The following is a 72089-nucleotide window of genomic DNA, read 5'->3' as shown; positions in this document are numbered from 1 at the left end:
GATGAGATAATGCAAGCGTCATTTATGGTTAAAGTGGGGGAGTGGGAGGCGCCTACGATTCCTCCTGGAAATTCTGGATGAACATAGACACCCATAGCACTTAAGGGGTTATTATGGTGATTCGGTAGAAAGGCACATTTCCTTATGAAATAAAGACGCATGATCATCATTTCATATAGAAATATATTGTGATGGTTATTAATTTCGTTTTTAGAAAAACAAGAACAAAACTGTCAAATGTGCAGACAAACTTCAGGTTTCCAAGATGAAAATGTCAAATGAACGTACATGCCAGTCAGAATGTCTTCTTGAAAAATGTGCATTTTGTCACTGGTGAGGGCATCTTGGAGTAAGACACAGAAAACAGATTCAAAGTTCAAAGTAAACACTTTTACCTTAAATGTCATGATAATAAAATGCCCATCTTGCTTATACTATGGTGGGAATTCCCTACCAAACCAAAACTAAGGAAAGTCAAAGTCCACAAGTTCAATTTAGGATTCTGTGTGTGTCCAAAACCTTTACTTGCCCTCACAGCTACTAATATAACACGTGTAGGGATGCCAGCAACTAACAAAATAGTGTTCATCATACAGTTTGGAGCTTGGTTTCTTTTCACAACTTTCTTTCAGCTCCCTTGCCCAAATATGAAGAGGTTCTGACAAAAGTCTTAGGATTGCCTTGAGTTCCAAAGTAATATAGGACTGACCAATATTCAGGGTTCCCTTCCCCAAGTTCCAAAACACAAAGGCCCTCATTCCGAGATTGGAAGCAGCCATGGTGCCATTAGCACCATGGCTGCCTCCAATACTGGGTCCGACTCCGTTTTGGTGAAAGGGGGACTTACCGGTCCATTCCGACCTTGGAGGGGCCAGTAAGTCCCCATTCACCAAATTATTCGGCATTCCCATTTGAGCCCCCATAGGGCTCAATGGGAATGGGGAAGGCGCCAAAAACGATACCGCAAATTGCGGTACCGTTCTTAGCTCCGAAGTCCCTTAATGGGTCCCGCTAAGGGACCTTGGAATACGGCGCAAAGGGATTACCGGCCCCGGTGTCCTTACCGGTGCCGGTAATCCCTTTACGCCCAGGTCGGAATGAGGCCCAAAATATCCTCAGGCTCCATCCAGAAGACAACAAGCAGTTCCAACCTCAGGGATCCCTTCCCCAAGACACAATTTCAGTGATGTATTGATTTTAAGGTGTTTTCCAATGTTCTTAATGTTCTGTGCCACACTTGCATCCTCTTGCATATAGCTGGTCTGTGCATCACAAAAGGTTTTGGTTGAAATTGGCATTTCAGTTAAATTCACCTTTTTAAAGTTTACTTCCAAAAGTTCCCTTCACTTTGAGTAATAATGCACATTGGGTTCATTGGCCTTTTTAAACTTGCACTCACGTTGTAGTTAATTATTCATTGGTTTCTTTGTGTTTACACTCAATCGTTCCGTAAAAGTTATTTACATTAAAAATGCTTACAATGTAGTTTTTGTTCACTTTAGGAATTGGCGCACAGTGTATTTAGGTATATGGAAAAGCATCAATTCTTTTTTATCTTCTTGAGAAGTAATGGTTTTTGTTCAGTAAGGTATTCAAAACAGTTCAGATGTATTGTTTAAATATTGTTTTCCGTTCAGCACTTAATAATGTATAAAGGCTTTAAGGTAAGTAACTCTGTTGTCATGTTCACTTCTTTTTGCGTTTATTATTGGCCTTTAAATATGCCCTAGCGTTCAGAGACTTTCAAAAATGTGCTTTCATCTACATGCAACCGCTCCGTAACAAAGTATTTTCTTTGATTAACAAGTTAACAAGGCTTATTGTTTGCAGATTTGCAAGGATTCCCTTCAGAGACCTTGGAAAACGTGCTTCACCATTCATGTGGCAATTCTGATACAAAATATACTTGCGTGTAGCATCAAACACTTGCATATCGGGTTTCTGTTTAGATAGAAACTCACTGGTTGCTTTGATGCGAGTTCCTGCAGTGCAGATCTCCCGGCCTTCTGGTCTTTGCTTCAGGGCTCCACCTCCTGCCCCTCAGGGACTCCTGGGTCAGCTTCTGGCCCCAGGAGAGTGAGCACTTTAACAGTATAAAGAGGGGCAGACTTCCAGCACGGCTCCCCTTTCACAACTCCTTTGGTTTCACAGAGACACAGCTCCAGAGATGTTCTTCCCTGAACCATAAGTGCTCCACACGACCAGCTCCTCGCTGTTCCTCTTGACCTCTCTGCTCCTGCTGCAAGTTTACTGCCACTGCTCCGGTTACTGCTTTCTCCCTCACTCTCATTTGGTGTGGCTTTGTATACACCTGCTGTCTTTTAACAGGCTGCAGGTGCAAGTTCACAATTAGCCCTGCCTGCCCATCATTGATCTCTATTACTCTCAGCCGGCCTCTTCCTCGTCCCACTACCAAAGTGGTGCAAGCAACTAGTCTTCACTGCTCTCGGTCGACTCTTCCTCGTCTCAGTACTTTTTGCAGTCATTTATGAAGAATTCTGGGTAGTTTGTTTGTAATACCCCATTAAGATGGGGGAAGTGTTGGTTTGGTCATTATCAGGAAAAGGGGGTACCATGTCTCTCCAAAGGGCATCCCACTCCCAGTTCCCACAGACCCTCCAACCAAGTGATACTCCCTTGCGTGTCCACCCCCATGATCCAGATCCAAGAGGGATGGCCTTTTCCTGGCCAACTGTGCAGTGGATCCATGGGGGATAGGAGAAAGAACATCCTTAGGTTTCTCACACACCATACAACAATAAGGTCTGCTTAGTATGCACGGTGTGGATGTATTTGAAACATTGAACCAGCTTGAAGGGTTGAATTTGCACCTCTATGGAATACCTAGGAACTGTTGAGTCATAAATGGGAAATTAATAATCATATTGGATCATCTGCCCAAATCCCAGAACTAGATTAATGAAACATGACTGCTATGTACGAAGAGTAAAACAATCATGTTTAATCTGCCACAACAGAAGGAAGCAGAGGACTGTTGGGATTGTTTAGAAAAACTCGCCCTGGATAGGCTGAAAATAAAATTCACACTACATTTTGAAATGGGTCCATTGTATAAGTATTCCTTCCCATCTTAAACCTCAAAAAACAGAAACCCAGGCTAGCTATTCTTTGAGTCATAAGCTATAAACTGTGAAGTAATGATTGCGTGTGCGGCACTGTCCCCTCACTGTCTGTGACTGGGAAGAGCCTTTGCATTCAGAAAGAGTATGCTGTGGGAATGACCAAAACTTTCAAATAATGAATTGCCTTGCATGCATGACTGAAGGAACTGGATAATACCATTATTTGATAAATTGAGAGGTTGCATGGTTGTGCTGTTCAGCACCATGGTGTTTTAGACTGAACATCCAAGGAGAAGTCAGCAGAGTGGTCATTCATTTGCATCCCCAGAATCCCATTATTCAGGATACATGGGCCCAATTAGGGCCTGAATAAATGTGTTTCTGTTTTATGACATGTTAGCTGGTATTTCATCACAGTTTATGAAATGTCTTGTAAGACAGATCTACAAGTGGTCCAAAAAGCCAAAAAATGTGATGCACGCAATATGAGAAAAAGTTCTGTTGTTAATGCCAGGGCAGGGTAATATCTAATAGACATTCAAAGTAGTCAGTCAAAATGGCAGGTTTTTTAGCAATTGCAAAAAGGAAAAAACAACATTTGTTGCAAAATTCATTACTGCTTATTGGCTGGTGTGATCAACATTATCGGTGCTTCTATATATTTTGTTCATTCATTGGCCTGTTCTAATCATGTTGCAAGGTGATGTGCTTGCTGGTAGCTCATTTACAGTGAGGCCATTGTTCTTCTCTTGCACTGCTATTGGACAGAAGCATTAGACACCTGTAGCAGTCAAAACTACTTTTACTATTTTTTGCTCCAGGATGAGTAGAAATGGAAGGAACGGTTTCAGAATTTTAGACCAATCATCTTTATTAAATGTGACTGTGTGACACTTAAAATATTACACTTTAAACACTTCCTATTTACCTCAGCGGTTTGGTACCATAAAACTGCTCCCACCATTTTGAACTGCTTAATATCAGTTCATGTTGCAACTCCATCATTCGAAAACTACTTGCATGTCCTTCCTGTTCCCATGAACTCATCTGATCCATCTCTCACATTACACGCTGGGGCCTAACTGCTCGCAGACTTAGTTCCTTCTCAATGGTGCAAATGTGTGTTTACATATATATAAGAGTTTGTGCATTATAAACTATGATGAGATTATCTGTATTCAATATGACCTTCATGTGATGTGACTTATGTGTGTACAATTATTCTGATTACTGGTTCTCACGTGCTTCTAGTGCAGGGGCAGGGGTGCTGATGTGAATGATAGCTTCATAAAAGGTCCCTTTTATCTCTGCATTCACACAATGTGAGTTGGATGGAAATCTCTGTGTTGGTTGCTAATTCTACTTAGGGTCACTATGAATTATGTTTTTTGTACAACAGGTTCTTTGCCATGGAATACTTGGTACGTGCAATTTATTCTACAGGGGACAGTGTTGTGCTTGATTGCTCTAGCTCTGCAGTATGCTTCTTCATAACTTGATGCTTAATGTCTGCCAGCTTATGACCTCCTTTAAGTTGCAGTTTGGCTGTTCTGCCTGGGAACGTAAATTGTTATAACTCTCTGGGACATGGCTTTGGGAAATCTGTAAACCTGAGTCGTTCTGGCCAATCAGTGTACAGTGTCTTGTCCTTAAACTGCGGGGCCTCATATCTTTCTTGTTGCTCTACAGTGAGCTAAACCCTAGGAAATATTTCGCCCCACTTGCATTGACCAATCATTACGCAGCATTCAACCTTTGACTATGTGAATTGTTGCAACTTGGAATGTGTGTGTTCCTGTGAAGGAATGTCTTCTGTTCTGTGCTGAGTGGTAATGGGGAGGTTTTGTGCTTCAAGCAAAGCTAACTGAATCTTGTGGCCTAGATATATTGCATTCAACTAATGTAAAATATTGGCAATCATCTATTCACCACTTTTGCTATGCTTCTCTACTAATGTTAAATGTTATAGGGTTAGGTTAAGAGTACATGTGTTGGCCTATCTACAAGGTGTGTGTCATAGTCTAACTAAAGTATGGTTATTGGGCCTTGCTGGGCCTACACCAGAATCCGTTTATTACACAGGGCTGCTCTTTGCTTTCTGCGTGCTGTTTCACAGGGACATCCACAGCTTGTATTTACACACACGTTTGGAACACTGTATGTATTCCCCCTTATTTTCTTTTTCCCCTTCATTCCCGCCTTTCATATCCTGAGGGATGAATCGTTCTCTAAACTCTCTCTCGTAATCTTCTTCTTCTGGCTATTTATAGACACTCCTGGGTCCATATTGTACCTACATCTCTCAGATCTCCCCCATACATGATATAATCCCATGGTGTGCATTGCAGGTAACGATGTGGCCATTCTAAGTTGGTATCAATGTAACATTCAAGGTAGTTAGTGGGCACTGGGGGCTATGACCAAAGGGCATTTTCTGGGCAACAGCGTCTGATCATTGGCTACCTGTGTGTTTCTCCTACCTGTGATTGACTGTTTGATTGCTTTTGTCTTTCCAACGAGGAGTGGCATTACTATCTGTCATAACTGAAAGAAAATGTTATTTTATTTGCACAACACACACAGCAGGTGATGATTAAGTGATACGTGCACCATAGTAATACCGGAGAAGTATGAGGATGGGAAACAAAATGCAACAAAAATTCAATTACCAACGGGGCATCCATGATTTAAGCATGGTTATCTAGTTGTCATCCCTCACAATTCCTCTTTCCTTTTCCATGTTAGCAGTTAATTTGCCCATTTCCTTGACAGCTAGAGTCAGTGTGCCATTGTCTGCATCATTGGTAAGGGCATAGGAGCAGCAGGGTCTGCCATTTTTCCTGCAGACCCCGCCCTCCATTGCTGTAACCAAGTCAAGGACCATGCCGTTCTGGAGTGCTACAAGCCTGAGCGCTCAAAGCTCCTTGAAAATTGCCTTTAGTAAATGCTACGTTGCATTCGAAAGTTACATCAAGTTCCACCTTATCAATTGTAGCCATTCGGAGTTGGGTGGTATCCCAGGTGCTAATAATGATGTGAAGAAGACTTCACTCTTAGTAAAAAGGTGGTACTGGATCGGTATCTTTTCCAGTGCTTCATTGCTTCCTTTGAGAAGTAACCACTTATTTTCTTTCTATGCACCCTAGATGAGTATATTTATATTTGTTGGGGAGTGGGATTCCTTTCTTGGCATTGGCACATGTTTTGCAGGTATAACCATTACCAGTGTGTGTAGGATAACAAGGAAGCAGAATATAGTAGTCCCTAAACCCACATTGCCACAGAGTATTCATTATGGTAGGTGTGCCTTAGTATAGTGCTTCCTCTGCATCTGAAACAAAAGGAAGATCGAGTGAGTTTCTTTACTTTTAGGAATTGTTCAGCTGATGCAGAGTTCTCAATGTATTCACATGTAATGCCAAAAGGTTTCTACACAGTTCATCTGTGTGTTGTATTTCTTCTTCTGTAAATCATATTAGTCCCTCAGCATTGAATGCTGCTTGCCCATTAACCCATGTCTTGATCCAGAATGTCAAACCTTCTATCACTACTAATGGTTTCTCTGGACGTTCTCTGGACGATCAGTGTCCTTCTGCTTTCCCATCTTTTCACATTCATCTTATGATCTCTTGTCCATTTTTATGGAGACTGTCTGTCCCTGAAACTGGCCCTGAATGTTAAAAGTTACTAAAGGTGCAGAGCACTGGGCCTCTTGTGAGAAACCTGAATGTGTCTCCCTACCTAAACCTTGAGGATCTGTTATCTAGGTGGCCAGGAAACAGCCATCGCTATTGGATCCAATTCCTGGGGGTGGACTAGTGAGGGAGGATCACATGGATGAGGGGACCTCGGGGAGCAGGAGTGGGATGCCGACGGGTGAGACTCGGTATCCCCCTTCCTGTAAAACCTTTTCCCCATCCTCTCACATAGGACACTCGAAACCTCGAACACCATATTTTCCAATATGAATACTTATTGTTACTGTGATAGAAAATGGTCTAATGATGAAACTGTTTACCTGACATGTCCTGATGCAAGGATCAGGCAAAGTCAAGTAATTGATCAGAATCAAACACACCTGACTGCCCTAAACCTTCCCCACAGGTATGAAAGGTGGAGCCAGAGAGCGCAGTTGGAGAAAGGTGAAGGCCAGTACAGCAGACAGCATGACAAGACGGCTACCAAGCGGCAGTTCAAGCGAAGGAGAAGGCGGATGGAGGAAGTCAAAAGGGTGGCAAGGAGAAAAGTGAACTTGCTCTTTTCATCTCAGGCCTGCAGAACCTTTGAGGAAAGACCGCAAACAATAGCATCACTTTCCTGCAGCAGATGTGAACGGTACACAGGGCAAGCCTATGCTGACAAAGCAGAGCAGAGGAGACGCCTGCGCCCGTGGTACCGGCCTTGACTTCAGAGAAGCTGAAAGCCAAGCGGTTCATCACAGTCGGTGAGTCGAGGGGATAAGCACTGGGCTGTTCTGAGCGAGAATCGCAAAGTGGCAACCAAGGCTAATTAACTTTAAAGGAACTATTAGAAGTGTGCGGGGGAGACCAGCTGAAGAGCAAAAATGGCACCACATGGGTGCAAACTTGAGAGACTCTGGTCTAGCCCCATATTGAAAAACTACAGAAACCAGAAGGCCATGGGAAGGCCGCTCAAGGAACTCAAAGTGGTCATACGTGAGGGTTGAGCAAAAGCCCTGTACAATTGAAAGACTTTGAATTGTGAATTGGCATAAAAGGGAAGTGAATCCCGAAACCTTTGAACTGTATAAAAGTGAACATTAAAAAGTAAGAGGGGGATCCAGGGGTGAGCCACTATCACCCTGCACAAGAGCCATAGTAAATCCGGTGAAGGAAGGCTAAGAATCGAGAGAGGACGGAGGCGGCAGAGTGGGATGCGAGGGTGAAAAGTCATCACCCCAAATCAGAATTTAAAAGAGACGGCAAGACTGAACCATGCCAGAGATGAAGCTATCACCCAAGTACTAGCAGTCATGAGAGGTCTGAGCCTGGCAGAGGGAGATCCAGGGGTGAAATCCTCACCTGAGTACTGACAGTCAAGAGAGGTTTGAGCCCAGCCGAGGGAGTTACGAGGGTGAAGTTCTCATCATAAATGTGTGTAAAATATGAAGGGTCATCCCAGAAGAGGGAGACACAATATTGAAGCCATCACCCTATCTTGACTTTAGATTACAATTGAGAAGGGTCACCCTAAAGGAAATAGTAAAATACCATATAAGAAGGGTCAGCCCAGAAGAGAGGGATCCAAGGGTGAAACTATAATTCACATTGAACTTTGGAACAAACTTTCATTTGTTAAAGAAACTGTAGTTTTGTTGTTTAAACACACCAGGCTCCGAAAGCAAGAGAGTTTCAAAGGAAACAAAACTTGGCCATCGACGGTCCTGAGAACTGCCATTTGGAACTATTGTCTCATGCTTTATAAGCCCAAAACCATACTGTGCTACAAGCTCCAAGTCCCAACCTTACCCTGTGCTCCAAACGTGGAGAAGGGAGAATCTGGCTGCCACCTCCTGACTTATCATTTGAGAACACTTCTTTCCTTTCTTGAAACTTAACCCCACACCCTTTGTATTTAGCATAATGAACTGCCAATAGGTTTTCTTAGTATATGCCCTTTTATTTGACTTGACATCACTAGGACAGCCTTATTATCGTTTGATGGTCGACACCTGTCCCCATCTTAGATTTAGGCTTAGATTAGGTGTTTTTCCAACCCACATACAAACTTTGATTTGTTCAAAAAACACCCTTGAACTGTGATCACTTGTGTCTGTCTTACTTGTGTCACCAGGACTTTCTAACATATGGTTTTAGAGTGGGATATATTCAACTGAGAAAAATTCAAAACCCATGCTAATAATATTTGTTCCAGCGGATGGGGAAAATAACATACTCGGTCTCCAAGAATAGGGCTGGGCGTTGAAAGAGGTGTTCTCCTCTCAGTTAAATAGTCCATCTGGCCAAAAGGACCTATTCTTCAAGACTCAAGTCTTATTAGATACCCTTCCTCTCTCTCATTATAAGCTACAACCATGGGCCCGGATAATTCTCAGAGTTTTATCAGTTTTCTCTTTCATTACACCCAGTGCTTTGAATCCCCCTCTGTCATGGCCACAGGCCCCAGAACACAAACCCCACACCATCTAGTGATGGGGGCAATGGGTCACTTGACTCACTTATGTCTCTTTGGCGCCAGGCACATATAGAGATGTGATCAGGAACACTTTATTTCAGTGCAGTAGTGCTTTTACTTTACTTCAGTGCAGGAGTGCTTTTATTTTAAAGAACTTTCCAGGACCTGAAAGCCTTTATTCCAGAGAACATCCTCATGTGCTGACTCATCGGGTGTGGCTCCCTAGGCCTGGTCTTTATGTGCTGACTCATCAGGTGTGGCAGGGTGTGGCAGGCAGGCTGAACATGGTGGGCGTGGCTTCAGAAGCTTAGCTATTAAGCTGCTCTATCCTTAAAGCCAGTGCTTCGCGTTACTGTGCACTTGCGTGCAATTTGACGCTCACCACCGCTTGGACTAGTTTACTTACCTTTGAAAGCAGGCGTTCTCCTGCATACTCACCTCCAGGAAACTGGTGCTTCATCGCTTCATCTGCAGACTATCTCCTGACAACCAGTGATCTTGATCCTGATGCCACAGCACCTCACTCCGCATCCACGAACTCGGACCCTTTGAAGAAGAAGAAAGACAAGGTTAGAACATCTGTCCTAGGGCCGCGCCGCATTTGAACCCTGCACGCCCCCTAGTTAACAACTTACCAGCTACTGTACCGCTGCAGCTTTGTTTCTCATTCCCTCCTGCAGCCGCCTCCAGCTCCGCAGCTTCTGCCGGGCCAGTAACATCACCTGCAAGGGAAGAAAGCAAAAGAGCAAACATCAAAAGTGGAACGCACAGCAATACAACACAACAAACTTTACAATATAACAAAAACAGACGAGGAAAGACAAAGGCAAACAGGAACACTTACCTGAAGTATAGTGGCTTAGTAGCAGCAAGACTGGACTACCACGTGCAAGGGACCAGTGAAGGAACTCGGTCCAGATCATAAAAGAACCCCTGCCAAAAGAAGCAGGACGGAGTGCTTGCCAAAACTATTCAACGGGTGAGCTTTCCAGGGACAGCGCATCCCACGGGTACGATGGTTTGGGAGAAGGGGTCTGGAAGAGGATCAGGCGCACAAGCTGGCATACTCACGCCCCCAATTTTCCACGAAGGAGCAGTTCCAAGCAGCATCACCTATTACCACCAGTCACCACATAAGCGCAGAGGGTGAAGTCAGACCCGAGCGACCTCACCCCCGGGAGGGCTGCAACTATGCCCCAACGCCTCCGCAGAGACCAGGTGAGCGTAACACCCTCCCTCTGAACCCTTTCTTTTTCTGGGTAGCCAGTTTTCATCAGTTTCGGGACCCTCTGGGCTACAAAGTACTTTACCATGGGCCACTCCTTTGACTGACTCAGAATCGGAGGACTCTGGAGATTTTTGAGCCTTGTCCGAAGGGATAGAAAATTGTTTGTTTCTGATTCAGACACCTCTGGGGAAACCATTACACCTCCCAAATAAAATGGCTTTTCTGACCAATATTATTTGCCATCTAGTGGCCCACCAGATACAGGCAGAAAATAGACTGCAAGAGAGTTTAACCAAACTAATTGAGTTACAGGCAAGGCCTTCCCTACCCCAAGGCGTACTTAAACCCTATTTTAAAGGCAAAGTGTAACGCTCACCTGATTCCCGTAGAGGCGCCGGTCTTGACTGGGCGTATACCGTATCTTCAAAGGTGATGTGTAACACACGGCTGGCTCTTTGGGCTGGACCTCTGTACACTGTATGTCTGACTCGAAGGGTAAGATGTCTGCAGATAGAAAATATGGGATTAATGAACTGGGTTATTGAATGTCTCTCTCTTCTTCCCTTTCTCTTCTCCTGTAGAACCCCAAAGGTTAACGCTCTCACCTTAGGTAAGTGAACGCCGTGCTCTCCATCTGCCTCGGGGCAGGGTGCTGTAACCAGTTTCTTCACTGGATAAGGGGAGCAGGCCTCTTGACTTCAGAGGACTGCTGTCCGTCGTTTACTGCACGCATGGTAAGTTTCGAGTAATTCTAATGTCTTTAAAAGTCTTTAGTAATGATGTCTCTTGTTTTGCAGGGTTCCGGCGATGGCGGATGACGGGCTGAAGTGAGTTGAAGATGGAGCCCGTGTGATGAATAGAAGCGCCTGGAAGCACGTAAGTAAGCGCTTGTTGCCTGCTTCACGATGCGCTCTAACTGTCTTTTTATTTTGCAGGTACAAGTTCGGAGCGGCTGCAGGGTGCTGGAATACCCACTGGGTTAGATGTATAAAGGAGTAACGGCACGTGAGTATTAAAGTTCCCCAATGTCTTTAAACGCACCTTGTTTTGTCTTTCAGATGCGGGATGCAGCGCCGAAGACCTCCGGAGCGCACGAAGAGTAGGTAAGCCTTTGTCTTTCAGATGCCGGACTGCAGCGCTAGGCGTTGGTGACAGCCGATGGACCAGGTAAGTGAAGCGCTGTCACTGAAGACCGTAATGCTAACCTGTTCTTTCTTGTCTTTATAGGTGTTGCTGAAGACTGGATTCAGGATGGTAAGCCTTTTTCCTTAGGCCCAGGATCAGATGCAGAAGACACGATGAGCGTTCTGCTGCAGAGGATGCAGAATAACGCAAAGCAAGATTCATCCATCGGGTGTGGTTTAAATAGCCTCCTGTAGTGCTTAGGTGTCTCCTTCCACAGCCACGCCTAGGTAAGAAAAGAGTTCCTGCTTTCCAGAAGAGTTCCAGTGTTCTGAACCTAGGGAGTGGCTCCTGCCCCACCCAACACGAAAAGTAGTTCCAAACAGAAGAGGATCAGAGGCTCAACTGGCAGGCAAGTAAGCAGCATGGTCTGCTGCAGGTAAGTCCACCCAAGCATTATTAGCCCGGCGCTTCCAGCGCTGGGACTGGGCATATTTATGAGCCTGGTGCCGCTGGCGCCAGGACTTGGTCCAAAAGGTCCCAATTGGGACTGGTTGGCACTCGGAACCTGGGTTATGGATCTGCTTCCAAGGGAGTTGGGAAAACCCTGACCTTTTGGAAGCAGAGATCATGACACAAAGATGTGGGAAATGAATTTCGAGCACTTGGGTGACCAATTGGGTTGGGCGGGAGGAGAACCTTTAAAGATGTTATCTGGTACCTCTACTGAAAGGGGAGCTCCAAACTTCCTACCAATTGTTCAAACGTGCACAAGGTGCTTCCTTCTTATCCATCAAAGAAGGCTTATTGAAAAGGGTAGGGCAAACCTGCAATTTTTATCGGCAGAAATTACGAGCCATCAGGTAAAACTTGGGACAAACCCCTTTAGAGATGATCAAACTAATTAAAAACACTGTGGCCCTATAGACTAGTAGTAAGACTACATATGAACTGATGGAGATGGACACCCTAGAACAATTTACCAACACCTTACCCCTTTTTTCAAAAAGCCGTCCTTCAATTAAATCGGCCAACCCTAGACATGGCCATCAAGACGGCGCAAAACCACTTAGATGTGGCTAAACATTTTCACCTAGCCCATCAGTGGGAGGTTTGAAGAGATCATAAACCCATCCATCGCCCTCAATCCCAAGGAATAGACAGATCTGGGTGATCATACAAAAACAAGGAAGGGAAACAGAGAGAAAGCATAGAAATCAGGAAAATTGACCCAAAGCCCAAAGAGGAAAGTAGAAGAGAAGAAGTAAAAAGAAGTAAACCATCACCTCTGGTCTGTTTTTCCTGTAGAGAAGTTGGACATCTAGCTAGATACTGTCTCAAAAACATAAAGGAGGAACCTATGGAGATAGGATGTTTGAAGGGATAAGAGTGGGAAGAAGCCGAGGAAGAATGAGAAACCTTTAGTATCTGTTTATGTCAAATCCCTGCAGAGTTTATATATGAAAAGGCTTGGGTAAATCGGAAACAGGTACGGGCCCTTATTGACTCGGGTAGTAAACAGACCGCTATATGGGCCGAATTATTTACAACAAAAGACCCAAATCATGCAGCCTTGGTCTGACTGACGTTTTTACATGGAGATAACGAGGTATACCCAAAAATTCCAGTGAGCATTGAAATCAGGGGTGAATCCTGGGAAATACCATCAGCTATCATTCCAGGGCTCCCTGAAGAAGTTATCTGAACATTCAGACACTTGCACCATGACAGAACTCACAATTATTTTACTTTCCATGCCTTGAAAGTGGTAAGTGCAGTACTTTGTGGAACATCCTGGACTGTCACACTGTCCGTCGCCAGCTAGCCAGAAACGTTTGCCAAAGAATGTACTGTCCATTGACATCTGTTCGGCATTCCAAGCATGACTAATAGCAGGGAATAAGAATTCCCTTTGGTATTTGTAGTATTGAGTTTTAGCAAGGAACTCAAGACCCACAAACTGACAAAAATTGGAAATCTTGCTGAAAGTCGATCCGCTGAACATTAAAGCTGCTGAACAAAGTAGATTCCCAGCTGGCACTTTGCTGAGCATCGGTTGAGCAGACCATGTGAATGTATTATGGCTGTGGAAACAGGTTGCATGGATTTTCAGGTTGGTGCCTTGTAATACTCGAGACACATCCACCAATGGCTCCCTGCATATCTTGGCCCTGATTGTATGTTCACATTTGAGCATGTGTACAATCTCTATCAGGCAGCTGTCAAACACAATGCACTTTTGCTGCTCAAGACTTTGCAAACTGAAGTCGAGATCGTCTGCAAGATCATCAGTCAATTTCGTTCAAGCTTCATCCTCTGTCAGTTCATGATGTGATAATTCAACATGAATTGGAGAAACAGCTAACTTTGAGGTTTTTTTTGGTAGAACATTTTTAGCGGGTGTAGATTGTGTGAAGAGGTCATAAAGCAGTTGCAATCCATCATCACTTTCTTCATTTTTATGTATTCGACCTTGCACAAAGTAGCAATGGTCCAGGCTGACTTTGTAAGGGTTGTATGTGACATTCCATGAATTTCCGGCCACTGGAAAAATGCATCACTAACCTGCTTGTTGGCAGTGCCACGCTGCGCCTGAGATATTAGTTGCTCCAATGTGAAATCGATTTGGCAAGCAACATCTTTGGTTACACGTGATGTCTGCGTCTTTTTACTCCTTTTACTTCTTGGCTTTTAAAAGAATAAATAGAAGAAGATGCTAAATGTATTGCACACATACAGAACATATGATTTTGAAAACCTACAAAGACCAAAACATCTGCTCAAAAGCTTGTGAAAAAAAACTGGTACGTTATTTACCCTTGATGTCTTGATTTGCCTCGAAACAGTGGTCTTCCTTTTGTGGACGGCGACATTCAGCTGCAATTATATATATATATATATATATGTTTATATGGTTTTAATACAGCAAATTTCATTTCAAAGCAAACAGACCTAAGTACATATCTACAAATCGAAATCACCTAGACAGACGGGAAAAGATTGTGACGTAATTAAAATGCATTTAGACCGTAATGTGATGCCCAATTTACCTTCCTACATGTATACCTCAGTTCCATTCGCCTCTTCTAAGTCCACATCTGGAGCACATTCCTTGAATAGAGTAATATACAAAAAAATACAATGTCAGAGCGCACAATAAAAGTTTGCATTTGACAGAGTACCACCAAGCTAAGTATTTTACATAGACTTTGGACCATATACTGTTAGGTTTGATGTTGCAACACAAATAGAACATTAGTATGGATAAAACCTAGAAACAAGTGTGCGTGACTTGATCATAACATTGCGTTCATATTTCACCTGATGTCCATCCGAGTTCAAACGCTGGCTTGATTTGAGGTCACCCTGTAAAACATAGTGATCACAATGTTGCCCTGCAAAGTATTTTGCTTTGTAATGTGCCCTTGGTAACTGTTCTGCATTTGGGAGGAAGTGCAACGTTACTACCAAAATCAGAAAAGTTTTAGACAGTGCACAGTTACATACATGTATGTCTCCAAGCATATCCAATGTCGGATCTACTGTGATTTTTTAAAGTGAAATGTTAATAGAAATACCTGAAGCTGTGGACCAGTTCCAAAGGAGGACGAGATAGCAGTTGATGTTTCACCATCCTCCCATAATACAGCACTTGTTTTAATACGGATTAAAAAGCAAAATGAAACAGAAAAAATGCAATGCAGAAGAAGGTACATACTGAACTGAAATGCAGACAATGGTACACACGTACACAAGGCCATACATTCCCAAACCCATACCTTCCACTTTGTACAAATAGCCAGTACTGCACATAATACATTTTGATATGTTTACATTGAAAGCATACCACACGAAAGTAGTTCTATCGCATACAAAGAGTAGTGTAACATCATTACTTGGTATGTGTATGAGGTTGATATTGACTCCGGAACAGAAATTGATGCAGAATCTTGCTCCTTCATTTTCAGCCCAATGTCCGAAAATAGTACAATGATAAAGGGGCAGAGTTCCAGTCTGCTCCAGTCACTAACGAGTGAGGACGTGTTTTCAACGTTCTTCTGCTGACGCTGCTGTTCCTTTAAGGCTTTTTCCCAGCATCACCTTTAAAAACTTGCCTTGCGCGCGGAGCGCGCGCGGAGTTCGGGCAGAGTTCCAGTCTGCTACAGTCCGCGCCGGGACAAGGGACAAGGCTCCAGAGTCCAGACGGTCTAAGAGCCTCAAGGTAACTTTTACAACTAACCTGTCCCCGAAGTCTATCAACTACCAACTACCAACTACCCTCCTCCTTATACCTTTTCCTTACCGGTTTCCCATTCCTGTTCTCTCACCCTCCTTCTTTCTTCTCCTTTCCTACTTCCTACCCACCAATCACTTCCTTCCGTGCCTTCTCTTCCCTCCTCCCTTCCTTCTCTCCTCCACCCACCCTCACTGTGATCCTTCCCCCTCCCCCCCCCCACCTCCCCCTTCCCCACTTCCCCCTACCATGGAGGAAGATTCAGATCAGCGCAGACTCAGAAGCAAAGTGCGTAAGAACTTATATGCACCATCGGCCGCCTCGGCCCCAACTTCTTCACACCATTCGAGGCCCCTGGCGGCGACCGCCACGCAGCCGTCTCCCGCCTCGACTCCTCGAGAATATCTTCTTCTCCCTTTGTCGAGCCAAACTCATGGAACTACCATAACTTCTGGGACACAGCCGCCGGCACCCATGGAGCCCGTGCGGCCGGGCGCCCCCCCTGGGCCTGAGTCCCGGATCGTCCATACGCACCTTACAGTGCATAAAGGTGGACCAGCTAACGCCACAGCGACGGCCAGCTGCCTGATTCCAGCTCCTGACGCGACCCGCCCTCTTACCGCTTCGGCGAGTGACCCGTTCTGTGCAGGGACCGGAGGGTCCCTGTCAGTGGGTCTGAGGGCGCCCGCGCCAGCTGATTCATCTGGCATAGCCCGGCCGGACTCCGCTGTATCAGCCGACACGGCTGAGCTGAACAACATGGCGGCACCATCAGACATTTCATTCAACTTGACTCCGGCCCACATGCCGCTATCTGTCCCTGATCTTTGCTCCGAGTCTCAGCCATGCTCGTCCAATATAACCATCGAGGCGATGATCCATATAACCACGGACGACCCCAGGATCTTATCGGATAAGGCTGGACTCGAGACTCCAAAAAAGCAATTAGTCTCCGCTCAGGCCCCAGTGGCGCTCCGCACGGCGCCGGGCCTGACTTCAGTCAATTTCACACAAGCAACCGATATTGACCTTAGCACTCCGCAAGACAATACATCCACAGCTGAGATTCCTCTTCTCAAACCTCCTTCAGATCCACAATCTCAGTCTCAAAACAAATCCAAAGACACATTAATGAACCCTTTCTTGGAATCAATAACAGACACAGATTCAGACGAGGATTCCATCTCTTTGAACATTGCTTCGCATAAAAAACTGTGCGCTCAAATAAGACCACTTCACAAAAACCAAGCCAACACAAGAACGAAACCTGTACCAGCGACACAAGTGCTCAATAAATTGGCGGCATCAACAAAAAAAAAAAAAAAAACACCAAGCCCTGTCGTCTGTATCAGCAAAATCCACCAGGCATCCACTAAGTGAGGCCCGACCCCAGTCTCGGAAAAAGAGAGGTGATCCTAAACTTTCTTTACCCACACCTCTCTTGTCATCTGCTTTGCTGAACTTCTTCAAGATCCAAGGGAAAAGAAAACTATCCACCGACTCTGAGCTGTCTGACGCGGAAATTCTAGAAGCGCTTGACGAAGCCGCGCCTGCCCTAAAAACCAGAAAAATTGTAGCTATTGAATGCCCCCAGTCACCCATTTGCCCTACAGACCTGAGCCAAACCTTAATTCCCAAAGACAACCTACAAGACCTCCCGACACCAGTCACGTTGACCCCCGAGCGGATCCTTTCTGCTCCACTCATCACTGCTTCAGATATCCAAGCCGAGAAGCCCCTCTCTAGAAACCCGGAACCCAGTTCATTTCCTCACTTAATACTTAAAGACTGCCCGGCAAACCAGGGTCTCCCGGGCATTCTAGACTTATTACAGCCCAAGCCTGTCTCTTCATACAAAGTAAAGTCCACGCAATCGTGGACGAAATCCCACCTACCCATTCTTCCCCCCCTGGCTTCGCAGGCAGATCCCCCACCCAGCATTATCATACAAGATGACAGCGACCAACACCAGAACCCTGTCACAGAGAGACATTCAAGTGATGTAGAACTCGAAGGAAGATCAGTAAGGCGCAGGCATTCCCTGGCGAACCCTGCATCCTTAGGACCCAGAGATTTCCCAAGAAATAAAAGACCACTCTTGGACCCTGCCTCTACACCTCAAAAAGACACATCGGGCAATAGAAAAGACTTAACGACAATCATGTCGGCAATAACCATCGCAATGGACCCTTTCTGCAAACTCTATGAATCACTAGGAGATGCATCAAGAGACAATACGGCCATCTTGGCCTCCATTCAGTCTAAACTCACCTTTCTCGAAGGCTACATCACTGCCATCGACTTGAAACATGACATATTTCACACCTCAAAAGACCCAACACCGTTGGCCCCGCTGCAACCACACTCACCTGCAACAAGGGCGACGATACCTCCTCAAAAGATTTGTGCTGACAGCTTTACACAGACGCCCTACACTAACTCCTTCATTGACCTCGCTCCAATATTTTCGAGCAAACCAAAGCCCACGTCAGTGGCTCTAACGCCCACTTCCAGTTCTCACCCTACTTCCGCTCAAAACCAGGACCGGACCCAACGGAGACTCCAAGGCAAAAAGACATTAAAACTAGCGCCAAGCGATCGTCACTCCTCCCCGCCGATCCATCCCTGCAACCTCCTGTCAGAAGGCAGCTTAACAAGCTCCAGCCATTCTATCTCAATGGACACTTTGGATCTGGCCAGGCCACAGCCTCAAACTATAACAGCCCTGGTTCAGTCTCCGAAAACCTCTGAAGAATTTTTCGACTCAAGCCTTTTATCTCCAACCCCAGCCCAAGAAGTGGACGATTTGCCTATGGCACTCTCATCTACTCAAGACGCTGGACAAACCCCTCGCCGGTTGCCCACTCCACAGGCGCTCCCTGACGCCCTATCCACCTCAACATGGGAGCCGGCCGGGAAGAACCTCGAGATTCACCACCTGCCCACGCCTGCTGCAACCGCTTCGACCAAACTGAACACTAACCATGTTCAAAACAGTGTGGTAGATAAAACAAGGCCGTCAAAGCTATCCAAGACCCCCAAACCAACGGAACTGAACTCGGCCAACGCTAAGACGACTAGTACCATAACCCTGTTCAAAATTGAGCAGATCTCAAGCAAAGATAAACACATAATTCTCAACAGAAGAACTGTGCTAAAAATATCATCGTCAATACCCGCCTTAAAACATTTGAAATCGGACCACTTTCAGCGGGTCGAACCGTACCATAGAGACAATAAGGCCAAGGCGCACCTCTACATCTATAGCTCTGCAACACAAGATATCTGTAAACAAGCTGGCGAAGACCTAAAGGCAATGGGGCTCCTCCTCTCAGAAATAAAAACCTACGCCGACAAACCAACCCCTTTTGGGGCACACTCAAAGAAGAAAACTACCAACGACCAGAGCCCATCTAGACGCCTCCATGAGCGCAGAGACAAGCTAAGGTCCCACTTCAACGCCTCATCAAGAAAAAAGTCAACCTTTGACCAGGCCCATGAACATCGGGCAGACCCTTCCCGGGACCACTCCTCTCAATACAGAACCTCATCGAAAGTGGCCTGGGCAGATATATCACCTCAAAGGTCCCTTTGTCACAGCGAACACAGGCAAGCCACACCTACCCGTTGCTTGTCTCAGTACCAGCAAGATAGGCAACGCACGGGTAGACCAGCATATGCCCGGAGACACTGCTCACCTCAAAGCGACAGTCGTGCCAACAGGTCTCAACACCGACACTCAACTTCTGCCTTATCACCAGCAAAATCCACTACAAGGCCAACAGGACCATGGCATTGGATCAAAGAAGTCCTAGCTCCAAACAAGGCAAAATAGCAATCACTAGAGGAAGCCGACGCCCCCCTACATTCAAAACCTTTAACGCTGGCCTCCTGGAACACAAGGGGACATGCTCACTTAACGATTCAAAACTGCATTGACTTACAACAGTTCGATATCCTTTGCCTCCAGGAAACATGGCTGCTAGACAAACCCGTGTTGGATGGCTACGAAATTGTGACATCACCTGCGGTAAAGGGTCTTCTGGGTCGTCCCTCAGGGGGTCTCTTAATAGCGGTGAGATCGGACCAAAATTTAAAAATTCTCAAAACTACTGCTAACTCCTACGGGGTTCTGGCGGTCCTGTTGGCATGGAACAGCCCGTCGGACTCCTCCAAACCATCTTCTAAATCAAGCCCGTCGCCCCCCCTTGCGTTGATCACCACCTATTGGAACCCACAGAGAACTTCCACATCTCTCTTTTGCCAAACTATGGAGGAAACAATCGATGACATTTGTATCGAATGGGAGACGCCATGGATCATCATTTGTGGTGACCTCAACGCAAAATGCGACCAGCCGAAAGAGATCCCTTTGAAGGACACGGAACCCACGCAAGCCGAACGAAGAGGCGAAGTATGGATGACACTCATGTCCTCTAGGAACCTATATAACGCCGCCAAGATCAGAGAAGGCCAGCCTCTTTTACCAACATGGAAAAGAGGCCAATGGTCGGCCACTTTGGACTACATTTTTGCCTCTCCAGCCCTGTGCACAGAAGTCCAAGACTTCCAAGTGCTGGAAACCATGTCAAGCGACCATAACCTTTTGTCCCTTTCTTGGGCCTCTACAGCGCTCTTGAACGGCAACTATCTCCCCGAGGTGGAGCTCAATCCACAACAAACGCGCCTGCGTCTGTCTGCCGCAAATATAAGGGCAATCACCTCTCAGTACGCGACAAATCAAAACGCTGAGTTACCCTTGGAACCTCTTGGTAGACCAAACTACCTCCCACTCCTCCTATCCTATAAGTATCCTTCGACGTTGGATCCAAAAGTCCAAAAGATCCATACTCACCACTTCGACAAACAAATAGCACTCAAAAAAACAGCATTGAGAAAGCTAAAAAGACAAGTCAAAGCTGTCAAAACCGTCGAAGCATGGAACAAGTGGGCCAACGAATTTCGAATGTATAAGGCATGGTTAAGAGCTAGACGGGCAGGCATCTACCAGCGGGACGCTGAACTTATGCTCCGAGTCCTCACAACTAAAAAGACAGCAGATTTTTGGTCTCTAATAAACCATACGCAAGCGACAACCTCCTCAAACATGATTAATGCTGTTCCGGAGCAAGCCTGGGTTACTTTCTTTACCGACCTTTTTGCGAGTCCATCGGCAGCAAAAACTCAGTGTATCACCATGTCAGACTCCCCATGGGTGGATCTTTCAGCCGTATCAGACATATCCCTCGCAATCAAAAGGCTTAAATCGTCCAGAGCGCCAGGTCCGGACGGGCTGTCTAACATAGACTTAAAAAAACATCACCATGAATGGTCCATCTTCATTTCTAATTTGTTTAGCCACTGCAGACAAACGAGAAAGATCCCACTCTCGTGGTGCACATCCATCATTATTCCCATTTACAAACAGGGATCCAGAGACGCCCCGGGTAATTATCGCCCGATAGCCTTGCTGGACATCATGGGCAAGATCTTTGCTTCTCTTCTCCTAGGCCACTTTCAACAATGGGTCAAAACAGCCCCCTGCAGTGACCCTCTTCAAACGGGCTTTAAAAAGCACGGGAGCACTACACTGAATATATTTATACTATCCCTGCTGAAAGCGAAAACGAAAGAAACTTCTCAGCCTGTCTATGCTGCCTTTATCGACCTTTCACAGGCTTTTGACAAAGTCGACAGAAGGAAATTATGGGGCAAGTTAAAAAACTGGAATTGCCCAGAATCGGTCCTAAACCCACTAATGGCCTTGCATACCAACACCACTCTCAAGGTCAGGCTGAACAGACAAGGCACTCTCTCTAGGGAAATTAATGCAAACAGAGGGGTCAAGCAAGGCTGCCCACTGGCCCCAGCCCTTTTTGTCGCATTTCTTGGTGACTATAAAGACTCAGAGTGGCTTGTCCGCTCCTTTCCGCCAAAGCTTGGAAACACGGTCCTGTCTCGACTCCTCTACGCTGATGACATGATTTTGTTTGACCAGACGCCAATCGGCTTGCAATGGCAGCTCGATAACCTTGCAGCCTATATGTCAGCCAACAACCTACTAATAAATCAGGCCAAAACCAAAATCATGATTTTTTCAAAAGCCACTCGTCTTCACAAAAAACCTACATCGTGGACAGTAAATAACATCAGAATTGAGGTGGTTTCCCACTTCAAATACCTGGGGGTGGTCATCGATGGTTCAAGCAAGGAACAGAAAATGCAAGCTCACCTCTGGACAAAAACTAAGCTTTTGACTTCTCAACTCAAAGCGATCGACAGAAAATTTGGCAAATACTCACTTTCCCCGGCCATTACCTTCTATAAAGGGAAAATAGTGCCAGCGCTAACGTACGGCATGGACGCAATGTTTACGATTCCACACCAACTATGGCGAAGGCTAGAGGGATACATCTGGAAATCACTTTTGGGTTTACCAAATGCAATTCCCATTGAAGCAGTCAGAAGAGAGCTGGGGCTGCTCTCGTTAAGCGCGACTGTCAGTGTGGCCTCGCTTGCCCTGTTTAGAAAGACCTTAATAAAAGATGACCTTCCAATCTGTAACTTCATCAGCCAAGAGCTGTCCTCCACGTCCTCCAAAGCCGCCCTGCTTTGGGTGCGTCGGCAAGAACACACACTGGAGGAAGTGTCATGCTCCAAACTGGACCTAATTTCGAACCCCCAAAGGGTAAGCGAAAAATTAAAGAACCAAGACTGGATCTCCACCATAGAAAAAGCGGTAGCAGCGAAATGCCTAAGACACCTTCCGCCAACATTTAACAAGTTGAAGTCGCCCCTAAGATACTGTGCAAAATTCCCAGATAAAAAACTTCGAGGAATATTTTTGCGAGCACGTCTCATCCTGCTTCACACAAGAGAAATCTTGGGGATTAGATCTTTAACTTCCATAACTACCTGCAGGCTATGTAACGATCCTGACTCCACGGAGTCAATACGCCATCTTTTGCTGAACTGCCCCTCGCTGAACCGAGAACGGCTGGCTTATCTTTCTCCACTATGGCACGACTCAACCTTGATTGAAGAAAACACATGGTGGTGCCGTTTGATTTCTGGTGAAAAACCCCGCTGGGCAACGGCTACGGCAAAAATAATTCAGGAGGCTTTTCTCAAAATTGCGAACCAAAGCATGAATTCCTTACCGGAGGTGCTTGGTGGATACCAACACGACCACACAGATGCACGACATGAGGTCTCAACTGGCGAATCAGGCTTCGGCTGAACATCCCCTTTTATTCTGTAAAATTTCCTCCTTGACTTGACTTCACCTCAACTTTCTAACGCCTCGTCTGATCGCCGCCTTTTGCACCTGTGTGGGTCTTCGAAACTTATTGAAATTAAGAACTGATACCCCTTGTAAAAATCATGTTTTTCTAGTTGATTATGTACAAGTAATAAAATAAAAAAAAAAAAAAAAAAAAAAGGAAAATGAGTACTTGAAAAGTGGACTTATGCAACGAGATAAAATGTCACTTTATGCAGGTTGGAAGGGCTCACCATTGGGCTAGAAGGCATGTCAGTGGTTTTGTCGCTTGCGAGGGTCTCTTCTTCCATCAATGTGCTCTAAGTGAAGAAGGATATTTCAACCAACACATTACCCAAACATAATTTCTAAGGGTCACTGTGAAAGTTTTCATCAAGGATCACATTTACTGACTAGAGGCTCCATAAAGCGGGTAACGATGAAGTATACTAAGATGAAATATATGGCACTTGTGTTGAATCCGGTGACTATGGAAAATTGATTAATAGAACAGTGATGTAGTTAAACAGATGGAAGATAGTTCTTAGTAATGCAGACCATCGTCCTACATACCAACAAACATAACAAAATCAGCGTTCACTACTCACCTCACCAGCCGCCTGCGGAAATTGAGTTGGAATGGCATTTGGAAACAATTTAGGAAGAACTTGCAGTCAACGTTTTTTTGTGTCCCTCGACTGGTCGTACATATGCGCAGTGAAGTGCAGGCTGAAGACGCGGAATCGATTGGCCCTCACATCGGCCTTCATTTCGTGGGCCCTAATTTCAATCTCGCCCCCTTTACAACTGCAATTTCAAAGCCATCTTCTTATTAAATCAATATCCTTTGGGAATACATGCAAGATAGTACCCGGATCTTTAGCATGGTTTGCAGAAGTGCAACCAAGAACCACATATGATGGCATTCTTGAAAAGTGGGTGAGATCTGTATAAAGAAATATGAACTATTAGCATGAATAACACCGGATGAATGTGAATAAAGCAATTTGCACCAGAGATTAGTCTTTAAAGTTTAATTAGAATAAAGACAGAAAAGCTGTGTGAACTAGCCCAGTGAACTCTGCGACAACTTTATTATACATTTGTTATACTGAGCATTCTACTGCAATGCACAGTGATAAATTGTGGTAGTTATCGAGAAGAAAATACCCAAACTAATCGCCAATGCATAAGTCTTTGACATACATGAACATTAAAATCCTGGGTACATTGGGTTGAATATAAAACATAAACATTCATATTAACGTTCAATGAACGTAGGGAAGTTATTAGTTGACTTACCCTTACTTTGGCGAACAGATGAGCAGATTCAGCAAGCAGAGGAACGGTGAACAGGTAGCTAGATGATGATATACCTAGTAGATCTCCCAGATGTTTTCAAGGTAAATCTTAAGGTTTTTATAAAGGCTTACACAAGTGGGTGTGTATGTGAATGGATGTATGTGAATGGATGATGTGTTCATAGACACCCACTCTGTCTCCATCTTAATGGTTCCCATCTGCCATATGAACCCACCCTGCCACCTTTCCAGCGCACAGGCATAGGCCTATGAAAATCATAGGTGCGAAATGCCATTGATACTGGAAGGGTGGGTGTATGGGCATGAGGCAAAAGCGAAAAGACCAGAACAATGCAGAAGGGAAACAAACATTTGTTGATTGCAGGGTCTGGGCTTTGAAGAGGGGAGTCTGGAGTCACATGTGTCTGGGGAGGCCATGTGGACAATGGTCACTATGCTGAAGATCCCTTTGAAGTGTAGGAGGCTCCACTTGGAAATTGTGGCCCTCACAGCCACCCCCACTAGAATGCATGAATAAACTAGATTGGGGACAGGTGTTATTGATGGGAAATAGAATATGCTGGGGTGGGAAGGCAACTGGGATATCATTAACAGGTAGGCTTCTAATCCATAGTAAAGATATGTTTGAGGAGTTTGTGTCTGTCCCTGCCTCAGATATACATTTTTTATTTTATGAATTTAATGTGTATTGACTTCAGTAGAGGAAATCTGTATTTGTGCACATAGGATTTTTCAAATTGATCCCCAAGCCATTTGAAAATCTACAGAGTAGTATCCCCAAAGTGAAGAAAATAATGGATATATAGGGAAGCTTACAGGTATTGGAGGTGATCTTAATTTAATTTGGCATTTATATAGCGCTACAAACCCTCAGGTATCTGAGCGCTGCTTATTACCCACAGTGTGTGGTGCCAGTGTGTGGTGCTCATTTATCGACCTCGGAAGGATGAAAGGATGAGTTTGGCCCTGCTGGGATTCGAACCTGCGTCAGCAGGCTCTGCACAGATGTCAAAGCGAGTGCTCTACTCTCTGTGATATCGGACCTACTACTTAATGATCAGATAAAGGCATTCCATTTTTACTAGCTCACCATGCACCTACTCTATGCACCCCTATTCATATCATGTGTGCTATTAGTAATGAAGTCTCTGAGCAACCATATAATAACTCCACTGTGTATAACTCTCTTCTTTTTTCTGCTTTAAAAGGAACCATGGCAGTAAATACAGCCTCCGCCAGGCATGCTTGATACAGCTTGTGCCCAATATGTTTTTGTCTATGAGCCCTCACAGCCATTACATGAAGAACTGCACCAGCTCATGCGTGCTTAAAATGTGATTTCAAATATTCGTTGAGATCCTTATTATTACAAACTACAACTCCAAGCAACGAAGAAATGTGATTTTCTATTTGCTGTGATAGTTTATTTATCTGTTTATACCACGCCCAAAGCCTGCGGGTATCAGGGTGTACAATCAGCACAGACAGACAGGACAACATAAGGCCTAACTATACAGCATTCACCCCAATCTACTCAAACAAAAAAGTTTGCAGGTGTTTTCTTAAAAACAGTTGCCCTTTTTCCTCTCGTAGGGCGACCGGTAGGGTATTACAAGCCTGAGCTGCCAAGACCGTAAAGGACCTGCCATTGCCTCTTGCTCTTTTAACACAGCGGATGGTTTGGCAGCGTGTGGAACTGGAACGTAAAGATCTATTAGGTTCATATGTTGTTTCAGATACAGTGGGGCTTTCCCTTAGAAATAATGCCCCTTAGAGGCATTTATGGGTCAGTGAGATTGCTTTGAAGCATATCCTGGTGGCTACAGATAACCAATGTAGGTCTTTCCTAGCGCTAATTATGTGATCTCTATTTGCAACATTCCTAATGACCCTAATTGCCTCATTCTGTATTACTTGGAGTTTAAAGCTGCAGCTAGCACCACTAAACAAGGCATTACAATAATCTTATCTCAGCATAATAATGGCTCTAACAAGTGTTTCACAGTTTTTGCCTGTTACCAAAGGCTTAATCTGCCTTAGAACTTGGAAGTGGTAGTCAAAACCTTTTTACCATGGCATTCACATGAGCGTTGGCATCAAGGAAGGCTTCCAAGAAAACACCTAGCGTTTTTACTTTGTCAGCCAAAAGGATACAGCAATTTTCCACCTCAAAAGACTCATACTCGGGACCTAGTTTTGCACTTGCTTACCTTGATCCATATACCAAAAGTTCTGTTGTTGTACTATTAAGATACAGCCAGTTTGTTGTCATCCAACACTCAATAGTTCTATAGATGTGTGTCAGTTTTCCTGAGTCTTTCTCATAATTCCTGCTTAGTTCCATCAGTAGCTGGATATCATCTTCATAATTCGTAAATTGAATCCTCATGTGTTTCAAATGGTCACACAGAGGCCTAATGTAAATATTGAAAAGGGCAGGTGAGAAACATGCTCCCTGCGAGACCCCACAGAGTCTATCTGCTTATTCTGATGAGGCCTCCCCCCTTGCTAGTCCATTGAATAGTCTCCCAAGAACAGTTGCCTGTAATTGCCAGAGTCTTCAATAACCGTTCATGTCCAACAAGTCAAACACAGCAGACAGGTCCAGTAATATCAATAGTTCTATCTTACTTTAATCTATGGTATTTAACATGAGTGTTTGTGTGTTTGTAAATCAAAAAGGACACTTTTGGTCCAATAATTACTCTGGAAACCTGACTGTTTTAAGGGAAGGATGTTGGCCTCCTCTGAATATTCCTGAAGTTGTGTAGCTGCAATTCTATCCCCAATTCTTTACAAACTTGGGGTGCTTGTAATTGGCCAGAGGTTTGACACCTCTTTGGGCTTTAGGCCAGGTTTTGTTTACTAATGGGGTCACCACAACTTCCTTAATACCATCAGGTACAGATGTGTGAAAAAAGAAGAGTCTACAAACCTTATAAGAAAAGCAGAGAAGGACTTAATATTTCCTACTGTGAATTTGGAGGGGAGAATGTCATCAGGACAAGTAGTAGGGTGCATCTTCTGAAGGATCATTTCCATGTCAACAGTGTTGGTAAGTGTTAGTTGAAATTACAGTTCTTTACTTTCATCTAGCCTAGGTTGGTCAAGGATCACTTCTATATTTAATGTGGTAATAATCTTGGTATGAGCAAGATTAACCTTATCTAAGAATGGCTGTTGAGTTCTAGTACAATCCTCCCTTCCAGGAACAAACGGTTGTGATTGTACTTTTGGTTTCTCCAAGTTTCTGAAGATCTCAAAAAGATTTTTTTAGTCATTCTCTGCCTTTTCAATTTGATCATTGTAAAATTGTTTTTATGTTTTGTAGATTTTAGATGTATATATTCTTTCCTGTAGCTTCCTTGTGATCCTATTAGGATCAGATTTTTTTTTTTTCCAAACCCATTCCATCTGTCTTTTGATTTTCTTAAGGTCCTCCATCAGGGCTTGGCTAAAGCAATTCTGTTGATGTGGTTTATCTGTTATCATTTAAGATTTTATAAGGGCCACTCTATCCATAAGAGCATTTAAGTGAGGCCCATAAACATCAACTAATCTACTCGGAGGGTCTTGATCAGTAGTTAACTCCATAATCATTTTAAGACTGTTTGTAAATTGAAAATATTGATCTTGTTCAGAGTTCGGCTGGAGATTTTCTTGGGAATATTATTTACATGTTGTGGCTTCTGTGGCAGTATTACAGAGCATTCTATAATCGAATGATCGGACCAAATACAGGGCTTTGACTCTCGATCAAAATGTTACGTGAGGCCACCCATTCCAACATGTTTCCCTTTACATGTGTTAGTTCTTCGTTTTGAATTTTAAACTCTAGAGTGTTTAGATTATGTTCTAAACTTGATGCTTCCTTATCTGAGGGGTCCCTATACCACCGATTAAAATCTCCCAATATTATAGTAGCGCTATTGGGTTTGTTCAAGGGGGTCAAAAGGGAGACAAATTCCTCATTAAAAGCTAACATTTCCTCTGAGGGACGATAAAGCACAACAAAATTCACAGAGTTATTTGCGTTAGGGGTAAACTTTATATGGATAATCCCACAGTTTTCACTATGTCTGTTACAAACACTATGAGTTGTTTTTTTGGCAATGCGCGCAATTCCCCCACCATATCCTGAATGGGTTTTTTTACAAAAAAAGTCATAGGCCCTCATTACGACCCAGGCGGTAAGTTACCGCCTGGGTCGTACCCTTACCGCCATGGTGTAAACTACGTTTACGCCATGGTGGTTGGCGGATTTACCGCCCTATTCCAAGGTGAGTGGGGCGGTAAATCCCCATTTTCCCATTTTCCCTTCCCCACTCCCATTTTTGCCACATAGGGCATAATGGGAGTAGGGAAGGAGATAATTACGCCACCGTAAATTACAGTGCCGTAATTATCTCCAAGGTCCCTTAGCGCCATGGATTTTAACGGCTGCAAAAAGCAGGCGTTAAACTCACCATGGCGCTAAGGGACCTTGTAATCAGGCGTTAAGGGTTGGCGCCGTTTACGGCGCCGTAAAACCCTTAACGCCTGGGTCGGAATGACCTCCATAGTCTACAGGTGTAAACATATCAATTTGACGACCGTGTGATTCCTTTACCCTTGTCTCTGTAATACATTTTACATCAATCCCAACTCCCATGATATAGTCAAGTCCATCTATGGCGTGGTTGGGCAGTGATCTAGTATTTTAAAGGGACAGTTTTATATTACCAAGTTCCATAGTAGTTTCCTTTTTAGGACAGCAGTTCTTACTCTGCAATCTATTGTTCTGTTTCAAAGGCCATATGGTTCCCGACTAGGTCTCCAGGCCTAGATATGGGAGGTTTGTACATTACTTCCTTCCCAACGTCTTTACCAACAGATACCTCAGTGCTTGCTTTTTCGCAGCTGTTTATTTCCTTGTCACAAGTCGTATCCTGGATGCGAAGCAGGGGTATTTGATTTGTTACAATGTTAGCCTGATTCATGGAATTATTAGCGCCAAAATCGCAGATTTGCGCACCTTTCTGCCCGAAAATCCCTATTTAAAGTATGGGGATTTTCGAGCAGAAACGTGCGCAAATCTGTGATTTCGGCGCTAATAATTCAAACAATGCTCATTTTGTATCCCTCCTCATGCAGTCATTTCTTGGGGTTTAACATAATTGTCAAAATGTAAGGGGTGTTTGTCCTGACCTTGAATGTTTTCTCTAAACACTTGTTATCAAAGTGAAGGTCCTCCATGAAGCTCTGGATCATAACTTCCCTTCTTAACTTCTGAGTCGCTAAGAGCGTGACTATTTCTGGACACAGTGACATAGCAATGGGTCAAAACGCACACATTTTGTTCCTGCAAGCGTTTCTCCAGCAGCCCGCACAAGCGTACTAACAAGGACCAGCGTAGACCATCCATACCTTGATGCGCCAGCGCTCACGCACCTGGCAATTAAGTTATACTGCACGTGGACTACAAAACCAATGGGAAATGTAATTCTAGTGCTGTAAAGAATGTAAATACACTGTTAGACAACTTAAAATTAATAAAAGGCAGCAAGTACATTTAAAAATATTCTACAAGGAGATAAAATAAAATCATACTTTTCAAGTAAAGTAAAAGCAATTCAATCAAGATCTAAAAACGAAATAGAGTTTCTAAAGCAAGTGGCAAATGGAGCTACACACAATGGAATGCAACTAATGAATACAAAATCGAGGCGGGAGGGAAGCGCCCTTATGTATCAGAGCAGACCAGCTGGACCCGATATACTGCACGTGGATTACAAAACGAATGGGAAGTCTAGAGCAGGAAAGATGAAAATGAGCAGTTAGCTAGTTTATAATCAGAAGTTCAAAAGGTGGAACTTTGGAGACACTCAGCCACAGGTCAATGAAAATAAATAAATATACTCATTGCCAGGATGGAGAAACGATAATGGCCCTGATTATGAGTTCGGCAATATGCTCTAAGAGTGGCAGTAACAGAGTGATGAATTAGGGCATGTTAAAAATGCACAGTAATCCACCGCCAGAGTTACTGCTGGCAGAATTAACCCCAGGCTTAAATTCGACTTGTTTCTGGGCTAATTCCACCATCGTTAAAAGCAGTTGAAGGTGAAAGAGAGGAGGAGGCTGCAGTTTAAAATGTAGGCTGAATAAAGCTCTTGCCAGCATCTCCAAAATATATGTTCTGATAAGTCAAGGTCAATCACTTTGCCAAAGACTAAGAATACATGGCCATATTTGCTGCAGGAGGGAACACATATCCAAGTGTTGCAGGTTTTAGAATGGTGAAGTGGGGAGCATTGAGGTTGACGGGGAGGAAGATGATGTTGAAATGTGTGAGGGTTTCAGAATTAAACATCTTAAGCAGCCGCCTCCTCCTCTCTTTCACCTTCAACCACCCACCATTCTAACATGAACATTCTAAAGATATTAGCTCCAATTGCAACCAGGAACAGTGTTCCACTTGGAATGTGGTCTCATCACTAACACTCCATGTCCATGTGAACTCTGTACAATTAACCTATTCACAATATTTATTTATTTAGTTATTTATTAAAATGTATATAGCGCACAGCAGCCCTAAGGCATCTCGGCACTGTTGCATATGATCATAACTGCTTACAGGATAAAGCATAGTTAGTTACATGAAAGAGTGCTAGGAGATACGTACTCAGTTACAGGCATGACATAGGCATTCCATGAAAGTGTGTTTGGATATGCATGCATCATTGCAGGCGTAACATTAGACAAGCGTGGGTCCAGGCATACGTGAGGTGGAGTGTTTAGTTGAATAGAGTAGTTTTGAGGCCTTTGCCGAGAGCTGCTAGGGTGGTCTCAGCTCGGAGAGCATCAGGCAAGGCGTTCCAGAGTTTGGGTGCTAGGTGAGGGAAGCCAATCCCCCCTGCGTTGGCCCTCTTGATGAGCGGGATGCGCAGTTGGCTGGCCTAGTGAGTTCTCTTGGGACGCGAGGTGGTGTCTCTGATGATTGTTTCAGAAGGCAGGGAGGGGCCGAGAGGCTTAAACATTTATGTGTTAGTGTGAATGTCTTAAATGTGATTCTTTCCTTTACCGGTAGCCAGTGGGCATCCCCTCTGGCCTATGTGATATGGTTTCTTTTGGGTATATTGAGTGCTGCTCTGAGCGCGTTATGTTGGACTATTTTGATCCGATTTAGGTTTTTAGCTGAGGTGCCTGCAAGTAGAGCATTACAGTAGTCTAATTTGACTCCAATGGTGGCTGGAGCTACGGATAGGCAGTTTTGCTTGGAGAGAAATGGTTTTATGGCATTTATTAATTTGGTAGTGTGGGCAGAGGGGGAGGCAATGGCACTAACCTGATGGGTCATGGACAGGGTGGAGTCAAGATAGACCCCAAGGGTGTTCACTGCAGAGGAGACGGTTTTTGTGGCTGAGTTTCAACAGTATTTCTTTGGGGTCTATGGTGGTGGAGTATATTTGGAGGAGGGCTGCTGAGTCTTGGTCATGCGAGCCAGTTAGGGGGAGGAGTACTTGAGTATCATTGGCATAGTTGGTGTAAGCTATGCCGAGGGAGTCAAATTTGTCGAAAAGGGGCTTGGTAAACAGGTTGTAGAGGGTTGGCGCTGTGCAGGAGCCCTGGGTAACTCTGTAGTGGTTTGTGTCAGGGGCTGCATTTGCCTTGTCAGAGAAGACATTCATGGCTCTACCTTCTAAGAAGGAGGTTATCCAAGAGGAGGCCTGTTTAGAGAAGTGGGCTTCATTGGTGAGGTGGGCAGTAAGGATTTTGTGATCTACGAGATCAAATGTGGCTGACAGGTCCAGGAGCAATAAGAGGGCTGGCTTGCCTTATCTCAGTTATCTGTTTTTTAAGATCCAGTAGGGCAGTTTCAGTGCCATGGCCTTTATGGAATCCTGATTGTCTGTTTCCTAGGATGGTATTGGACTCTAAGAAGTGTTGGATCTGGTAGTGGGCCGCTTTATCTGGGTTTTAAGGAGGAATGGCACAGTGGTGACAGGGCGGTAGTTCCTGGGGGTTGATGGGTCAAGAGAGGGTTTTTTGAGGAGGGTCGGACCCATGCTTCTTTTAGGCTGGACGGGACAGTGCAGATGGTGAATGAGGCGTTGATGAAGACTGTGATGGGAGGAACCAGGGAGTCCGCGCAGTCTTTAATAAATTGGTTTGGACAGATGTCTCCTGTACACGTGGAGGGTTTCAGATGTTGGAGGAGATCTATGTCTTCTGATTCTGAAACATCTCTGAAGGTGAAGAATGTGGTAGGGGGCTTGTGCTTGGGGCGCTGGGTACCACAGGATGGACAGATTTGAGTAATTATTTGCATTGAGTTTGTATTTTATCTTGGAGGAGAGTCATTTTACTTAGCATGGCTGCCTGTATGCTAGAGCACCAGGCCTCATCTTTTAAGATCTCATCAGGGCTGGTGGGTGGGGTTGTGAGGTCTTTTAAAATGGAAAACAGTTCCTTAGATTTAGAGTTAACGTTTGAGATCCTTAGGTTGAACGCGTTGGACTTGTTATTGAATATAGCTTTTTTATATAGCATAGATATCCTTTTGAATTATACCAAGGTGGAGTCACTGGGGTTGGTCTGTCAGTTAACTACAGCTAGGCGTTTGCTAGTGCAAAGGGCTAGTAAGTCATCCGTGAACCATGAGTTGGAATGCATGGATTTTTTTTATTTTTTTGCTTAATCGGGCTATGGTGTCAATGGCATTGGTGAGGGTCTGGGAGTAGATGCAGCGAGCGCGCCTGGGTCATCAGTGAATGGGGGTTTAAGCTCTTGGACGTCCAGGAAGGGAAGAAGGTTGTCTTTAGTAAATTTATTGGAGCTTCTGACCTTGGCTGGAGGGGCGTAAGAGAGTACTTTAGTGGTATGCTCGGTGGGGATGGACAAATGGATGCAGTTATAGTCTGTCCATGGGTAGGCTGAGTTTGAGATTATGGTGGAAGAGCAGTTGAGGTCTGCCCCCCAATCCAAGGTCTGGCCTTTACAGTGGGTTTAGTGAGTAACTTTTTGTGAGAACCCAAGGTTGTTTAGTTCCTTAGCTAGGGCTGAGGCTGCTTTGTCCTTGGGGTCAGTGAGACCTAGATTGAGGTCACCGAGTAAAATGGTTTTAGTGGTGTTTTTTAAGTTGTTACTTAGAATGTGGAGGAGGTGCACTTGGAAGTCGGGGGCAGAGCCAGGTGGCCTATATTTGATGTTTATGTTTATTGTGAGGTTGGGGGACAAGAACTGTTTGGCTCAGAGGAGGTCGCTGTTACCTTTCCAAGTATGATTACACATTCTTATGGGGAGTTCGTCTTTGGATATGAGTGCTACGCCACCACCTTTGAGGAGCTGTCTGTCCTGTCTGAGGATGGAGTAACCTTTTGGGAGAGCGAGAGAGATGGCTGGGCGGATGTCTTGTGGAGCCAAGTTTCTGTGGTGGCCAGTAGGTCTAGGTCAAGAGTGGTAATGAGGCCGTTGATCTCGGGAGCATGGGCGGGGGGAGATTGGGCGTTGATAAGGGCACATTTGAGGGCGTGGGGGGCTTGAACTTTTTAGGGTGGGGGATATGTAGGAGGGAGCTGGTGGAGTGCAGGGGGTGGCTGGGGTGCTGGTAGGGCTGAACAGTTTAGTGGCAGGGGTGAGAGAGTGCAGGTGGGATGTGTGTGGAGGCTGGGGGCGGGATCCAGCGTGGTGGTACGAGTCTGCCATGAGTGGGTATGGCTGAGGTGTTGAGGGAGGGTGAGTATGTGATGGGGGTGCGAGAGCCTAATTTGAGATTTCTACTGGTCGTGCAGTTGGGGAGGCTAAAATGTAGCAAGAGCTTGGTGCATGCTCTAAGCCTGGAGTTCCTGATTCCCAGGAGAGTTTGGCAGCCTGAGCTGGTGGCGAGATTGCACATGTGGGCAGTGGTGGCTGACCTTGTGAGCTTGCGGGGGGAGAGGGTGGAGAGGTGTGTTTTGGATGTCATTGGGGTGGATGGGTTCAGGTGCAGGAGTGTGGCTAGTGTGATTACGAATGCAGTGAGGGGGTGTAGTGAGAGACTGGTGTACGGAGAGTGATGGTAGGTGCACATGTGTGGTGGCCAGGATATCGTAGTAGGCTGCATTGGTAAGTGAGGGGCACTGGTCGGGCATAGAAGAATGTGCTGGGTACAACAAGGCTGCAGTAAAATACAAGCTGAGTAGGCACAGCACAATTTGGACACAAAACATTTTTTGTGCAAGGCAGCAGTATGGTGAGGGGCTAACTATGCACAGCACTATTTGGGCACAAAATCCGTATTTTTTTGGTACAGGGCATGTCAGACAGGCGTAGTATGAGAGGTGTGCAGACAGCGCGTGGGGTGATACCCTCAATGCTGGTAGAATAGTACAGCAGTGAGGCTGCAGGTAAGATAGCAATATGAATGATGCTAGATGCAATTCAGAGGAAACTGTAATAGAGGAGCAATCATGGCACTCGCACGCAATAAGTGGCAGGGTAACATGTAAGGTTGGGCGAGTATATTAGGCAGACATAGTCGGTGAGGAGTGTTCCTCGAAATGCCCTTGTTGGCGCCGGGGGCCGAAATGTACGTAGGCGTATATGCCATGTTATAGGCAATGTTAGTATCCAAGCTTAGCTTATGGAGTAAATGTCAGACGGGCAGCTTACCCTGGTATTCGATTCTGAATTTACGGTAGATAGCAACGTGGCAGGCCCCTTGGCCCCGGAAGGCCTGGACAGGGCCTGTAAGATTAATTAGCGTGTTTTGGGAACACAGAGCACAGCACCACTGCACAGGATCAATGTATAGCATGTTTTTGAAGTGCAGCGCCATTGCATGGGTTTGGTGCATTGCTATGATGCAATTGTTTCAAGATATGTGTTGCCAGTGCAACCTATGGACATGTAAATGAAGACAGGCTACACAGGTAAAAAACAAACCATTTTCTCATTTTAAAAGCACACATTTTTTCACATTCAAAATCCACACCATTTTATCACCTAAACTTTAGTGTGCCACCATGGGCAATTCTCACTGAATTATTTACAACAGCGAGCTAACATGTGGTACAACACTCACTATTTTATATACAACAGTGAACTATGGCCCGGGTCTCTATTTCTGCTGACTCATTTATCTTCAGCAGGCTATAACACACACAGTTATTTATAATTGCTCATACTGAATGAAATTGTGCACACAGCTCCAGACTCCAGCCAAGTCTTATTTTTAGCTACCTTAAAAATCTCATCTCTGCCACTGTGGTGAGGGGTGTACCCTCTCAGGCTTCTCCATTTCTGGTAAGGGTCATTGGCCCTGCACTCATGGTCAGTGGGCTTATCTCTGCCACTTCTGACAAAGAGGATGAGCTCTGCTGCACTTAAGGGCTCAGGGTGCCTCTCTAGAGATAAGCTGGCTAAGGGGCTGCGGGTCAAACGCCTTCAGTTCTATGCTGTATATCACTGTGTTCCCTCTGGGTCTTCTGTGCCAGCCCTTACCTTCACCAGGGTTTTGGCATGTTGCTGGGACTTCCTGGGATGGTGGGTAGTCTGTGTTTATTATCCAGCATCTTCCTATCACTGCAGTCGTGGGATGGTGTTCTCACTGAGAGTTTGCTTCAGTTTGCACTCCTTCTGTGCACAGGTCCTCTCCTGCGGTCCTGCCGGTGAACACCCTTGGTCGACTGTCGCAATTCTCAGTTCCCTCTCCTCATGGGTCTCTGAGACTCGTTTGTAGCTCTTGCACAGTGTAAACTCCACAGCTACAGCCTATTGTGACTGGTCTCAACCAAGACTGTAGTCCATTGTCGATCTTTATACATTGTTGCCAGTGCTGTTGTATCCCCTTGTCTGAGACCTTTGTTTCTGATTCAATCCTTAGGCCTCCATGGGGACACCTTGTACCAGTACTGGGATGATCAGTACTTCTGTTGTTCTTCCTGACTCAGTATTTTTGTTTCCCATAAGGTTTTCAACCCTGCAGCAGTAAATGAGTTTGGATTCACGATAATGTTTGGAAGTAGAGAGGGGTATAAAAGATGTTGGCTGTGATGTGACATAGTGGGATATACCCCATGTTGTCGTCCTTATCCCCAGGAGTGGATTACCTCCCCATGTGGTCTGCCCACATTAAACCAACCCTACGGGGACTATTGGGTAGCATCCGCACCTTGCTAGCCTCATGGAAAGGGTCTGGTCCCCCCCTGGGGAGAAGTACGAAGGCTAGTAAATCGTCACACCGTCCAGCTGCTCTCAACCTGGCCATACAAGACAGTTGGAAGGCTTTTACATTACCCAGGACTACGGATAGAAAAGTCATCCTACTTTTGTTTCCAGCCTCCCACACGGACTGCAGGCACATGCTAACATTTTGTAAATTCACTTGCACTTGAATTAAAGGATAGTTCCGGGACTTTTTTTTTATTGTCCCTACGGTTCGGCCATGTGTTTTTAAGCATAAATCGGTAGATCGTAGAAAACTTTCCTATGGACCTTACCCGACTTTTCGTCCATTAACGCACTCGAAATCAGCCGCCATTTTCTGATAATCCTATCATTTCCCCCATTGCCCTGGCTCACCTGCTTTTGCGGCACTAAATCAAATCCCCCGCCCCTGAGCCTGACATCAGCAGACGCGTACCGCCCATTTCCCAACGCCAAAGCACGTTTCGTGTCAACAATCGCTGCGCCTCAGCTAATGAAGTGTAGCCATGGAAATGGCAGGACGCCTCTTTCCTCTATAAGTATAAACACACCGTTTCACAACACACAGCAGCAGATTTTTGATTTCATTACTCTCTCTGTGTTACTTTGAGTATTCTGTGACTCGTTTCTGTGCTCTGGTCAGCTACCTTCCCCGCTTCTAGGCCTTGTGAACACCTGTACCATCTCTGTAAATTATTTTACTTTCTTTACCACACAATGGCTACAATAATGCCGTATATGTACGAGCCCGAGTACACCGAGGAAGAACTACTGGAAAGGCAAGCACGCGAAAACGATGGGGATTCGGACGGCAGTTGGGAGGACCAGTCAACGGATGAAGAGCCTGGACCATGTCACATGGACGGCGTCTCCACCTGGTGCACGTGCAATCGGTGCGAGTTAATGCCAACTGAGGAGGAGAACTGCTGCTGCCGTGAAAATTCCGGGTGCTTGGCCTACATTTCGGAAGGCGAGCCAAGTCCGCAATGCATCACCGAGCTGCCAGAGTTCAGGGAAGCCTGCCTCTCACGGACCGTGTTGAGGATGATGATGGTGCTTATGCACGAACTTCGCGGCACTGTTCGTCCGCGTAATCCGAGTAACGAGTAAGTATACTCTGGTTGTGATGTCAGTGATGCCACTACTATGTCATGGTCGTCTCCCACAAATAAAATTACATCTACATATTATTCGAATGCATGTAAATTGGTTCCATATTGTGCATTTTCTAGATAGAATTTTTTTCAAAGCAGAATGACATTTTTTACCTGAATCGACAGTGATAAGAAAGTTTTGTCATTTTAATACAGTTTGCATCTTTCATTTTCACAGGTGGTACAGGCTGGTGGCCTATCGTTGCTTCACTTGGTGGCTTCACGGGAGGCTCGGACACCGCGTTCGGAGAGTAATACCTGCCTGTGCGGTACTTGCCATTAGACAACATTTACCCAGCGACAGTGGACAATACCGCACATTTTCCCTGGATGTGCTGCAACCGGAACTTTACAATGTGCAATGTTTATTATTTATTTTCAATTGAAATTAAGATCTAAAATAAAACCCAACATATATTTTAACAATGGTTGTTTTTATTTTTTAAATGAATCTAGTGTGTCTCCATTGAATAGTCTTCCTGTGCCTTGTCTTGTCACACCACATGTCTCCGGCCAGCATCCTCCCTCACGCTGGCCGCCCACCTTCAATCCATATAACCGTTGAACCCATATGCAGCAGACATACATATATTATTTTGCGGGTTGGCATCAAGCCTCCCGGCCTTGCCTCCTCCCCCAAAAATACTTACCACACCACTTTGTTCAAGCGTTGGCAATAAAAGGAAGGCCGTTGGATTTTATTGATACAAAACATGGTTATAGGTAAATAATCCATATGGTTGATCATAATAAATCATCCTTTTGGGCACCGGGTACAGAGATGACCCCCTCTGGCCCGTGCCGCCTTGCCACCACAGGCCAACCTGCTGCTGACTAACTGCCTAGGCATCCAGGGTCTCCAGGGTGAACTGCACCCATATATTCTCCTGGGAGGGTGAGGTATTTATAAACTCACCCCCCTGCCTTCCATGTACTAGATCCTGCAGCCTGCCTCTTACATGCAGTTAGATGGCCTCTCCTTGGTGAGGCCCTGCGTCAAACGAGTCTTGTTTGCACGACCACCGCCCCAATCCACCCCCCCGCCCTATCAAAGGCAGTTCGCACCGGGGTACTTGTGCTGGCAAGTGGAGCTGTCAGGGAGCGATAAAGGCCAAGAGGTGCCAAAGACCATGTACACTTCAAAGTGGTCTATAGAGCATGGGTTGTTGTTCCCATGTCTACCTCCAGACCCCGTGTCTCCTGCCAAGCATCCCCCCTCACGCTGGACGGCCCCCTGCAATCCACATAAGTGTGTCTCCATTCACGAGTCTTCCTGTGTCTTGTCTGCACGACCACCGCCCCAATCCACCCCCCCGCCCTATCAAAGGCAGTTCGCACCGGGGTACTTGTGCTGGCAAGTCGAGCTGTCACGGAGCGATAAAGGCCAAGAGGTGCCAAAGACCATCTACACTTCAAAGTGGTCTATAGAGCATGGGTTGTTGTTCCCATGTCTACCTCCAGACCCCGTGTCTCCTGCCAAGCATCCCCCCTCACGCTGGACGGCCCCCTGCAATCCACATAAGTGTGTCTCCATTCACGAGTCTTCCTGTGTCTTGTCTGCACGTCCACCGCCCAAATACACCCCCCCAGCCCTATCAAAGGCAGTTCGCACCGGGGTACTTGTGCTGGCAAGTGGAGCTGTCAGGGAGCGATAAAGGCCAAGAGGTGCCAAAGACCATGTACACTTCAAAGTGGTCTATAGAGCATGGGTTGTTGTTCCCATGTCTACCTCCAGACCCCGTGTCTCCTGCCAAGCATCCCCCCTCACGCTGGACTGCCCCCTGCAAACCGCATAATGCCACGACATATACACGTCATTCATTCACAAACACACCTCTGTTTCGAATTCTTTATAACCCACTTCATATTTCTAATGAGAGCTTCTTTGCGCTTTGCTAGTCAACCCGTGAAGGTGCTGGTTATCTGCTCTTCGTCTCTGTGAACTTCCGTGACCACTTCGAGGAAACTCGTCAGTTTGCAACCTGTGAACTGCTCCCTGTTCTACAACAAGAAACTACTCTGATCCCCGCATGTAACTGTTTGTTCGTCAAGGTAAGGCCATGTACCATAATCATTTTGCATCCATGTTTTCTTTTCGTTCAAGACAGTACATGCAAGGAACTAGTCACATGTTCTGAGTTTAGTCAAATTATCTTTCTATTTTTTTAAAGTTATTCAAATACTTATCCGCATGTGAATAACGTGTATAGTTCCAAGAACCAAAACGAACCTTGCATTGAACCTTTTATGTGTCATTTAATTTTTTAACACATTGGTATTCATAGAGAATTGTTGATCTTTACTTTTCAGAACTTTCCACAATGCCTGCCTGTTCCATTGGCGGTTGCCCTTCGAAGACCCATAATAAATCTGAAGGTACTATAATGCATGTTTTCCCTAAGACAATAGATCAGATAAGAGAATGGGTCCGATATTGCGGATATCCACCGTCTGAGCTTGAAAGTAGAGTCCTAGAAGTCTTTGCGGACAAGAGGGGTGATCGATACCGCATCTGCAGCAGGCACTTTAGCTCAGACATGTACTCCACATCATTGCTAATAAAGAAGAACACACCGCGAGCGAGGCGAAAATTGCTCTCAACCGCTATTCCCACTCTATTCGTCCACATCCCTCCACTGGTGAGTCAAGTTTACGTATTTATCTCTCGGCCTTGCGGTAGTGTGTAGCATTAGCTAACAATAATTTCCCCATTTATGTATCCACTCAATATGAAGGCGGAAGATTCTCCATCCGTGTCGTTATTGCAGTCATCAGCCACTTCAAGCGCCTATCAGGTAATCTTACTTAGCTATTCTGCCACTGACTTGTTTTAGGCATGTAAATCAATAGTTTTAATTTATCATGTGATTATTTTACCTAATGGTACACCCTTGTACTCGTCCTCTAGTCTTTGTTTTCAGTTATAATTATTGTTATCCAAAATAATGCAAGTACTGTCTTTCAGGGAGATGCTGAGGAGTCCAACGTATTGACGACAACCGTTGATGTCACTCAGATGCTCGAGGTACGTTTCCGGACAGTTCCATCGATGGAGATCATCAGATCTTGCATTCTTGTAGCGTGATTGTTACACACAATGTTTCTTTCGTTTTTAGCCATTGCTATGTCCTTCTGTCGTCGCCCTCCTATGTGTCTTCTTTTTTCAATATTGTGTTCATTACTAATGAAAGTCCTATGTTTCAGGGAGTCGATGGAGCATTAGTCCAAGAAGAAGGGGGAGCATGCAGTTACGGGTCGGCGCAACAGCTTGCAGAAGTGTGCACCGCAGTTACATCGTCCCTTGATGTTCGTATGCATTTCGAGGTATGGATACTGACAGTTCGATCAAGCAAAATCATATGACGTGATTACATCCGCTATACTTCCTTCTTTATTAACGCAAGTACTATGTTTCAGGGAGATGACGGAGCTTCTTCTACAAGAACATCACCCCTAGTAGTTGATGCAGATCTCTGGGTGGTGACACTTCCAACGATCGAGCAAATCGAATCATATTTACATATCCATTATTTATTTTAGACAACTGATCATTTGTGCAGGTCTATTTAGATGAGCCGTTGACGCCTGCACAAAGTTTATGTTCTTTTTAACAAAATAGAAAACCATACTAATGCAATTACTGTGTTTCAGGGAGTTACTGAAGCATCATCTTCAATAATATCATCAATGGAAGTCTATGAGGAGCCCGAGGTATGGATCTTGACAGTTCCATCTAACTAGATCAACAATGCGTGAAAACTTGTCGTTTGAATGTTCTACACAAAGCGTTCATTCGTGTTTTGCTATTGAGATGTACGTGGGTATTGGTCCCCAAGTACATTTTGTGTTTTCAATATTATTATACATACTAATGAAAGTTCTATGTTTCAGGGAGTCGATGGAGCGTCAGTGCGTGATGGATATGCTTATCATGAAAATATAGTCGTTGCAGCGCAAGAGGAAGTGGAGACATGCACACACGATTTGGAGCAACAGCGTCCTGATGTTGAAGTTAGAGGCAAGAAAGTTTCAAAGAAAAGAAAGCAAAAGAAGGTTAGTGTCCTGGTCACTATATTATGTTGTTTTTCACTGTTAATAGTTCAATACTGTAAGTTGTGTTTAAACTGAACATCCCTTTTCCAATCTGTCCTCTAGTTGCGAGTGGGTGTACAAACTAGATCTACACAGACAGTGAAGCGAACGAGAGATGTTGCTTGTCAAACCTTTTGGCAGGGACTTGAGACTGGAGATGCATCGTGCCAATGGGAAGAATATGAAGTGATTGACAACGGAGCTATACCACCACCAACCATTGATAGTGAATGTCCTCCTGGTAGTTCGGATGCAGTCGGAGATCAATTCACAGAATCCACACCCGCAAAAACTAAGACCGCGAGAAAGTTGAAGAAATTGTTTTATTCACCCATCGCCGGAGAAGGAACAGATGTTGCAATGGAAGAGAATGAAGTGGATGACAATGAAACACCATCAATATCACTGAACATAGCGGAAGACGATATCAGAGATTCTACCTTTCATGTGAGTGACATGTCCTCAACGTTACAGGCCGAACCAGCTGGGATGCAGAGTGACAGTATAAGGAAAGAGGCCAAATTCATTGTATTCGATAGTTGTTTGATTGATATTATTATTCGGATGAAATGTGGGCATTCGGTTGGTGGGGAAGTATGTGGGGAGCCATTGATTAATGTGACTCGTGCAATTCGAGGCACTAACCTTAAAATACATGCCACCTGTACAAAATATCATCCTTTCTCATGGTCTGCACAACCCATGCTGGGGCAACTGCCAGCAGGCAATCTACTTTGTGCAGCGGCTGCACTTTTTAGTGGTTCAAGTTTTAAAAAGTTAGAGTCTTTCTTTCAGTTTGTGGGAATCCATTTCATTGTGAAAACTCAGTTCTACAAATACCAAACCGATTATCTATTTCCAGCCATTAGCGAAGCTTGGCGAATGGAAAAAATGTCTATTGATAGTACATTCGCGGGCAAACGGTTCAGGCTAGCCGGTGATGGACAGTGCGACAGCCCAGGATTTTCAGCCAACTACTGCACCTACCACTTTCAGGACATGGAAAGTAAGAAAATTGTGAGTTCGGTGGTCGTGCAGGTGTCACAAAGTACATCCTCAGTGGCTATGGAGAAAGTTGGCTTTGTAGCATCATTGCAAGAACTACAATCGCGGGGAATGGTGATCGACCTGATAGCCACGGACAGACACGTTTCAATTGCAAAGACAATGAGAGAAGAGTACAAAAATATAAATCACCAATTTGACGTTTGGCATCTTGCAAAAACAATCAATAAAAAAAAGTCGGCTGCAGGTAAAAAAAAAGATATGCAAGGTATTTCACAGTGGTCCAAGTCAATCAGCAACCATCTTTGGTGGAGCTCAAAAACATGTGGAGGGTCGTTGGAAATTCTACTGGAAAAATGGCGGTCAGTAATGCTACACTGTAGCAACGTTCACCGCTGGACCACAAACCAACATTTCCACAATTGTGAACATGGCCATTTGTCCGCAGAGGAGGCACGGAAGAAGAAGTGGTTGATTCCTTCATCACCCACTCACAAAGCCATTGAAAAGATTGTATTTGATAAAACTATAACAAGAGATTTGAGGGGACTCACGGAATTCTGCCACACAGGAGATTTGGAGGTGTTCCACAATATGTGCCTAAAGTACAGGCCAAAACGATTGCATTTTGGCATGGAGGGCATGATAAATCGGACTCTTCTAGTGGTCTTGGCACATAACCATAATGTTGGCCGTCAACAAAGTAGGACGACCGGAACTTTAGGGATGCTTCGCTACAATAAGGCCTTCACTAAAAGAAGTAAACAATGGGTTATCAAACCAGTGTTTGAGGATATGCAATATGACTTTATTGAGAGACTTATTGTTGATGTCCTAGATAGGCACATACATGGAGTTGTGAACAAACCTGTGCAGGGGACAACTGCATTGCCACCCAACATTGCCTCTGTTCCATGTCCACCTAAAGAAGAGCTCATTGAGAAATACACATCACGGTTTAAATGATTGTAATTTGATTGTCTGTTCTCTCGAGTCTCCTCATGTCGCAGGCCCATTGAATATGTGTAGCTATGTATTGTGTAAATAAAAGTGATTGCTCTGTGAGTCCTCTGAGATGGCCTTACACTGAATGTAGCTAACTAGGAATGTGTGCTCGTTCAAAGTGAAGGTCAGCTGCTTTGATTTTTTTCTCGGGTGCCGGAATGGCCCACGACTCAGTATAAGGTTCTATTGTTATTTGACCTTGACAGGCCGGGACCATCCCGAAAGACTTCTTTTTGGGGGTGTGGGGCAATAACATAAGAAACGATAATGAATATAATTTCAGAAACGAAAGCCATTTAATGTTCGTTCATTAGAAGAAATAACGTCGGCATAGAAGGAGTGGTATTTCGGGGCTGCCCTACGCACAGACACAATGGAAAATGCAAATATAATGTAAGTAACTCTTTAGATGAGTTTATACCGCAATTTAATTACTATACAGTAGCTTTAAAGACGGGTTAAGTTGTACTTGTTCGTTCTATGTGGCATATTGTTTTGTACCGCGCACTATCTTGAGGAGAACCATCTCCTTTTACGGAAGCACCTCAAAACCTTCCTCTTTGCTTCTGCTTTCTCTCTCCCTCTCCCCTGCTACAACTGGTCCACTGTCTGCGACCTCGGTCCTGGGCCCTTCCACTCTCCACCTGCACTGCCTCCCTGTCAACCCCTGCACTGGGGGACTGTCTCAGTATCCTACAGCCCCCCCTTGACGTATAATACCCAGTTGCACTGTCCTAGCTATGAAATAATTTCCCGACCTAATATATAAAATGAATAATTTTAATAAAGATCTGATGGTGAGACTAATTTCATTTTTTATGTTTTTAAAACAGGTACATCCTTCATTATTGTATGTGTCACGAGTACCAGACACCGGCGGATGGCTTTTATAACCGCCAGTTGCTTCTCCGCGTAAACAACGTTACCACCCTGACCATTTTATGGGACGATCGCCAAGTACAAGTATGCCCTTACGCGGTACTAACGGCTAGATGCAACATACAGACCGTTGTGGTGGCCTAGTGCCTCGTTGTTGGAACAGCCATGCGATTATCAGTGCGACCGAAGAGCTTATTTTATCGTAAACCAACACCCTGTGTACTGCACACGAACATCGCTTGCCTCAAGACGAACTATTTTGGATCGAGAGCAAAGAAAAATCGCAGAATATTCTCTAAACATTTGATGTCCAATAAATGTACTTTGCCAAATGGACAATCTTGCCTTTTGCTTTTAAACCACAGTTTCATATTCCGAATTGTGGCGCTGTATTGTGAGATGATCTAAGACCCTGTGTACAGCAAAGGAACATCGCATGCCTCAAAACGAACTTTTTGGAACGTGAGCAAATAAAAATGCAAATCGCTGAATATTCTCTAAACATTTGATGTCAAATAAATGTACTTTACCAAATTTACAATCTTGCGGTTTGATTTAAAAGTACAGTTTCATATTCCCAATTGTGGCGCGCTGTGTTGTGAGCTGATCTGTGTTGGTTTCCGGGTTCTGTGTGTAGTCGCGTAGAACGCCTGGGCGCGTTTGCCTACGCAGCACAGTCACGTCACGGATAGAGGCTGGGAATATGAATGTTTTGATAAAGTCTGTTTCAGGGGCGGGGGATTTGATTTAGTGCCACAAAAGCAGGTGAGCCAGGGCGATGGGGGGAAATGATAGGATTATCAGAAAATGGCGGCTGATTTCGAGTGCTTTAATGGACGAAAAGTCGGGTAAGGTCCATAGGAAAGTTTTCTACGATCTACCGATTTATGCTTAAAAACACATGGCCGAACCGTAGGGACAATAAAAAAAAAGTCTCGGAACTATCCTTTAACCTCATCCTTGTTGTCAAGTGCCTCCATTGGTGTCAATGTATCGGAAGATGAAGTGAATAGTGTGCCTGTGTGCCACCCTATAGTGAGTTAGATAGGTCTGGAAGTTGTATGATTATCCTTGATGCAGTAGCCTAACTAAGACTGATATTCACTTTAGTCAGTCTGCATATAGAAGCAATGTAGATATAGTTAGGTTGAAGTACTGTGCCAGGAATATAGTTAGTCAAAACACAATAGTTTTATAAAAAATAAGGCTAACCGTTACATAGGACTAAAATACAATAACAAATTACACTAGATGGATAATGAATACATTTATTTTTATAAAACGATCTTGTTTTGATGATCTATATTACTGGTACAGTGCTTCACCTAACTAGGTCTACATTGTCTCAATGTAGTTGAGCCCAATGATCTCTGGCCTTTACTATATGAGGCTCAGCAGTGTGTGGTATCATGGCGCAGTACTTCACCTAACTAGGTCTACATTGATCTCAAGGTAGTTGAGCCCAATGATCTCTGGCCTTTACAATATGAGACACAGTAACAGTCTGGTATCATGGTGCAGTACTTCACCTAACTAGGTCTACATTGATCTCTATGTAGTTGAGCCCAATGATCTCTGGCCTTTAATATATGAGCACAGCAGCGTCTGGTATCATGGTGCAGTACTTCACCTAACTAGGTCTACATTGATCTCTATGTAGTTGAGCCCAATGATCTCTGGCATTTAATATATGAGCACAGCAGCGTCTGGTATCATGGTGCAGTACTTCACCTAACTAGGTCTACATTGATCTCTATGTAGTTGAGCCCAATGATCTCTGGCCTTTAATATATGAGCACAGCAGCGTCTGGTATCATGGCGCAGTACTTCACCTAACTAGGTCTACATTGATCTCAAGGAAGTTGAGCCCAATGATCTCTGGCCTTTACGATATGAGGCCCAGCAGCGCCTGGTATGATGGTGCAGTACTTCACCTAACTAGGTCTACATGTCATGATGCCTGCTCCCAGGGAGCCGGTTCAAGCCCTGCGTCTAGAAAGCGGACTTCCAGTCCCCAAGGAAAGACCCAGCAACCCCATATAGGGGCCCTTTGGACAGTGTCCTGGCGCCTGTGGCGCCAGGCTCATAAAAGACATCAGTCCTGGCGCCATAGGCGCCAGGCTCATTATGGATGTGCTTGGGTGCACTTACCTGATGCAGACCATGCTGCAGGAGCCCGGCCTCCTTGAGGCCTGAAAGGAACTACTTTACCTGGGGGACTAATTTACCATCACGGCGTGGTCAGGGAAGGATACATACCTGATTGGAGGAAGGATACATACCTGGAACTTCTTCCAAGGCTATTTAAACCCCACCCGAACAGCCACACGTGCTTCGTGTAGTTCTGCATCTAGCAGCTGGACGCTCACCGTGCCTGCTCCTGCATCCTGACTTCTGCCACGCCTGCCAGCATCCTGGATCACCTGCAAAGGAAGAGAAGAAGAGAACAGAAGAAGGAAAAGTCCTTACCTGCTAAATCCGCATCCCGGAGACATCTTGCCGACAATCCTGAAAAGGAAGACTTTTATTTTAAAAGCTCATCGCGTCGATCGCTGCAGCGCCGCATTCCACTCACCTTTACTGGGTGCCTCCATGTTCAGCTGCGATCATCCAGATTCGCAGTCACGCCCCAGCGCCTAGGGAGAAAAAGATCAGAACAAAAGGTGAGAGAGAGAAGGGAATAAGGAAAGCTAAATCTCCATGTTAAGACTTACCTGTTGATTCATTCCCTCTTCATTTCGGGTCCGTGCCACATCCTGGCATTTCCGGACCCCGGCCCCTAAGGGGAAAAAGAGACATCAGCGTTAATGAGCAAATGAAAAGACATTACCAAAAAACGCTCATTAAAGACTTACCTGATTTCTACAAGGATTTCACCTCTCATCTCGGGTCGGTGCCTGTTCCCCGGCATTCCGTACCCCGGCCCCAAGGGGAACCTCTTATCAAAAAACTTACCTGGAGCCAAGAAAGTTTGGTTCTCACCAATCCGAAAATCGAGTGAAGTAACTGGATACCAACGCGCCCCTGCATCAGAAGCAGGATGGAGAGCTCGTCCTTCCAGACCCTAAGGTGAGATGCTACGAGGAATCACAGAAGGGTTTCGAGGAGGGTGAGAGGGGAAAGTGGGAGACAGTTAATCCCCTATTTTCGCCTACAGAAGGATACATCTGCGAGCCAGACAAGCCAGATTTGGAGGCCCGGTCCAGTCTGTCTTCCGAACCCTGCGCATCACCTTAGAAGAGGTCACAGCAGCGCGAACCAGGCCAGCACCTCCGTGGGAGTCAGGTGAGCGTTACACTACATTGGTCTCAATATAGTTGAGCCCAATGATCTCTGGCCTTTACTATATGAGCACAGCAACATCTGGTATCATGGCACAGTACTTCACCTAACTAGGTCTACATAGGTCTCAATATAGTTAAGCCCAATGATCTCTGGCCTTTACGATATGAGCACAGCAACGTCTGCTATCATGGCACAGTACTTCACCTAACTAGGTCTACATTGCTCTCAATGTAATTGAGCCCAATGATCTCTGGCATTTACTATATGAGGCTCAGCAGCGCATGGTATCATGGCGCAGTACTTCACCTAACTAGGTCTACATTGGTCTCAATGTAGTTGAGTTAATGATCTCTGGCCTTTACTATATGAGGCACAGGAGCAGCCTGGTATCACAACTGTTTGTCCTGCATTTCTATTTCAAGGATATACCACATACCAATCTTACACAATAGACGATCAATGTTGCATTGTCTATTGGTTGATATGTTCAGTGCAAACTACTACACACTAGATGGACGATGAATACATCTATTTTCATAAAACTATCTTGTTTTGACAATCTATATTCCTGGTACAGTGCTTCACCTAACTAGGTCTACATTGGTCTCAATATAGTTGAGCCCAATGATCTCTGGCCTTTACTATATGAGGCTCAGCAGCGCGTGGTATCATGGCGCAGTAATTCACCTAACTAGGTCAACATTGGTCTCAGTGTAGTTGAGACCAATGATCTCTGGCCTTTACTATATGAGGCTCAGCAGCGCGTGGTATCATGGCGCAGTAATTCACCTAACTAGGTCAACATTGGTCTCAGTGTAGTTGAGACCAATGATCTCTGGCCTTTACTGTATGAGGCGTAGCAGCATCTGGTATCATTGCGCAGTACTTCACCTAACTAGGTCTACATTGGTCTCAGTGTAGTTGAGACCAATGATCTCTGGCCTTTACTATATGAGGCTCAGCAGCGCGTGGTATCATGGCGCAGTACTTCACCTAACTAGGTCTACATTGGTCTCAATGTAGTGGAGCCCAATGATCTCTGGCCTTTACTATATGAGCACAGCAACGTCTGGTATCATGGCGCAGTACTTCACCTAACTAGGTCTACATTGGTCTCAATGTAGTGGAGCCCAATGATCTCTGGCCTTTACTGTATGAGGCGCAGCAGCATCTGGTATCATTGCGCAGTTCTTCACCTAACTAGGTCTACATTGGTCTCAAGGTAGTTGAGCCCAATGATCTCTGGCCTTTACTATATGAGGCTCAGCAGTGTGTGGTATCATGGCGCAGTACTTCACCTAACTAGGTCTACATTGATCTCAAGGTAGTTGAGCCCAATGATCTCTGGCCTTTACTATATGAGGCGCAGAAGCAGTCTGGTATCATGGCGCAGTACTTCACCTAACTAGGTCTACATTGGTCTCAATGTAGTTGAGTCCAATGATCTCTGGCCTTTACTATATGAACACAGCAACGGCTGTATCATGGCTCAGTACTTCACCTAACTAGGTCTACATTGATCTCAAGGAAGTTGAGCCCAATGATCTCTGGCCTTTAATATATGAGGCTCAGCAGCAGCGCGGTATCATGGCGCAGTACTTCACCTAAGTAGGTCTACATTGGTCTCAATATAGTTGAGCCCAATGATCTCTGGCCTTTACTATATGAGCACAGCAACGTCTGGTATCATGGCACAGTACTTCACCTAACTAGGTCTACATTGGTCTCAATGTAGTTGAGCCCAATGATCTCTGTCCTTTACTATATGAGGCTCAGCAGCGCATGGTATCATTGCGCAGTTCTTCACCTAACTTGGTCTGCATTGATCTCAAGGTAGTTGAGCCCAATGATCTCCGGCTTTTACTGTATGAGGCGCAGCATCATCTGGTATCATTGCGCAGTTCGTCACCTAACTAGGTCTACATTGATCTCAAGGTAGTTGAGCCCAATGATCTCTGGCCTTTACTATATGAGGCGCAGTAGCAGTCTGGTATCATGGCGCAGTACTTCACCTAACTAGGTGTACATTGGTCTCAATATAGTTGCGCCTAATGATCTCTGGCCTTTACTATATGAGCACAGCAATGTCTGGTATCATGGCTCAGTACTTCACCTAACTAGGTCTACATTGGTCTCAATGTAGTGAAGTCCAATGATCTCTAGCCTTTACTATATGAGCACAGCAACGTCTGCTATCATGGCTCAGTACTTCACCTAAGTAAGTCTACATTGGTCTCAATGTAGATGAGCCCAATGATTTCTGGCCTTTACTATATGTGGCGCAGCAGCAGTCTGGTATAATGGCGCAGTACTTCACCTAACTAGGTCTACATTGGTCTCAATGTAGTTGAGCCCAATGATCTCTGGCCTTTACTATATGAGCACAGCAACGTCTGGTATCATGTCGCAGTACTTCACCTAATTAGGTCTACATTGGTCTCAATGTAGTTGAGTCCAATGATCTCTGGCCTTTACTATATGAGGCACAGCAGCAGCCAAAAAACTGTTTGTCCTGCATTTCTTTTTCAAGGATATACCACATATCAATCTTACACAATAGACGATCAATGTTGCATTGTCTATTGGTTGATAATGTTCATCGCAAACTACTATATGGATACCTGGTGTGAGACATGCATGCTATCAAGTGACAATACAGACAAGTGAAACACAGTTTGAAAACCTTTTTTCTCAAGGGTCAGTTGGTATAATGCCTAACTTGCCCTAACTCTAAGATTGGAATGTGCCCTAATACAGGAAGGATAGCTCAGGGGCAGCGTGTTTGTCTTGGAAGCAAGACAACGCGGAGCAACACAGGTTTGAATCCTGACCCCACTACTCGCTGGTATTAATCGCATTATAAATGAACAATAAAATAAAAAATAAAATAACGGAAAGGAAAATATGTCTCAGTTTGAAATGAAATACTGTCTGTGTCGAAACCTTTGCTTGTGCTCACTTCTACAGAATAATAGGGAGGATGGGATTAGGCCAACTCAATAGTGTTCAAAGTAAAGTTAATGTGATAAGGGGGCTTTTCTGCAGCTCCCTTCCTCAAGTTTAAGGCACTCAGGATTATAAAGTTCAAAAAGTCTCTCGGGTTTCACTTGGCAAAAAGTTCACTTGATAAAAGAAGTTCACTGTACCTTTTCCTGGTAAGTTCTTTAGGCTGCTCTGGATCTCTTTTCCATGAGCCCAGAGGCCCTCTAGCTCATACTTCTTAAAAAGGTTTACAAGGCTTCCCTCACCCAAGTTGAAACACTTGTGGTTACCTCTGTTCAACTTCTTTAATTCTATTTACTTTAAGTTCACTTGCCTTTTTTTGGTACTCTCTTCCCCATTCTGAACCACGTCCATGTAGCTTTTCCTTTATTAGATTGTGTAGCTCCTTGCTCTTAATTGGGCTTCCCTGTTCATCAGGAGTGGTCAGACCACACGATCCACCCATTACAGGTTGCGCAACCAGGTGCCTTATACTTAATAGAGTTCTCTTTATCTGGATCAGGCTCCCTTCTGGTGGCCACCCCAATGCTTTCCCAACACTCTTTGCTTAATTTGGGGTCTCTGCAGCCAGCCTGCATTATTCTCCTGCCTGGTGGCCACCCCAATGCTTTTCCAAAACCCTTTAATTATTCTAGGGTTTCTGCAGCTAGCCTAAATCAATCTCCTGCCCGGTGGCCACCCCAAGGCTTTCGCCACACACATTGTTTGATGTCAATACTTTTCTATCAGTTTTGGAGATTCCCACTTCATTTTTCGCACAGCTCTCCCTTTTTTAGGATCTCCATTTCGATCACTTTTCGTGTCCACGCACAGCTTCCTTCTCACTTCCTTTCTTTACACAGTCATTTGACAATGTGTACTCATAGACGCGATCACTGCACTGTGTATACATGTAATTCTATTTATCAATTTCACCTGACGTGTCTCCAGTCTTACACGTTCAGGCTGCAACATTGTATCTTGCTTGCTTACTTAATACACAGCAGGTTCTCACTGCGCTTCAATCACTGGTGGTGTTTCCTTTGTTCTAACATTATTGTCTGTGCTAACTGAGGTTCGGGTCTCCACACCTGCCCCTACGACACTCCTGGGATCCTGTCCTGGCACAGTGGAACATGTATTTCCTTTTACCAATGTAACAAGGGATCAGCACGCCTCTCTGCTCACTTCTTTGGACTTCTCTTCTTTGCTGGAAACATGGGTCATTAGCCACGCTACTGCCGGATGCTTCCTCACACAGACCATTGGCATTTCAACATCTCTGTTTCTCCCAGCTGGTCCTGGTCAGCCACAACTCCTCAGCTCTTCTCCCAATTTGCTCTGATTTTCCTGGCAAAACTAGTTTGGGACTAAGCAGGGATCCCCTGCTGTACTCCACCACACAGCCTCCCTTGTGCTCTCCCAACTGCTGCTCTCAGCACTGCTGAATGCCCCACCTTTTATACACCTCAGCCCTGTCAAGTGGTTTCAGGTGTGAGTCTTACGCCTCCCTGCCTGACTCTCGTTCGGCCAATTGATAGGACATGCCTGACCCATAGGTCCCCTTATCTCCTGGTCAGTCCTGGAGTGATGTTCAATAGAGTGTATAATTGTTAACTGCCTGACTCAGCCTGACCTCATTAATGGGACATCCTAGTGATGGAGTGTAGTAGGCCTCTCCTTTCATCTCCCTCCTCATAGTACTTTTCCCAGAGGTAATCTTTCTACCTCTCGTCGCCTCTTCTTCATCCCAGTAAATGTTGGAAATGTGGAGGGGTGGGGGCGGGATGAGAATGGAAATACCCTATAAATGCTGAGGGAGAGGGTGATGCTGCATAACTGGGAAAGGGGGACTACTGTGTCTCTGTACCCATAGATGGTACATGTTGAAAAATGAGGGATGAGGTTTTACCGCAACTCAAAGAGATTATGGGGGGACAAGGGTAGATTGGTTGTTTGAACAACAAAGGGGATACCATATTTCACCTATAGATAGCCCTCTCCGAATCCCTAAGGACCCTCCATCCAGGTGATCCTCCCCCGCTTGTCTATCCCAAGGTTCTGAATCCAACAGTGATGGCTGTCCCCTGACCACCTGAGAAGAGGATCAGGGTGAATAGGAGTGAGAATACCCTCAAGTTTCTCACACTGCTAACAGCTCCCAATCTCTGTACCTATTTAGAGGGGTGGTCAAACCCTAACCCTGCTGCCCCTCCCAAAAGACACTTGAGTTGGAAGAAGAATGAAAGATACCATGATCGCTCGTACCAGTTTGGATCCATTCCTAGTGCTCCCATTATAGACAAGTATGTTGAATGGTACCCACTCAGTCAACCCTACATCCCAGGAGCAGTGCAAATGTTGCCTAATGTGAATGAGGAGCATCGGGACACGACTAAGGACATCTCCATTAACAGTCTTGATTAAATTGCCAAGAGGCCATGCTTGACGTCGTTATTGACATCACAACATAGCAGCGTTAGACACGAAGCACACGTGCCATCCCCACAACAGGACACAATCAGGCACCTGAATACATGAAAAAAACATGCGTATAGGACAAAGACATATACATATTGTCTTCATGTTTTTTATTTTGTCACTAGCTTAACCGCAGCAACGCGGAAACTGCAATACACAAAAGATCCTGAGCAGGCTTTCAGATGCTTACGTGCAATTAACCCTATGGAACTGCAGGAGCATATATGGGACCCGACAGAACCATGTATGACTAACATATGGAGAATATAGAATAGCACAATGTAGAAGTCATGTTATGGCTTAGGAAAATTACAACAGGTCACAGACCCCTGGCTATTGCTGAGCTGAGCGAATTAAGGCTGCTCAGAGGAGCGAGTGTGTGAGACAGGGCCTGCTGCCAAGGCCACCAATATACGAGTGACATTCCATTCCACGAACTGCAGTAACACAGTAATAATTAATACATTGGAGTAATTCAGAGCTCCAGAAGCACCAAAACATGTTCTGTGAGCACGTCAACCAGCCAAGCCGATAATGAACCGAAACTAGCAGGTGGGAAAGAGGAGAGATATCATGCAGCCAGAAAGAAGTTGCAACAAAGTCATTAAAGTAGAAACCAAGTGTTGCATGATGAAACCTACTCTCATAGTCATTGATGGTGCAGACGCATTACAATGCAGACACATAGTTTTTCTTAGTAACTTGAAAAGGTACACTATGACTTGAGAACTGATTTGGGTCCCAGGCCTGGGGAATGTAAGCTCTAGCCAATCACAGTTCTGGACTTTAGGGGGGGGGCATCAATGGGCGAGAACCAATGGTAAGACCCTCAAACTGCAACATTGTTTAGGTATAGTAATAATGGGACAGGCCAGGCCTGACATCTGCCATCGGAGAGCCAGTGAACTAACACATATATGGTCCACCATAGGTGGACTACTACTCAACGGCCAATCCACTCGCTCGATAGGTTTTTCTGGAGAAAGCCCCAGGTAGTGATGTTTTCGTGACGCAAGAGCATATCAAAACTGGCCTGCGAGTCTAAGCTCACTGAGATGTCCCTAGATTTTCTTTCTCCATGTACTGATCCCTGTTGGATTTGGCTGTAATACACCATAGTTTTAACTTGCTGTCTGCCTGGGCCTGCGTTCCTTTTGGGGAAGGGAAGGAGTTGCGCCTTCCATGAATTCTGGGTCTACGAACTCCTAGTAGCCCTCAATCCTACCTGGGATCTTGATCTCAACACTTTCATCTGAAATGAGTTCATCCAGACCGTAATAGGATCATCATCTGACACTAATGAAACTACACTGATAGTAGCCGCAGCCATCCAATGCCCAATGGATGTCGCTGTGGAAGTGCCTTTGACTTCCCTGTGCGCCTTGGAAACCTTATCTGTAGAGAGACTTGGTGACATTTCTACCCTGTACCTTTTTCTACATTACATTGAAAAAGGGGTGTATGTCCCCAATTAGATATGTTTCTTCCTGCAGTGGCAGGGTATGAACGAGCTCCAGGTAGTTCCAGAGTTCAGTTCTTGGAAGGACAAAAAGATTCTTGCAAAATGAGTTCAAGACTCTCATCTTTTCTGAAGGCCAGACATGAGAAATTTGATTAAACTCCACATGTAATGATGACCATAAAGTATACAGCTTAAATTGACCACTCAGAAGGCCAGGCACTAGGTTCCAAAGGTCAGCTCAAGCATGGAATTTCATATGCATATTAATGTTTAGTGCTGTTGTCCTAAAATAATACTCTTTTGCTGGAAAAACTTCTCGTAGCAAAGAGCTTCTGTCTCTGATCAAGCACGTTCTAATGATCATGTTCTTCATTAGTTAAACGCAAACAGATAATTACTTAACGTCTGCAGCTGTTGCTGTTTCGAGCTTCAGAGACTAATATCTCGAGGGATATCAGTGGAGGTCAACATTGTGTACATGATTATCCTAATGTAGAATTCACAGGGTAGAGAACCATCTAGTGGGATTATTAGATAACCATCTAGTGGGATTATTCTTGGTCTATTTAATGTGAACCCTCTCCAGCTCAATGTCTTTGACTGCATTCATGGTCTCTATCTTCACTGATGCCAGACTGACCAGCTCCTGCCAACATCTCCCTTGAAGGGTCATATATTGCCAGCAGTCCAGGATCTAGATCTATTTGCAAGAGGTGTGGATGATGCTTACAACAGGCCTCATTGTTTTATTCCCTCAACTGTAAGTCGGTATGTTGTGATGTAAAAAAAATGGCTGAGTTTTCCTGCCCAATTTCTTTTCACAGACTCTTTCTTATAAACACAGAAAATAATGGCAGGCAAAGACTGCTGACCTAACCACTCCTACCATCTCCTGCATACTCCAGATCTGCAGATCCACTCTGGTATGTATGGTTCCCATTCATCTATAGTGACAACACCCGGTGGGTTCTGATTATTGATATAACCAGTAGTAGGGCCTGCAGTGAATGGGAATACTTGAAGACTGAACAATATTACCAATACAAAAAAGATTAACCGTAGCAATCATAATAATAACACATTTACCCTATTCTGTTGAAATATGATATGCTTTTTTAAATGTATTTATTTAATTGTTTTTTTATAACACACCTAATATCATACCTGAGTTTGGTTTCTAAGCGCAAATCGGGATTCGATGTTTACCAGTTTTTTTATGAATCAATAGGACTCTATGGGGCTTTTCTGAAGGAATTACTGCAGCCGGTAATTCCGCAGCGGTACTTCCACCAGTTTTGCTGATTAGTTGGAGACTTGGAGGATTTGCCTCCAGCACGATGCTGGAGGTAAATCCTCCACTCCAGGGCCATTCTCGTAATATGGTGGAGAGGGAATATTGGCGGTAATTCTGTCGCCGCCAGTTTATTGCTGCTCCGCCATACTTGTAATGAGTCCCATGTTTTGCAGCTACTCGCGCTGCTGTCAGCAACTGCTGGGGTCTCTCCAGAAAATGTGCACCTGACAACAGAACCCTTGCCCACAGAGAGAGACATAGGGGGAGACAGATTAAGAGAGATACACATTGAAATATGGTACAGAGGGAGCGAGAGAGGGAGCACGAGGCAGAGAACAGAGCTTAATTGGCATATGCATGTATGATGTGTGCACTACAGCAATTATCCTTATTTTGATCATTATTATTATTGTTATTAATATTACTATTAATAATAATTGTATTATATTGACAATATTAATTTGTTAACATACATCTGTCCATTTGAAGCTGGTTTTGAACTGCAGTTTGTTGAGAGGAGACAAGAAATACAAACAGGGAGTTGCCCAGGATGTCACAGAGACAAGTGGGGACGGGGTCAGGTTTCACAAGAGACAAGTGAGAAGGGGGTTCAGCTTGAACAGAGTCCGGAGAGGAGCAGGCTCAGGTTTCACAAGAGGTAGGTGACTAGTAAAGTGAGGTTTTACAAGAGACAAATGAGTGGGCTCAGGTTTAAGAACGATGATAGAAGAGTGGTCACAGCTTTCACAAGTGAGGAGTTGGTTTAGAGCTGAAAAGAGCGAAGCAAGGAATATTTTTAATCTTTAATGATGATGTTCTGCAAATAAGCACATGAGACACTAATCAATAATTTGGAGTCACTTAGCCCGGTTTTAAAATCAGAATGTATTTACTTGGCGGTAGAGTGTCCTTGTCAGCGGGATCAGACTGATATAGAAATGGATATTTCTCCTCCTAAATAAGAAGGCAAGACACAAACCACAGGAGACTATGAGATGTTCCTCATTTATATCCGAAAGGAATTTCTGTATGGTCAATGGTGCTGTAGCAGGAGCCCTACCTGCAAATGTTACATGGAAGAGAGGTTCGTCCTCCAGTACCATTGACTACATGTAGATCCAAAGCTTTTTATGTGGATGCAAAGGTTTGTGGTTTTTGATCAACAATCTAGTGATCATAACTTGTTGACACTAACACAGGCCTGGCTGTCTAATGTGTCTAAAATCGAGAGGCAGTGGACTAAACAACATTTGGTAGTGAACAATACGAAGACTCAGTTCCGATGGACAGAGCCTAAGCTAGTTTCTTTGAGTCAGTCAATTGATGCTAATTTGAAGCCCTCTTCGTTGGTGCAATATACTCAGGTATTGACGCCATATAAAGACTTCATTACATGGACAGGCCAAAGTGCATTTAAACATAACCATCTTTATGATCATGAAGTCAGGAATCGAAGGAAGAAGAAATGTATCCTCACTCTTCCTAAAGCTGCATAATCAGAAGCACTCAAATCGGTGATATGCAAATACCATAACTAGATCCAAGGGTGGAAAGTACTCCTGTTTCAGAAAGATAGTGAGGCCATGTTAAAAGCCATGTCCAATAAAAACTCTTCTGAAACCTGGGCTATTATTAATAATCGCACCTATGAAGTGCACGCAGGGGCACAGTTAAATGTGGTGCAAGCAAACCAGTGGGTAATGCACTACGCTGAACTTTACACAGATGAGCAGTTTACCATTTTCATTTATGCCCAGTAATCAAGCACTTCTTGGTCAGTAGAATGCTCAGTAACCATCATTGAGGACCTGATCAAGAAAGCTAGCTCATCTCGATCTGAGTGCCCTGATGGGCATCACAATGCCATGCTAAAAGCCAATTCTTGTCTATGGGCGATCATTTTTTATAAGATCTTTATAAGATCTTTAAACACATATTGTCAACTCGTGCCATCCCTCCTTCATGCGAACATCACGGATTGTCCCCCTATTTAAAAAGGGGGATCGGACGTTGCCGTAAAATTATCATCCGATCGCATTTCTGGACGCTCCTGGCAAAATCTGTGTCCGGTAAATCTTGCAAGATTTTAATACCTGGACCCTATCTCATCATAGACGGGACCCGAATCAATCTGGCTTTGTTGCTGGCGTGGGCACCGCAGTAAATGTATTCTATTTAAATGCATTAAAAGCACAATGCCAAGGTATTAAACAATCTTTTTTTTTTGCATTCGTAGATTTGCATTTGGCCTTTGACTTGATCTCTTGAGTATTACTTATGTCAAAGCTCAGCCGAAATGAGTGCCCTCCATCACTCAGTGACATTATCTATGGCCTACTTTCTAAACCATCAATTCGAATTAGACTGCCCATGGAAGGGCTACTATCTGCCTCCATTTTGACGTCCTGAGGACTCAAGCAAGGCTGTGCCCTTGCATCAGCCATTTTTAACTATTGATGTAAAACAGGCTTTCGACTGTGTCTGCTCTGATTCACCAACACTTAATGGCCTTCCTATTTAGGGATTAATGTACGCAGACGACCTAGTACTCATTTCTAAAACACCTATAGGTCTCCAAAAATTGCTATCGGCTTCGACTTGTACATACAACAAAATGAACTTAAAAATGAATACCACTAAGACTCAAATTGTAGCTTACTCCCCCCAATAATCATATAGAGGACACATGTCTTCGTCGATCAACAAAGTAAAATAAGAAGAGGTCCCCAGTTACATGTATCTCGGCATGGTGTTTGAAAGTTCAGTACAAGCGAAACACCAGATGGAGAGTGTTGAGCACAAATTGGACACAGCAATTCCTCAAACAAAAATAATATTATATAAATATAGAGTACCGTAAATTTTCACACAATCCAGCCTTGGTCTATTGGAATTCGAAAGCGACACCATGTATTTTGTATGGAATGGAAACACGAGAAATCCTGCCTGATTAGTTTTTTGATAAATTGGAAGCTAGTTTTTGATGATCCATTTTCAATCTTCCACAGTGCATTCCTGGTCCTTGGTTGCTCTAGTTTCACTGAACGCTCTCTTTCATTGGCGAATCTGTGCACTTTTTAGAAAGTCCCTAATATCCACTGACTTGAATGTTATGCTAAAAGTGCTTGCAACTTATTTGTTTTCAACTCAGCAAATGTTCATCCAGAAATGGATTGCAGACACGTATCATATTCTTGCTGAAGCAGATGTGACCGTTGAAATGTTGGTATCAAATCTTGATAGAGCTAAGATAAATATTTATGAAACTGACTAGATACAGACCAGAAACCAATGTCTGAAATATAAAAACTTTTCAAATCATTTATATGGGGACAAGAACATTGGAATAATGAAAAAACTTCTTTGCAAATCACCATCGCCACAGCATCGCACTTCTATATTACGCATGTGTCTTAATCTGTGGCCTACTAGAGATCTGTCACTACACAAAAGATAATTACAGCGGAACAGAACTTTTGGCGATTTTGCCAAGACTCTACATGCAATGAAACACTTGAACATTTGATTTCACCAGACCCTACTTCTTGTCATTGTTCATATCTTGGCTCTTTGAATGCAGAGAACCGATGGTTAGCCATATCAGGTGAATTTTCTGTCTTTATTCAAATGGCCACTATTAACTTTTTGAAGGCATTGAGATTAGATTAATTTTATGAGTTTGATATTTAAAAACTGTGTTAGCTATATGAGAATTATGTATGTATTAGAGCAATGCAACTTTTTATTTCTGTCTCTGTTGTATGAGGATATTTTACTTTAAAGATATTGAAAAGTTGATTAATATCAGCTGAATCAATAAAAAAGAAAAATATGTATATTTCTCCTCTAGTAGAGTAGGGCATGCTTATACTTGACCATAGACCCTATGAGTGTGCACCATCCCATCGAACAATGTATTTTGCCTTCTCTATTGACAGTAGAGGCGATCTCACATTTGTGGAAAATTCCTCTTTTGAGAGATATAGAAAAAGTAATGGAATACCTACAAAAAGTAAGACCCCTTTTCATGTTTGCTTTGCTATATAGTGCCTAGAGGCCTAAGCAATTTGCAGGGAGGCGAGGAGAGAATGGAAGTATGGGTGCATCTCATGATAGAATAATCCTTAATTTATAGTTTATCTTGATATCATTTATTAAATATTACACCTAGCTATAACAAGCAGCCAAGTGTTTCTGTGTTATATCTGGTCCATCTCAGCCTTCAACGTGCAGCACATTATACAGCGTGGGATCTGACTGACACCATGTGTCAGAAAACAGGACAGGGAGAGGAGGGTGGCTACCCACGCCTCGTAATGCATGTAAGTCACACTGTATCCATACAATTCCTTAGCCAGTGTGAAACTAAAATGTGCAAAGATTGAGATAATCTTTGGGGCTAGGTGGTGGAAATGGAATTACAACCGAGGCGTCCTGTTAACAAAATTATCTTTTTAGGTAATATTGCTATTAGTACACCAGCACGCAGACACTTCACCCTTTCCATGGTGGCCACTCCCGGAGAGAACTCTGGGACACGGCAGGGCTCGGAGCCTTATCGGGCCGGTAAGGCCCAGGGAGGGCCAATGAGCTTGCTTTTTACAAGATCATTGACTCTCGCTGGGTTCTAATTACCCATTTACGTCCACCTGCCAGTTAAGCAAATAGAATTTATTTTCTCCAACTTGTATGAAATACATGTATAAAGAGGCGTGGCTTTTAAAAGAAACAGCCTGATGTGGTTAATGGTAAGAGGTCAACTGTAACTGCCAGGCTATTATGCAAGTCTATGCAAAAAGGACGAGCCTACTCGTCCTTGGCACTTAAGGGGTTAAGTGTATTTTAAATGTAAAGCAGATTCTGAAAATAGAGTTGTTCTACATTCAGGCAGTTCCTTTTATTCATGATACAATTATGCTTTATTTACAATACAATTGTCTTCTTTTTAACAATATCTGTACAGCACACTGATGCCCTTGTGGCCCTGGAGCACGCTACATCACACCACAAAATATTGAAATTATCGGGTGACGCTAGCCTCCCTATCAGGGACATCATTTCACCGAAATGTCAGGGTTAGCGGAAGTGACATCACACGACCCTTGACCTCTGATGACATCCCAGGAAGTGATATAATTTTACCCCATCCCAAAGGGACATCACGGGAATCGATGGAACACGACCTTTCACCCTCTGACAAAACAGTAAGTGGCATCACACAGCATTGTTTCTAAGTACACTAAAAAAAATATGGTTATGATATCACTCTAAAATGGATCACCATATGTATCATTCATATTAGCGCTTATAGGCCCATATTACCAAATTACTGTGAATGCAAGCAGACGTCCATGGTCAAACGATAATGATGTGTTCTTATATAGCACTTATGCTTAAGCGCTTCATAAAGAACAAAAATACATACAATATTACCCAACCTGTGCCAGTACTCATTTATCAACCTCAGCAGGATGAAAAAAGGCTGAGTTGACCTTGCCAGGAGTCGAACCTGCAACCTGCAGATCACACAGACATTGCAGCAGTGAGGGCTCAACCCATGCAGCTATCTTAACGGCTATAGTTATCAGAAAATCAACCACTCCAGAAACAAAGAGTCACATGCTGCTGGCCACAAACCAGGAGCCACAATTTAATAAACAAAGAAAAGAAACAACTTTTTATTTTTATTTTTATTTTTTTAGGGGTAGCAAGGGAGACCTCAGGGGTCGCAGGTGCCCCTAAATGACGTCCGTGCACCCTAAAGTGGAAGAGAAGCCTAACATCCATAGGAAATGCAAACATTTTGTGGCTAACAAACTATGAGCCGCAGGACGGACCAGCACGCCATTTGACATTCCAATTCTGGATCTAGAACATTTCATGCAAATCCGTGTTATGGCTCAAAAGATACAAGCAGGGATCCAATCTTTGCGTTGGCAAGAGCTGCTTGTAGCTAATGGCAAATTGGCGGGAGCTACTGAGGTGATGATGTCCATGATTATAATCATGTTTACTACAATCTCTTTGAAAGGTTTATGTACTCTTCATGTAAAGAATGAACAATATATACATCTTGATTTCATTATTTTGTATTAGTAGCTGTGTCCTAAAAACTGTCATGCATATCAGAATAGAGGAATCCAATCGGGACATTGAGTGTGAGGGCTGACACTGCATGCTATCCACCAGTGCTCAGGAATCTGGTGTGTAGCTTCAAACAGCAACAGCCCTCGGATGCTGTCTGATGGGATTAAAGTTTTAATTTCAGGAAGTTCATGTCTGAAAAAAGGCAGATTCGCTGAGATGGGCAACCACATTGGCTCATAGTGCAACTACCCTCCTTGCCATACTGTTTGCACATATGAGTTCTCTTACAACAGACACAGCCATGGGAGTCAATGTGCCCTTCACAACTACACCATCCATAAAAGTATATTTGTTTTTCAACAATTAATTAGCAACTTTGAGGGATACCTCTGTAACAGCAATTGTATTGCAGCGTTGTTTTGGGATCGATTGTTTTCATAATGTGTGTGAATTATTGCAAAATGCCTCTCAAGGTTACTCTTTTTTTCCCACTGCAACGGGCACTCTGTCGATTAAAGAAGCACATTTTCTTTTTTACACAGGGAGAAAAAAATAATCGGTGTCCCACTCTGGATGGAAATGGTACATCTTTTGCCTTTTGTTGGATGCTGCGTCTGCATCTGGATCCAGGAGTTCAACAAAGGTGTTTTATTTGTTTCATTTGAAGCTGCACGTGCACAAACAATATGAGGAGTATTTCAATCAATGTGTTCTGGGTTTAAAGAAAGTCAGCATATACACGATCTGCTCGTCAAAACATAAGATTCCGCTGCCAGTTCAGCAGATCCCCAGAAAGTGCTCACATGCCAGGTCACAGAATTCAGCCAAGGGAAAGTAAGTCAACGCCTACTTTGTTGACTACCCTTTAAGGTTTTTATGGAAAAATAGATGGCCACATTGAAAATAAAAACATATGGAAACCATATGATCATGGTATAAGCCAAACATTGTAAATCACAGGTCTAAAATAACATTCAGTTTTAATTTAATTGTTTTTGTACTTTATTGTGCATTTAGTTAACAAAACATTAAGCACATTAGAGAAAATAGAAGATACAAATTAATAAGATGTGGTTAAGAATACAAAGCAGTTATTTAACAATACATTTCCAGTTATACGTTTTATGTTGGCATAAGACAATAGGGTGTACAAAATCAATTTTTTAAAAATTTAAAAGCACTCAAATAAAAATGAATATATTCTGTGAAGAAAGCACACTTTAAATAATAACCTGGCTCAAGTTGATTTCATATTAGTCCTCAGCTTTTGCATGTAGGTTCAAAAACAGATTCCATAAATAGAATGCCGCTTCAGCGAACACCATCGACTCAGCACGATATATTGTGCTCCAAAATTGATCTATTTCTATACGCTCGATACAATCCACAAATTTCCCATATACCTTAAAATAATTGTCCCGCTTCCCACTGCAACCTGTTAGTACAAGTCTGTCTGTTTCAATCTCCTGCTAGCACATTCTGCATGTTCTATCTATAAAATGAATATTCTGCCAGGATCCATGTTATTCAGCAGTGGGAAGCGTAGGTAAATGATACATTTTATTTAAGACCGGGCTACACTATTTGGCAAGATAAGTGCGAGGCGAGTTCAGCAGAAAACTTTGAGTAGCAAAGGCCCTGTATCCTTTCTTTTGTGCAAGCCTGTCCAAGTTATTGCTCCTGTCCCAGTCCCTAGCCTTGAGTTTTAGGACCTGGTCTCCATTAGGATTATCCACCATGTAATCATGTGTGAGACCCCAGGCAATTAACGTCAAATCCCCCGTTTCTTCCACTTCCATCATGAATGTGTTGTTTCGTTTTCCCGGAACATTTCTAGTTATTATACTTATAGTTATTTGGTGCTTCAGTTTAAGATGTAATATAGTTTGCTGTACCATATAAGTGGTGACGAGTGAGCAGAGACCAAATTTCAACCTCAATGCTTCGACTGGAACTGCACTAGGTAAATTCGTAATTGACCGCAGGACCTTTTCTTCAAATCTTTGCAACCACTCAATACGTTGCAGTCCATGCAACACCGCGGGCACAATACTAATACGGTATGTAGTGAGCAAACACTCAGTGTTATTTCCTCCTGTTCAGCTCATGTATATTTTTATAACCATCAATTTCTTCCAATTCTTAGTCATAGTGATTGCCTTGTAAAAGAGGTTAGTGGGATATGCTTTAATCGGGAAACCCAAGTAAATATAGCAGTCCACTACCTCAAGTTTATCCTTGCCCAACCTCCATTTAAATATAGTCTCACAAGCAATTCCCAGTTATACACATCATTTTGTTTTTTTTTTGGTGTTAATTACCATATGATTTGCTTGCGCATAATCGGCCAAGGCGTCAAGTGTACGCTGCAAACCTAATGCAGTTTGGTCAAAAATTATGGTGTCATCCACGTACTGTAACCACAGAATTCGTGTCCCATTTAGCCTTGGGAGGGAAATTGGGCACCTTCTCAAGATGTTCCATCATTTCTCAAGTGTAAAGTTTACACAGGAGGGGCGCTAATACACACCCCTGTTTCAATCCTTGGTTAGTTTGGATATATCTAGTTAGTTCACCCTCGCGAGTAATGCGTATGGCGACCACTGTATCAGTATGTAGGAGTTTTAAAAAAGTGAGTAATTGGGGATTAATTGCCCAAGCAGTTAATTTGTCCCATAATCTCTCTCTTGAGACCAAGTTAAAAAAAGCCTTGCTGTAGTCAAAAAAGCACCCAAAAACATTGGGGATCAGGCCATTTTTTGCTTCTGCCATTAGAAACTGAATTGTGCATATATTGTCAAGTGTTCCATGGGCCTTCCCGAATCCTGTCTGAAAGGGCTTCAATAGGTGCCTTTGCTCGGCCATACACTAAGCTGCTTAAGTGGTCACTTGAAAATATTTTTTGGCTTGTATCAAGCATGGCCAACAGGTGATAGATAATTCGATGGATCACGCTGGTCAACACTTTTGTGAATGGGTATCAATGTTGATTTGATCCAACTTTCGGGCACCCCGCCCTTGTTTCTATCTGCTTGAACAAATTAAACAGAGCCATAGACCAGAATACTGGGTTAGCCTTCATGATGATGTTTGTGAGTCCATCCAGACTCAGAGCCCGAGAGGATTTTAGCTTTTTTATGATGTTAATTAATTTTTCAATATCAAAATCTTCATCAAAGAGTTTAGAGGTGTATGTGTATTCTTCTGTGTTGATTTAGTAACTTCATCATTATAATACAAGTTTATGACATATCTTGCCCAGACACTCTCCGAAACCCCTTGTAATTCAGAAACCTCAGAACCTGCCAGGTGTACCCTGTCAGGATTTGGGACCGGGGGCAGGAAAAAGCATGCAGTACATGTGAAATGAAGGAATTTGTGCAGGAACTACATTTCCCAGCAGCCTTGGAAAAGGCTTGTAGTTCTGGGACATTCTACGTTGCCACAGCTGACATTGAATACCCCTGTACGAGCCATGCTGCTTGCTAAAAGTTCCATGTCTGCTTTCCATGCTGCATTAAAGTCTATGTTCTAGGTGCTCATGTTGCATTAAGCCGCATGTTATGTGCTTCCATGTTGTGTCCTTCCATGCTAAAATAAGGTCCATGTTGTATGTGCTTCATATGTATTGTGGCAGGATGCAGGTATTGGTAGGAGTGTTCAGGTTTTGGTGCTACACATTGATGATATGCAGGCATAGGGTTAGAGTAGGACAGGAATTGTTATTATATGTATGTTACTTTTCCCTAAATTCCCCCCAAACCTATCCAACTATGCTATCCTATTTCTTCTTTCCAGTTTTCCTTACCTCCCCTTACCTATCCACAACCTCTCCCTAATCCCTCTTCCCCCCCATTGGCTGCTACGTGGTTACCTGTTATTTTCAATCCTGGTGCCCGTGGCAACCACTGTGGGAGGGTCGATCTATTCGGCTTCTTTGGTGCGGGGCAGAGTATCGATACTCTCTCCTCCCTTGGTTCTTGACATTCCATGTATATGGCCCAAAATGTTCGATTATCATTGCTCCTAAGGGTTTTATAGAGCATTAGTCAATTAGTAATATTTAACGAGTGCTTTTATCTTGTAGATAGAAGGGTGAGTTGGAAGGCATTCCCCTCTGTTGTTAAGGACTCTTGCCTATGTAGAACAGCCATGGATCTGCAATATTTGATCTTAGCTTCTAAGATTTGTGTGTCAAATAGGGCTTTATTTGGCTTGGGTTTACCATTGATTTTTTAATAAGCAATAGGGCGAGTATGGTCTATTACCCGGGATGTCGTCACCTCTATATGCCAAGCCTGACATTCTAGCCAAATATGAAGGGAAGACTTGAACACATTTAAGTCATTAGACATTTTACAAAATGTGAGGGCTTCCCTAGTGATGGTAATGTTATATAACAAGAAAAATGGTTTCAAACACCTAGCACTTCATTATTTTAGAGCTTCACGGGTTAGTATGAAGTGGGCTGCTGTTTCGACACATGTGCTACACATTGGGCACTCAAAGCTACTCTTCCCATTCCACATACTCGTTTTTTCCCACAATTCTACAACGTGTGCCATGATGGACATTGAGTGGTATAGTTCTGGTAACTGCTCCTGTTGTACTGATATGAAAGGTGTTTGGCTTTCCGTTGGAAAGGGCATATAAGCAAACTGTTTAGCTGCTGCTTTTGCAGCTGCACTTCCATGTGAAATTGGGTCTGCCCCTTTGGTGTGCACTGCGCACTTCAAAAGTGCTACAAGAAGGAGACCCTTTAGTGCATCTATTAGTCTTAGCGATGGTGCTGCATACTGAATTGGTGACCCATTTTACCTCTTGTATCCCCTCCTTTTCCATTTTGATAGACCTGAATGTACTGTGGATTTTACATAGGCTGAGTCTATATATATGGAGATTTCATTGCCCAAAGAGGCCTCAAGCGCTTCTAAGGGTGCTATGAGTTCTGATGATTGTGCTTAATAAGGTGAGGGTAGTCTCTTTTGCATTACTGTCTGATATTCTTCTCCTGTATGCCTCTATCCGCTCTCCTGATTTATTATCGAAAACCCATCAACATAAAGTACTTATCCTTTGTCAAGTACATCCTCACTTTCCCTGTTTTCTTCTGGAATTCCTTCATACACTGCACAGTTGTGTACCTGATCTTCTGACTCAACGGTTTTGGCAATGAATGTGGCTGGTTTCACAACATTGACACTTCACTATATTAATGGCTGAATTGGACAAGATCACCTCATAGCCAGAGGCTTCTGGGTGATGAGTGTTGACTTGTTTCTTTCTAAAATGGTGAACACTGCATGCTCAACATGTTGCTCGGTATCCCATTGTGATTGTGGCAGATTTCTGAATCACAAATGCTGAGTCTACTAAAGCTTGCACATATGGAAAATGTTCTTGTATTATTGGGTCTAACAGCCTACTGTAATATGCTAAGGGTTTGTGTTTCTGAGAGGATCCTTGTGTGAAGAATGCTGTCATTACCAGTCCATTTGAATGTGAGAAAAAATAAAATGGCTTATTGTAATCAGGGGTTCCTAACACAGGGTCATTCCTGACTGCCATTTTGAGATCTCCAAAGCATTCTGTCATCTCATCTGTCAATTCACAGGCTCCTTTTCTTTTCTGGGAATCTTTTAGTGTTTGCAACAGGGGCCTAACATATGTGGAAAAATACAATATGCTTATCCTGCAGTAATTACACAACCCTAAGAACTGTTACATCTCCTTCACTGTACTGGGTGGCGGTGTGTTCCTCAGTGCTGTAGCTCTGTCAGGTGTGCATTTCTCCTTGCTGAGGATAGCATAGACCCTAAGTATCCTACCTCTTTTTGGCAATACAGTAATTTCTGTCTGTCAACTTTGTCTGTCAACACTGTTGTTCTGTTTTGCAGCAAACTCGTAAATCATCTATATACTGGAGCATTTTGGTATCTGTTTTCTTGGTCCATCCATTGGACCCCATTGAAGATACTAGGGGTTTCACAGTACCGCTGTGGTAAGCAAGTGTGTTGATACCTCTGTCCGCGGTAGGAAAACACAGTGAGATACTGGATGCAATGGCACTGAAAATAATGCAATTCTGAGAACAATCATTGTAAAATAAACTGCATCTCCAGGGATATCGCATGGTATTGGTGCTGGGTTGGGCATTAATGGATACTCAGTCTCCACTATATTGTACTATCGTTCAGAGGTCAGAGATCCTGTCTGAATCTCTACGATGAGCATTTTGCCTTTTTTCTCTGTGTATATAGCCATGTTGCATGGTGAAGTGGAAAGTACTATAATGCCTTGTTCAATTAGTTCTGTAATGGTGTTATGAATCCCTTTATCTACTTCTCTGGATAATGGTATTGCTTTACTCCAGGGAGTATTGCACCTAGTTTGAGCACCTAGTTTGAGCTTGATTCTTACGGCCCCTATGCTGTTCAATAGCCCTACATTATGAGAGCTGTCTGTCCATAGACGACTGGGCACTCTTGGCAAGTCCTCACATACTCGTGATGGTGGAGCTGTGGCTGTCAGTATGGCTTGTGGGACTTCTCTATGCTGTACTACCCTGATGGCTTCTGCATCTGCAAATAATTGGTCATCATTTACTTCTTTTAGTGGTAATGTGGGGTCTATGCACAGCACGGTGCACCATTCTATTCCCTCTTCCTCTCTACCTGTTAGAATGATGCCGCCTCCTCCTTAATCTACCTATTTCAAATGTGCAGAATTCTTAGACTTGAACACCAGTGGAAAATTAAAGGACAAAATAGGAACCAGTGTGCATCAACGACCCACAGATAAGAATACCTTGCTGCATTGTAGCAGTTATCACCCTAAGAATTTTAAAAACAACCTCCCGTACGGCCAGTTCCTGCTAGATCAATTCAAGGAACATTCAGAAGACCTGGCCAGATGTTTAAGGGATAGAGAACCTCCTGAAAGAATAATAAGAAACACACAGAAAAGAGTGAAGAAATGTACAGAGCAATTTGCTTCAATAAACACTGTGTAGGCATCATGAAGATGACACTGACAACAGGTTCACGTTTGAGCCACAAAGGTGTATTAACTTGTAATTGCAGGATGGAGTAAGGTTGTCCTCCCTCACATATCCTCCCCAGGGTCATTACGCAAGAGTAATGGACACACAAGAGGAGGATACAGGGGGAAAAGAAGTGAGGGCGCCCTCAGGTTCCTCACAACACAACAAAGAAGTAGAGGAAATAATTGCATGTGTGACTACATATAGTCCCATAAGTGATGCACTGAAGAGAGTAGTGCTCAAATATTGTCTGACCACCCAACTAGCTGGTTTCCACCCGAATAGACCTTGGATTGCCTTAAAAAGAAATTAAACAGATGTTGGTGCACACATACGATTATAAACCTCCCAAGGGGGGAACTCTAACAAGCCTGTGGGGTTTGATCCAGTAAACAAGAAATCACAAATGTGGCCAATGTTCGGTTGTGGTCTAAACAAGAACATGAAAAATGTAGCTCTGAATGACATCATTGGGAATTTGAAAGAGTTTAACAACTGCAAGACAACGTGGGCAGTGTATGTGATTAAATGCCTGTGTGACTTGCTTTATATAGGAAAAACAAAAAGAGCGATCAGATAGCGCATGTGCGACCACATATCATGCATAAAAAACAAAGTACCCAACAAACCGATGGCAGAACACGTCTGCTGAAAAGAACACAGCCATACAGTTATGTTTTGGTTCATAATTCAAACAGTGAAACTTAACACACAAGAAGGAGACAGAGATTTGGCACTGTGGAAATTGGAACAAAAGTGGATGCAGAAAATGGACACTGTAAGAAGGGGTCTTAATACAAGCATTGAGTGGCATCTGTTTTTGTTGATCCCAGCAGGCCAATAACGCTGACTAACACAGAAAAACAAAGTTAGGGTGTGCCACCTTAGAGGTGAGGTGAGCACGCATGACAGCCTCCTGCCAGGAAATAAAAAGTGACTTGAGAGACTCTGAGCCATAACAGAGGTGATATACATAAACATCGCAGATTTTGGCCTGTACACCAATAGGATCTGTGATAAGACACAAGGGGCCTCATTACGACCCTTGCGGAAATGGAAAAATGATGGCGGAAATGCAATACCGCCATCGAACACCGCTCGTTGCGATCATGACCCGTCACCGTAAAGTACGATGCCATTAGCGACACCGCAGTGAACGGCAACGCTAACTGCACCAAGTACGCGCACGCGCGCCTTGCAAAACCGGAATCACCGCCATGGCGCAACGGTACGCGAATTCTGACCCTAGCGGACATGTACTGAACGCCATCAAGCACGTCGTAAAGTACCATTCCGCCATGGCGAGAAATACGGCAACGCGAACCAACCGTAAATGGCCCACTGAGTGCCTGTACTCCACTCCCTGGCCTCATTGCACAACTCCTGGCAGGCGCAATGTACTCACACTATGCAACCAGTGAAATCCACAATTCACCCATGCATGCCAACGTAGAAAAGCATGCAGGGGCTCAAAGCGCCCCGTGAGTGGGCATCCATGTACGGCATGTCACCATAGCCGTACTGACGCAGCACAGGCATGTGAAGGTACAATACATCAAAATGAAAATCAAGAACACATGACACAAAACAACAGTAGTCCCCCATCGCTTGCCACCAGCGCAAGGCAACATCCAAAACAGCATCCTGAGGGGGATTGCACCAGCCCTGTACTCATGCCAGTAAACAAACCAACCATCAGCAGAAGCATGTACCACACAAGTCGGCAGAGTGACTGAGCAGCCAGGCACATCCCAAGAGGGGCCGATGGGAGCTGCAGGGCACAGATGGCATCAATACAGAAGCTATTCCAATGGACATGACCCCAGTCCCCCTCCAACAAACGCACGCAAACACAGTCACCTGTGACCAGCCACATTCTGAACAACCCATCATTCCACCAATCGACCTGGCTGACAGGCACCAGTCGGCCAAAAGCCAATCCCCCGCCCCTGAACAGCACATCATGTAAACAGTCACAATGGCAGCCCCTATCCGTGACCATACTGTGCTACGTAGGCAAACGCGGCCAGTACTGTACCACGCAACTCAACTCAGAAGGCGGAACACAATGCAGATCATCACGCAATACATACCGCCACAAAGCGAAATTCGCCACATCACCTGCAAAGAACAACGCAACACGACAAATATCGGAATACAATTTAAATGCACATCCAAATGACAAAGGCCCCACAGCAATTTGCAAAATACCACCAAAACAACCATCATCACCGAGGGCTGCATCTGCAATAATTGACCGGCTTCCACTTGTGTGACGCCCTGTACCATCATGGCACACAGGGCCTACATCAACGTTCCAAAAGGCACCATGGAAGCGGCAAGAACCGCAGGTCCGTCCCATGAGGCAGGCACTAGTCGAGCTGAAAGGCCGAAATGTTGCACCTAGCCACCAGTACAGCGTAAGGGCATGTGGCCCATTGGCGATCGTCCCATATGATCGAAATGGTGCTCCACTGATTCACCCGAAGCTGCAGGAGTCGAGAGTAAAAACCATCTGGAGGAGTGGCGTAGAGATGGCATCTGCAATAGGGCAGGAGATACCTGTCACCCAAAAGAAACACAAATCAACCGATTGCATTACGGGACTCATGATGCATTACAATCTTCATTCAACACACCAAATCCACACCCATATGCATGCTAGCCCACTCCAAAGGAATATACACACCCCTAAATCAGTATCGAATCATAACGAAACCAATCGAGCTAAATACACCATTGTCAAC

The sequence above is a fragment of the Ambystoma mexicanum genome, chromosome 3p (assembly GCF_040938575.1).
Source record: "Ambystoma mexicanum isolate Mex_15411 chromosome 3p, UKY_AmexF1_1, whole genome shotgun sequence".
Taxonomy (NCBI): domain Eukaryota; kingdom Metazoa; phylum Chordata; class Amphibia; order Caudata; family Ambystomatidae; genus Ambystoma; species Ambystoma mexicanum.
The sequence above is the reverse complement of the archived record's forward strand: the minus strand, read 5'-3'. Positions refer to the sequence as shown.